The sequence below is a fragment of the Gastrolobium bilobum genome, unplaced genomic scaffold (assembly GCF_033153095.1).
Source record: "Gastrolobium bilobum isolate Gb01-03AN ecotype WA unplaced genomic scaffold, APGP_CSIRO_Gbil_v1 utg13393, whole genome shotgun sequence".
Taxonomy (NCBI): domain Eukaryota; kingdom Viridiplantae; phylum Streptophyta; class Magnoliopsida; order Fabales; family Fabaceae; genus Gastrolobium; species Gastrolobium bilobum.
In genome coordinates this window covers 2014-74102 of record NW_026896720.1, presented here as the reverse complement: position 1 = coordinate 74102, position 72089 = coordinate 2014, and the positions used below count along the sequence as shown (strand labels likewise).

The 72089-nt window shown below is 35.5% G+C and overlaps 4 protein-coding genes across 5 annotated transcripts; 2 read left to right on the top strand and 2 right to left on the bottom strand.

The window, feature by feature from the left end:
• The first annotated feature begins 1710 nt into the window (after positions 1 to 1710).
• Positions 1711 to 12816, top strand: LOC133301630 (CLP protease regulatory subunit CLPX2, mitochondrial). Its single transcript, XM_061501278.1, has 13 exons — positions 1711 to 2336; positions 2461 to 2605; positions 2701 to 2784; positions 2877 to 2923; positions 9830 to 9904; positions 9985 to 10062; positions 10459 to 10515; positions 11034 to 11104; positions 11185 to 11284; positions 11556 to 11660; positions 11875 to 11937; positions 12079 to 12201; positions 12375 to 12816. The coding sequence occupies exons 1-13, from the start codon at positions 1782 to 1784 to the stop codon at positions 12522 to 12524; spliced, it is 1653 nt and encodes a 550-aa protein (XP_061357262.1). The 5' UTR covers positions 1711 to 1781; the 3' UTR covers positions 12525 to 12816.
• A 7253-nt stretch (positions 12817 to 20069) lies between these two features.
• On the top strand, positions 20070 to 34503 carry LOC133301621 (cullin-associated NEDD8-dissociated protein 1). The gene is made up of 29 exons (XM_061501267.1): positions 20070 to 20210; positions 20432 to 20516; positions 20717 to 20886; positions 21514 to 21724; positions 22600 to 22765; positions 23444 to 23573; positions 23702 to 23816; positions 23933 to 24090; positions 24189 to 24312; positions 25752 to 25802; positions 25878 to 25960; positions 26970 to 27054; positions 27122 to 27223; positions 27311 to 27409; positions 28411 to 28521; positions 28600 to 28683; positions 28752 to 28892; positions 30086 to 30178; positions 30346 to 30467; positions 30559 to 30721; positions 30813 to 31052; positions 31593 to 31841; positions 31967 to 32143; positions 32239 to 32385; positions 32529 to 32645; positions 32856 to 33024; positions 33481 to 33558; positions 33637 to 33775; positions 33894 to 34503. The coding sequence occupies exons 2-29, from the start codon at positions 20481 to 20483 to the stop codon at positions 33988 to 33990; spliced, it is 3657 nt and encodes a 1218-aa protein (XP_061357251.1). The 5' UTR covers positions 20070 to 20210; positions 20432 to 20480; the 3' UTR covers positions 33991 to 34503.
• A 1903-nt stretch (positions 34504 to 36406) lies between these two features.
• On the bottom strand, positions 36407 to 42457 carry LOC133301631 (uncharacterized). Of its 2 annotated transcripts, none has more exons than XM_061501279.1 (8): positions 42315 to 42457; positions 41885 to 41953; positions 40716 to 40855; positions 39224 to 39292; positions 39048 to 39123; positions 38099 to 38284; positions 37668 to 37796; positions 36407 to 36808 (listed from the first exon to the last, which is right to left on the bottom strand). In XM_061501279.1, the coding sequence occupies exons 1-8, from the start codon at positions 42393 to 42395 to the stop codon at positions 36647 to 36649; spliced, it is 912 nt and encodes a 303-aa protein (XP_061357263.1). In that variant the 5' UTR covers positions 42396 to 42457; the 3' UTR covers positions 36407 to 36646. The 2 variants fall into 2 exon arrangements, with proteins under 2 accessions (XP_061357263.1, XP_061357264.1); XM_061501280.1 differs by having other exon boundaries at positions 39224 to 39303; positions 40748 to 40855.
• Positions 42458 to 44680: 2223 nt separating this feature from the next.
• On the bottom strand, positions 44681 to 47485 carry LOC133301641 (protein NRT1/ PTR FAMILY 4.3-like). Its single transcript, XM_061501297.1, has 5 exons — positions 47342 to 47485; positions 46904 to 47121; positions 46080 to 46526; positions 45817 to 45914; positions 44681 to 45641 (listed from the first exon to the last, which is right to left on the bottom strand). The coding sequence occupies exons 1-5, from the start codon at positions 47436 to 47438 to the stop codon at positions 44759 to 44761; spliced, it is 1743 nt and encodes a 580-aa protein (XP_061357281.1). The 5' UTR covers positions 47439 to 47485; the 3' UTR covers positions 44681 to 44758.
• Positions 47486 to 72089: the final 24604 nt, after the last annotated feature.

Sequence of the window (72089 nt, the reverse complement as noted above, 5' to 3'; positions counted from 1 at the left end):
AAATGATTTTGCAACCTTAAAACATTGACTTGGCTCAATACCGATTAGGAACCCAATAATAAGACAATAATATCGTTTTCATAAATTCATGATTTCATACCCGGAAAGTCCTGAAACTTATCATATTTAAACGTCATTTAGAAGAAATCCATCAACATTATCTTTTGCTTGGTGGAGGATCTTCCTAATTTTGTTAAATCAAATCGTATTGTTAACCTACATATATTCAATTGAAAATTGCATCACTCATTACTATACTTATTGTATAACTATATATAAATAAGTACAAACTAAAAGCAATAATGCCCTAAAAGAAACTATGAAATTTATGTTTATTCAGTTTTGAATGTTCACAAAACTATGGGTTTGTAAGAAGGAATTTGGATAGTGTATAAAAGCTCATGGGATCAAATTTATGTATCACCTTATGTCACAAGCCTCTTGACATGAATAATAAATTATTTAAACGTGGAGAAAAATAAGTATATAAAAAAGAAGAGATACAATATTATTACTATCAATTAGTGTTATTATCAATGTTATTACCAATTTGTTTCATCATTAGATCGATTATATGGATCTAATGGTTCTGATTTAACTTTTTAAAAATCTTCTTTCTTCTCCCAATATTTAATAGTTTGTATTTATTATTCACTTTTATATGGTTATTATTCTCTATATTTAATGTTTTACATTAAATAGAAAACATTAAATATGGAGAATCATAATCATACAAAAAGTAAAAATAAATATAATCTTTGGATCAACATAATTAATTTAACGGTAAAATAAACTGGTAGTGATATTGATAATAACACTAATTGATACTAACAATATCTTATCATAAAAATTATTTGAAAGTTGATTTTTTAGTAAAGGAATATGTAACCTAGTCGCACTATTTATATATAAGCCAAATTTCTTTGTTTGAAAATTGTTTTGGGGATCTTACAGATTTACAAATACACGGCGTAAACAATCCCAACAACCCATAAATCAATAAAAATTAAAACTAAGGTACACACCAATGTAAGGGGAGAAAATATACGGTCACTTGCTAATTTAGTGCCTTTCTATGATGATCTTTCCCTGCGACTATCCTATTCTCAAGGCTGAACCCCACCTTCTCCAATTCATTACCATCTTGTGGCTCATCGCCGCCCTCGACCGGTTGTACTATGGGTTGGGCTTACACCCCTGTCGCTAAATTTATATATTTGAACCTCTCACCTGAAAATAAATATGACATCATGTAGTTATAATCAAATAAAAAGGGATCAATGATAATAAAAAAGAGAGAATTTTTTTTTTTTGATAAATAAAAAGAGAGAGAATTTTTTTTTTTGATAAATAAAAAGAGAGAGAATTTATTAAAATATATATTTACAAAATCATAATCATTGATTCATATTTATATAATTGTGATCTTTTAACATGGTTTTGTTATGTGTTTTTTTTTTTTCATGATCTCATCTGATAATATTAAGGAAACTCTTTATAATAATAATATTTAAAATTAATTTTTTTTTTCAGATTTTACTTTTTTTGACTAAATATATATAAAAATTTTATATTTAAAAATTTGAGCATAATTTAAGATAAAAATAGTGCCACAAACGTCATAATTGTTAAGGTTGTAGAGAGACATGCTTAAAAACTATTTATTATATTATTAGCCCGAGTAAGTGTGGTTTGTTTCATAACTGAAGATAACAGTCAACAACATACAGTGGAAGCAAAGCAGGTGATGGTGAGGAGTGAGGAAGAAGAAGAAGAAAAGCATGTTGTCAATTATAAGGAGAAGCAGGGTGATGTCCTCATTCTTGTATTACCATCAGTTCTCCAAAACCCTCTTTCTCAAAAACAACAACAACAAGTATTCAGTATCAGGGTCAGAGCGAGGGTTTCAGCATCAGCATCGGCATCAGCAGCAGCGGTGGAAGTGGGGGAAGGGAACAGATGATGGGTACGATCACATAAGAGCGGAAGTTAATTGCCCACGTTGCACCAAACAAATGACCGTTATATTCTCTAACCGACCCTTATCCATTTCGGGTCGGCAACCGGGTATGTACCATGCCCTCAATCTCTGTCCCACTTGCAGAACTGCCTTCTACTTCACCCCACACAAGCTCTCTCCTTTGCACGGCTCTTTCATCGAGATTGGCACCGTTAACCTTAACAACAACAACCCTCACCCTCACCCTCACCCTCAATCTTTGGGGTTTTCTCGACCCACAACCAATCCCAATCCCAATGCCAACGATTTGCCAACACCCAAGCAGATTTTTAAGGCCCTCAACGACTTTGTGGTTGGTCAGGAAAAAGCTAAAAAGGTCCCTTTCTTTCTTATATATATATATATATATATCATTATCTCAATTTATGTCATCCATAGATACACTGATACACTCAACTCAACTGAACTCATCATATTATTCTCATTCTCTCAATTCAAAGGTGCTTTCCGTGGCTGTTTACAACCACTATAGCAGGATACGCCTTCCATCCTTCAATCAAACTCAGTCGCTGGATAACGATGATCAAAATGATTTCGTTGACCCAGAAAAAAGCAACGTAATGCTCATTGGTCCTACAGGCTCAGGTATATATCACTCTCATTTCCCTCTCTCTGCCTTACCTATGCCTCAGCCTCAACCTCAACTGCTAATCTAATAATCATATTCAATCTGATCATAGGAAAGACATTGCTCGCTAAAACTCTGGCCCGTATTGTAAATGTACCATTTGCCATTGCTGATGCAACAACGTTGACCCAGGCATGTTATGTTTCCCACACATCTCATCTCATTACTATATTATATTTTTTTATTCCTTTTCTCGACTCTGTAATACAAATACCTCCTTCCAGGCAGGTTATGTTGGAGAAGATGTCGAGTCAATATTGTATAACCTTCTCGTGGTATGTCCTTCTGTTTACATTGCAAATCTATTTCCTTTTTCGTTACAAAAGCTTTTATACCTTAGCATTCCTTGAGACTTGATTGTCTATGCTGATCTGGATAATGTATTGGCACGCGGATATTTTACTTTAAAATGAACTTGAACTCTGGTGTTATCCTTTTATAACGTAGCAAGCGTGCATGGTGCAAGTAATACTGTGATATGCATGCACGCTGGATATTTAAATGTCAATAAATAGTGACTTAGTCGTAGGTAAGCTCTGCATCATTCCTAGGCTTCATGAGTAATACATCCTAATCCATATCCAACTGCACAAACTAACCCATCTGAACCACAACCACCAATACCAGTTGAAGCTAATTCATCATCACCATCAGTGTCAGTTGAAGATAACTGCATTAGGCCAACTAACCATAACAGAACGGTGGAAGCAGTTAGAAGAGTTAAACAGAATAGTTGATAGTTTGTTATTTCTTGTTGCTTTCTTAGAGTTAGATCATGTATATATATATATACTTATCCTGTAACTTTATGATGGACACTCGGTTGCGGTGGATGGGCTCTCTCCTAGTGGACCAACTGTTAGTGGGTCTCATGCGTCAGAAGGGAAACCAATTATGGAGAGACCAACGGGGGATGGGTTGGCTGAGGATGATCCAATTGTTGATGGGCTGACTGATGTTTATGGGCCAGTAGCTGCTCTCAAATTGGTGGACAATGTACCTAGAAGAAGAGTGGATCGTAAGGCTCAAAGGAGGAAAGCTTATGACAACTGGAAGTTGGTTAGCACCTTGGACACGTGGAAGGCTGCCCACGGAGAGGAAAAGTGGGAGAAGGAATGAGAGGATGTGAGGGATATAAGTTAGTTAGTGAGGAGTGGGATGGGTATTGAGTATTCTGGTAAAAAGGGGTAGTAGGAGCAGTGGCATTGAGCATGAGTCTCAATGGCTGCCTAAGGAATAAAGGGTAATTCTCTTCAATCGGCCATCTGAGAGAGGAGGATATTTTCTGCTTTTAAGGTGTAATAATCCTTGTATTGTTGTGGGTTCATTTACTGTTTAAGTATATTGTTCCAGTAGTTAAATACCATTCCCAGAGATTGATTCCGTTCTTAGTTAATATTACTTCTGTCATTTAATTGTAAGTGTTCTACTGTTGTATTCTTTTGGTGCCAACAATTTGGTATCAAAGCTCTTACGGTCGGTGGGGAGCTGTATGGTAAGGACGAGAATGGAGACTAGAGTGGAAGAAGTAGAGAGGAGGACAGAACGAATAGAGGAAAACATGGGAGAAGTCAGGATTGAGGTGCGTCAGATGAAGGAGGCACTTACTGAGTTTTTTAATAGGATGGACAATGGAAGCAGGGGATTCAGAGGAAGAAACGGAGACACAGATGCAAGGGAACATGATGGCAACCATGGTCGAGGACCGTGGGAGAGGGGAGAGGAAAGGATGCGTCGAGTGGAAGTTCCTTATTTCTCCGGTGATGACCCTTACGGATGGATATTCCGAGCGGAACGTTACTTCCGTGTGAATCACATTCCACCCGAGGAACAAGTTGAAACGGCCTCCATCTGTTTGGAGAAGGAAGCTTTAAGCTGGTTCCAATGGTGGGAACCCAGGAATCCTTTGACGGACTGGACAACGTTTCGATTGGCGGTGTTGCAACGCTTCCATGTTTCCCCGTCGGGAAATCCTTATGAAGCGTTAATGGAGTTGAAGCAATCCGGCACAGTGGCTGAATTTCGTAAACAATTCGAAGTTCTGTCGGCACCGTTACGGCAAGCGGATGAGGAGATGATGCAGGCAGCTTTTTTGACCGGATTGAAACCGGAAATTCGAGCGGAGATCCGTTTGCACTCACCAGAGGATTTGGAAGGGATGATGGTGTTTGCTCAGCGAGTTGAGGATCGCAACGCAGTGGTAGGCAAGGAGAGTGGGGATATGGGCCGAGGAAGCCACGGGCCCAATAGCCACACTAACGGATGGGGTAGGCCTGCCTTATCAAACCGTGGAGGAGCGAATACCCCAAGGGGAGTGAATTATGGGCCAGCCACAACGGCCCAAACGAATCCATCTAACATATCGGTCACACCAGTGTCGGTGGCCAGCAACACTCCCACGATCCCTAATCGACGAGTAGTGGGTACTCCAGAAGCAAGGAATACCTCCCAAACAGGAGATGCGACGGTGGGAGGATCCGAGGGCCGTAGTGGGAACCGGTTCCGGCGGTTGTCACCAGATGAGGCAGCTGATTATCGACGGCGAAACTTGTGTTTTCGTTGTGATGGACCCTATGGTCCAGGGCATGTGTGTCCGAACCCTCATCTGTGGGTTTTACTGTTGCACGAGAATGAAGATGTTCCCACAGGGGAGGAATGGGGAGGGATCGAAACAGGAGGAGAATCGGAAGAGATTCTTCAACTAAACGTCCAGAGTGTAGTTGGGTTGACCTCCAATCGATCCTTAAAACTATGGGGGAAGGTGAAGAACCAAGATGTGGTCGTACTCATAGACACGGGTGCTTCGAACAACTTCATTGGAGATGACACTGTTGACCGGTTGGGCCTTTCTCTCGATCACTCTAAAACATTTCGTGTGGGGGTAGGGGACGGAGCCCAAGTACAAGGAAAAGGGTATTGCAAGGATGTGGAATTGTTGCTGCCAGGTTTGTCTTTGACTCAGGACTTTTATGTTTTCCATCTTAACGATGTGGATGTGGTGCTGGGTTATTCATGGTTGGAAGAATTGGGGAATATTCAAGCGAATTTTAAGGAACGTATTCTCCGTATTCCATGGCAGGGGAAGGAGGTGTTATTGCAGGGGGATCCGTCTCTCTCGTGTAGTAAACTCTCCTATAAGGGTATGTCACGAGCTTGGAAGAAGGGAGAAGAGGGATATTATGTGGAGTTGGGGTATTGTGTTCTGGAGGAAAATCCTTCTCAGGACCTTTCTCCACTGATCTCGGAGTTACTGCAGCAGTATCACGATGTATTTCTACCACCATCCGAGTTGCCTCCATTTAGGAATTGTGACCATAAGATATTGCTGACAGCAGGGGCTGCCATTCCTAATATACGACCGTACCGCTATCCGTACTATCAGAAGGAAGAGATTGAAAAGTTTGTGAAAGACATGTTAGAGGCAGGAATGATAAGGCCGAGCTGCAGTCCTTATTCCAGTCCCCTGATATTGGTCAGGAAAAAAGATGGAAGTTGGCGTTTTTGCGTAGATTATAGAGCTTTGAACAAGGTAACCATTCCAGACAAATTCCCACTGCCTGTTATAGATGAGTTATTGGATGAGCTACATGGAGCAGGAATTTTTTCCAAATTGGACCTGAAATCGGGGTATAATCAGATTCGCATGAGGGTTGACGACATTGAGAAGACGGCTTTTCGGACTCATGAAGGACATTACGAATATCTCGTGATGCCTTTTGGGTTGAGGAACGCTCCTTCGACGTTTCAATCCTTGATGAATGAAGTCTTCAAGCCCTTTTTAAGGAAATTCGTCTTAGTATTCTTCGACGATATTCTGATATATAGTCACAGTGAGGAACAGCATTGTGAGCATTTGAAGGTTGTGCTGGAGATTCTGCGTTCTAATCACTTTTCAGCTAACAGAAAAAAATGTACATTCGCACAGTCTGAATTGGAATATTTGGGTCATTTGATCTCCCAAGATGGGGTGAAGGCTGATCCTCAAAAGTTGGTGGCTGTCAGTCAGTGGCCAGTCCCTAAAAACTTGAAGGGCCTCAGGGGATTTTTGGGGCTCACGGGTTACTACAGACGCTTTGTCAAGCAGTATGGTCATCTGGCTCGGCCACTTACCCAACTGTTAAAAAAGGATAGCTTCGTGTGGGGCGAAGAAGCACAACTTTCCTTCGATGCATTGAAGGGGGAAATGATGCAGCTGCCAGTTCTTGCCTTACCCGACTTCAACACACTTTTTGTAGTTGAGACTGATGCTTCAGGAGTAGGGATGGGGGCTGTTCTGATGCAAGAGAACCGGCCCATTGCTTTCCTTAGTAAAGCATTTTCTGATAGGGATCGGCTGCTCTCGGTTTATGAGAGGGAGTTAAAAGCAATTGTGTTTGCCGTTCAGAAATGGCGTCACTATTTACTGGGACGACATTTTTTGATTAAAACAGATCAAAGGAGTCTGAAGTATTTGACAGAGCAACGTCTAATGGTGGAAGGCCAACAAAAATGGGTTGCAAAACTTATGGGGTATGACTTTGAGATTCAATACAAGCCAGGACCGGAGAATACAGCTGCGGATGCTTTATCACGGGTAATGGATTGTAGAGAACTCACACTGCTCACAAGCCCAGATTTACAGAAGCTTTCTGATGATATATTGAGGGATCCCGCTACTAAGTCCCTCCTCACAGCTGTTATGCTGGATGCTCACTCTCATCCGGGTTATCATGTCACTAATGGTTGTCTTTGGTTTAAAAACCGTCTGGTCCTTCCCAAATCTTCTCCTCACATTCCAGTTATTTTACAGGAATTTCACTCATCACCATGGGGGGGACATTCGGGTGAATTACGAACTTATAAGCGGTTGGCGGCTATATTTTTTTGGAAGGGTATGCGTAAGGTGGTGGCTGAGTTTGTTCAAGCATGTGAAGTCTGCCAACGGCAGAAATACAGTCACTTGAAACCTGCGGGCCTATTACAACCACTCCCAATTCCCCAACAAGTATGGGAGGATATCTCAATGGACTTCATTGGGGGATTACCGAAATCATTGGGGGTTGATACAATCTTGGTGGTGGTTGATCGACTAACGAAATATGCCCATTTCGTGACTTTAAAACACCCTTATGATGCACAAACAGTGGCGGCTGTCTTCATGAAGGAAGTGGTTCGTCTACATGGCATCCCAAAGTCTATTGTTTCTGACAGAGACCGTGTTTTTGTGAGTAAATTCTGGTCTGCACTATTTCAGTTGGCAGGTACAAAATTGAGGTTCAGCTCCGCTTACCACCCTCAAACGGATGGGCAAACCGAAGTGGTCAACCGCACCTTGGAGACTTATTTGCGTTGTTTCGTGAATGGTCATCCCAAAGCTTGGGCTAAGTGGCTGTCGTGGGCGGAGTTCTGGTTCAACACATCCTTCAATCGCTCTATTAACATGACTCCTTTTCGTGCACTATATGGCCGAGAGCCACCTTCGATCATTTCATTTCCAACTACACGCACGTCGGTTGCCGCTGTAGACACCTGGCTGCAGGCACGAGATGTGATTCTCCAGGAGCTTAAAGTTAATTTGTTCCAAGCTCAACAACGTATGAAGGTACAAGCAGACAAGGGCCGCAGGGAGGAGGAATTCTCATGTGGGGAGCGGGTATACTTGAAAATCCAACCTTATAAGTTGCGATCTCTGGCCACGCGTGTCAACCAGAAACTCAGTCCGAGGTTTTATGGCCCTTTTGTGATTCAGGAACGGGTGGGATCCGTGGCTTATAGATTGGAGCTGCCTTCATATTCAAAGGTCCACCCTGTTTTTCACGTTTCACAATTGAAACGAGCTGTTCATCCTTCGGTATCAGTTTTGGAGTTACCCCGTGGGTTGTCTGATTCATTGGAGCTGCATGTTTCCCCAGCTGCAATTCTGCAGGCTCGCAACTCAGAGGATGGGCAGAGGGAGGTACTCGTACGTTGGGAGGATTTACCTGACTGTGATTGCACTTGGGAGAGGTTAGTTGATTTTCAATCTCTTTTCCCTACCTTTCACCTTGAGGACAAGGTGATTTTTGAAGAGGGGGGTGTTGATGGACACTCGGTTGCGGTGGATGGGCTCTCTCCTAGTGGACCAACTGTTAGTGGGTCTCATGCGTCAGAAGGGAAACCAATTATGGAGAGACCAACGGGGGATGGGTTGGCTGAGGATGATCCAATTGTTGATGGGCTGACTGATGTTTATGGGCCAGTAGCTGCTCTCAAATTGGTGGACAATGTACCTAGAAGAAGAGTGGATCGTAAGGCTCAAAGGAGGAAAGCTTATGACAACTGGAAGTTGGTTAGCACCTTGGACACGTGGAAGGCTGCCCACGGAGAGGAAAAGTGGGAGAAGGAATGAGAGGATGTGAGGGATATAAGTTAGTTAGTGAGGAGTGGGATGGGTATTGAGTATTCTGGTAAAAAGGGGTAGTAGGAGCAGTGGCATTGAGCATGAGTCTCAATGGCTGCCTAAGGAATAAAGGGTAATTCTCTTCAATCGGCCATCTGAGAGAGGAGGATATTTTCTGCTTTTAAGGTGTAATAATCCTTGTATTGTTGTGGGTTCATTTACTGTTTAAGTATATTGTTCCAGTAGTTAAATACCATTCCCAGAGATTGATTCCGTTCTTAGTTAATATTACTTCTGTCATTTAATTGTAAGTGTTCTACTGTTGTATTCTTTTGGTGCCAACACTTTACGATTAAGAAATGAGAATGAATTTTTCCTCTCTGAGTTTCATGAATGAGTTTCACAAAAGTTGTTGTCACTAGATGTTTTGAAAATGACAATTCATTAGACAACTGACAAGCATCACTGCAATTATCAATAAGCATCTTTGAACATATTTTCTTGATATTACGATACTTTCTGTATTATTTTGAGAAGAATGAGTTTCGTAAAGTTTACATCAAAAAAATGTATGCTTATCTATGTCTTCCAGAATGGAATAATAAGTAGTTTGGCTATAAGTATTAATTATTTTTCTATGAACTATTGTTGGTGTTTCAGATCATTGTTTATAATCAGACCTTTTTCATGTATATTTTTAGTTTTGCAGAAGCTAATGCAGTACTTCTCCATTATTGTCCTTGTCTTTCATTCTATTAGTGCCTAGAGGTACATGGAGAAATTTTCATCACGTGACACTCTGCTTGATGGACCTTCTTTTTAGGAAGCTGATTTCAATGTGGAAGTAGCTCAGCAAGGGATTGTCTATGTTGATGAAGTTGATAAGATTACTAAGAAGGTTTCACGTTTTGATATACTATTGATTCTGTATTTTTTGTTATAGTATGAATTGTTGATTTTGGCTGAATACTTTTCCAGGCTGAGAGTTTAAACATTGGAAGAGATGTATCTGGGGAGGGAGTTCAGCAGGCCTTACTGAAAATGCTGGAAAGCACTGTGGGTCAATTTTATTATTAACATTTTTTTCAGTGATAACTTTATTTTTCCCCATGTCAAACTTATATGAAGTTATGGTAGCAGTTTTGCAAATGTGCCATGCTAGGAAAAGTCTGTCTCATACCCTAAATAAAATATAAAACTTCTTAATTTTTCGCATTGACATAACAGATAAATTATTTGAAGTAACATTGTATTAGATCTAGGGAGCTGTAGAAAATGTTTAGCAATTGGATGAAGCCACTGTGCATCTTTTTTACTGTAGAACTCATGATATAAGCATAGTTAAACTTGACAGAAGTGTGTAGAATTGCATTCATACTGTTTAAAGTATGTTTTCCAAGTTCTATTTCTACATATTGTTTCTCTTTTCTGATATATCTTCTCCTTTCTCAGGTAGTGAGTGTACCTGATAAAGGAGCTCGCAAGCATCATTCTGGTGATAGCATTCTGGTATGTTGGAAAATAATTTCGATTAATCCTTACTTTCTATTATTGACTGCCATAAGGGAAAGTACCATAATTTCTATGGTTAAAAATTTAAAATCGAATTTATTCTTCTTACGGGCAGATAATAAAGTTTTTTTTTTAAAGGATGATAGATGTTTTTACTTTTATGAATATTATTACTATCTGCATATCTTTTGGATTCTTATGATTTAGTTTGTGATAAAGTTGAAAAGTTTGAAGATACCTTCCTATGGGTGAAATGAAAGGTGAAAATTTGATCTTGTTTTCTGGAGGAGTATGACATACATTAAATGCTTCAAGTCTACCAAGCCTTTTTCAATTCGTTCCCTACTTTGAATCTCCTGCATCCATAATTTTCCAACAATTTGTATAGATTAAGTATAACTCAGAATGTGAATAACTAATGAACTAATACCCTTCTTCAGCCTGGGAGTTTGACATCTTTGATTGTATGTCTTCCTTTGGTTACGCATCTGATAACCTTGCATACTGCTTGACAGATTGATACAAAAAACATTCTTTTTATATGTGGAGGGGCCTTTGTTAATTTGGAGAAGATCATCTCTGAAAGGTTAGGCCATCTTCTAGCACTCTATGTGGCATGCTTCCCCTGTATTTGGGAATTTCAATTGAAGTCCTTTCCTTTTCCAGGCAGCAAGATTCGTCCATTGGATTTGGAGTACCAGTTCGTGCAAATATGAGGGCTTGTGGGTTCCCTGATGCTGCAGTAACTTCATCACTTCTAGAGAATGTGAGAACTAAAGGCTCAAGATGAATTTTGCATTTCCATGCTTTGGCTGTTTTCTAGGAGAAGGGGGTCATTATGTATCATTTGTTGGATTGGATTTGTAGTTTCATTTTGCTTTGATTTGTTTAACTTAAGGTTTTAGTTATTTTCATTCCTTTTCTTTTACCGTTGGATTTCTTCAGTAAATCCTGCTCTCTACCCCCCCTAATTTTTTTGGCTGAGTTCTAGAATAAATTCTTCAAGTAGCTAATGCAGTGGTTTTGAGGATTTGCAGGTAGAAAGTGGTGATCTAATTGCCTATGGCCTTATACCTGAATTTGTGGGGCGTTTTCCAATTTTAGCTGGGTTGTCTGCTTTGAATGAGGACCAACTTTTTCAAGTATGTCATATGTTTGTGTCAAATGTTTATCCAAGTTCTGCCTTGTATTCTGTGATAGCACTCACACGAGATTATGGTTTAAATATGATGCGAATGTGGTTCCACAACATCCAGAAGTTGCTAAAAATGAGATAGAAAATTCATAGTTGATTTTTATCCTTCTGTTACCTTTTTGAATTCCATTGTTTCTTACTATACCATTTATGAGACACAGGTCCTTGTTGAACCTAAAAATGCCCTTGTTAAACAGTACAGGAAGATGTTCAGAATGAATAACGTAAGCTTTTAATCTTTAACCTTTTCTCTTATTGAGCTCGGATTCTTTTTCTTCCTCTTACCTTACTGAGGTGTTTGGCATTTAATACTCGCATAGTATCCTCTTTGCAGTGACTTATTTCATTCTTGCTGAATGTTTCAGGTCAATTTACATTTCACTGATAATGCTTTGAAACTGATTGCCAAAAAAGCCATGGCAAAGAACACTGGTGCCCGTGGTTTAAGAGCCTTACTAGAAAATGTTCTTACTGAGGCGATGTTTGAGGTACATCTTGTATATGGAAATATAGGATTAATATTCTATTGTTTTCTTCATCCATATTTCCCAACCCTCCAAAACTGTTGAAAAGAAAAGCAATTTTTTTTATACATATAAAAATATTGTTATGGATATGAACGTGGATTTTTTTGGCTTTGGGTTTCTTTCTTTATCCACAGATTCCAGACAAGGCCAATATTGATAACATAAAAGGAGTCTTGGTTGATGAAGAGGCCGTTGGATCCGTGAATGGCCCTGGTTGTGGAGCAAAAATCCTGTACAGAGACGATGGCGCATTGAAGGGTCAAACAAGAGCCATATGTTTGTAAATAGTGTATAGCTTATTGTAAAGTCCTCCGTTTCTTCTTTATCATCCCTATTTCTTTCTTCAATCATTTTCTCCCCTTATCCTTTTTGTATATCCCTTATCTTTTTGTATATCCCTATTTCTTTCTTTTTGCATTTGAAATAAACTGTGAAGTATGTATACCATAATGTTAACTTAAATGTTGTTAGACTTAAGAGGCACCATAAGGAGCAGCGAGTAGACAAAGCATGATGGATCAGCAGTTTAGGCCTTAAGAGAGCTAGCCTTTCATAGTCTGGATTTGGCCTAACAGGTTGACCTTAGAAATAATAATAAAATTGTTGAATACCTATGTCGCTTATTAGCCTTTTTCCGAAGTTCATAACGAGTATGATCAGAGGGGAAACTAGGTAGTTCTCATGTTGAGAGATAAATTGATTTTTTACACACTTAAAATTATGTGAGATTTATAATTTCTCTTCTTTTTTTTTTTCATATATGAATCTTATATATTTTTATATGTGTGTATAAGATAAATTTATCTCTTACAATATGAAAAAAATATTAAATCCATATAAAATAATAAAATCATATCAAATGTAGTTTATGTAAGTGGTGTAACTGTTAATGCCACTTGCCATTTATACATAAGCTTTTCCCTCCAAAATCACTCTTGAATCTCTACTTACATTTTTTTTAATATCTCTTATCTATTTGAATAATCATATATAAACTATCGTGTTTTTTAAAATCTAAATTAATTTAAATATTTATTAAATGTTTGTCTCTCAAATTTTATATTATATATTAATCACTCATTTATTATATATATATATATATATATATATATATATATATTCATTATAACTGTGAATAATTTTTTTGAATAATAACATAAAACTTCAATAATAATTTATTTTACTTCGTATAAGAGATAAAATATTTCTTTAGAAATTACCAAAAAAACATTTCTTTAGAAATCTTATTATTTAATTGTTATTATTTTTTACTTATTTAACTTTTTATATACATTTAATTATTAGTTTAATTTTTAAAATTTAAAATTAACAAATTAAAAATAAAGAATGCGGTTCTATATTTTTAGCGGAAGTATTCGAGCAGACCCTCCTATTTCACAGGCTTTTTAACACAGTATAATGATCATCAGCCCAAGTCCACCGATCATCAGCCAAAGCCCAACGACTTAAAGTCCAGTCCAAGGCCCATATCACACTCAGTAGCATTGGTTTGTTCACATGGACTCTCATCAATATATGCACGTGCAACTAATCATGAGAGAATACAGAATGGGAATTCTGTTATTATGCAGTTAGTCGATTAGTTATGATTGATAAGTTGTTAGGATTTAGTTAGATTTGATTATTCATTGGAGTGTGTATTTCAGCTCATATATATACTGTTAAATATCTGAGAACAGTTAGTTTTTTCATTTTTAATCAATTCATCTCAATATTCAGATATGGGAGCTTCTCTTTTCTGTTATGGTATCAGAGCTCACAATGAGCTCTGATACTCTGCCTTCGAGATTTTCTTGGTTAGTTATCATCAATGGCGAATCCTCATCTTGCAATGGATTTCCACACAAATCCTTCTCATCCATTGTTCATGCATCCCAATGAAAGTCCTTCTTTGATTCTGGTTTCCCCACCTTTGACCGGAAGTAATTACCATACCTGGGCGAGAGGAATGACCGTAGCTCTACTCTCGAAGAACAAGATTGCTCTAATTGATGGATCAATCGAACCTCCATCCACTGATCATCCTACTTACAACCAGTGGCAACGTTGCAACACCATGGTAATGGCTTGGATCCATAGATCCATCTCCGATTCAATTGCCAGATCCATATTATGGATTGAATGTGCCAGAGATGCTTGGCTTGACTTGAAAGATCGATTTTCTCAGTCGGATATATTCCGCGTGTCAGATCTACAGGAAGAAATCTATAAGATCTATCAAGGAAATCGCACTGTAAGTGAATTTTTCACTCAGCTCAAAACGATGTGGGATGAGCTTGAGAATCTAAAGCCTCTCCCTATGTGTGAATGTGATCCTTCTTGTGACTGTGGAGCAATGCTGAAGATACGAGATTATCGTGATAGAGATCACGTTATTCGTTTTCTTAAAGGACTTAATGACCAATACTCATCTGTTCGGTCACAGATCATGATGATTGATCCACTACCGAATGTCAATAGAGTTTTTTCTATGGTTGTGCAACAGGAAAGACAGTTCAACTCAGAATCACATAATGAAGTTTCAAATAACGATCAGAATTTTGTTGCTTTCAATAATAATGCAACTGCTAATGGAGGCCGTAGAAATTTCACTCAAAATTCAGGCAGGTAAGGTAGAGGACGTGGAAGGAACAATGGAGGAAGAGGAAATTATGGCAATAGAGTTTGCACTCACTGTGGCAGATCGAACCACACAGTGGAGACCTGCTATCAGTTGCACGGCTATCCTCCAGGCTACCGTTCCAGAATTTCAGACAATCATACTGCTAACAATGCATCTAATGCAAATTTCAATGAGAATGCTTCAACAGATCCTACTTCACAGAATGATATTGCTTCTGTCCATCCACAACTTTCACATGAACAATATCAACACATCATTTCTCTACTTCAAAGTCCAGTTCCTAGTACTGTTACAACCCAACCTACACACTCAGCCAATGTCACACACGTTTCTCACACTGACACAAGTCTTCCAGGTATAACACGCACTCAGTGGATCATTGACACTGGTGCCACGGATCATATCAGTTTCATGAGTTCTTCTTTTTCTTCTCTTCAAAAAATTAATCCAATAACTATAAACTTGCCTAATGGTTTACAAGTTATGTCTCATTTCTCAGGTTCTGTTATTTTGTCAACCAATCTCATTTTGCAAAATGTCCTTTTCGTACCGAGTTTTCATGTAAACTTAATTTCAGTAACCAAATTGGTAAATTCTCTTAACTGCTACCTAACCTTTTTTGACCGCTTCTGTTATATTAAACAGATTTCAACCAAGGTGACGATTGGTTCTGCTGAGCAATTGAACGGCTTGTATGTGATAGTCCATGACAAGACCTCAGCCCAAGGAAATACAGTTCAAGGAATAAGTGACCACAAGTGTAATAGTCACACTCATGTAACAGATGCCACACTGTTATGGCACAGACGTTTAGGCCATGTGTCTGATGCAATTATGAATAAAATGTCTTCTCAGTACTCTTTTATTAGTCCATTACATCAACTACATCCTTGTGACACTTGCCATTTAGCTAAACAAAAACACCTTCCTTTTCCCATCAGCCAGAGCAAAAGCACGAAACCTTTTGATCTAATCCATGCAGACATTTGGGGTCCTTTTGGTTTGCAAACCATACATGGTCACAGATTCTTTTTGACTATTGTTGACGATTTTTCACGCTTCACTTGGATAATCCTGATGAAAACTAAGGCAGATACTCGAGCAAACATTCACCATTTCTTTGCTTATGTAGAGAATCAATTTAACACAACTATTAAAGTGTTTCGCAGTGATAATGGAACTGAGTTTCTTATGAAAGATTTCTTCTTGCAAAAAGGTGTAATACATCAGACTAGTTGTGTGGAGACGCCCCAACAAAATGCTAAGGTTGAAAGAAAACATAGTCACTTGCTCAATGTGGCACGAGCATTGTGCTTTCAAGCCTCTTTACCATTGAATCTGTGGTGTTATGCTGTGACACACTCTGTCCATCTCATTAACCGCATTTGTTCACCCATCACACAAAACAAATCTCCTTTTGAATTGCTTCATGGACAACCACCCAACCTCACCCACCTTCGTGTGTTTGGTAGCTTATGCTATGTCTCCACCCTTAAAAGCAATCGTACTAAATTCTCCCCAAGGGCTAGAAAGTCTGTTTTCATTGGTTACAGAGATGGCATCAAAGGTTTCTTGCTTTATGATCTCCATTCTCATGCCATTTTTACCTCTCGTCATGTCATATTCTATGAACATGAATTCCCTTTTTCCACTTCACACAATCCCGATACCCCCAACTCCTATATCTTACCTTCTGACCTCAATACTTTCCCCAACTTTGACTTTCCCATTTTGACCAATCCTCCTTTATCTGTTATATCCTCAGATGAAGCACCTATTTCAGGTCCAGCTCAACCTGTTGTACCTTTTGTTGAGCCTGCTGCATCTTCTTCTGAACAGCATCTTCGACGATCCTCTCGTACACGTATCATACCCACCTACCTAATGGACTATCACCACAGTCTTTCAGTTACTCAGCATGATCCATCGGTACCAGGTTTGCCTAACCCCAGTTCTACTTGTCATCCTTTATCTTCTGTTATTTCTTATGACACATGTTCACCAATTTACAAAAACTTTTGTCTTAGTTCCTGCACACACTTTGAACCTACTTGTTATTCACAAGCTGTTAAGCATGATCATTGGGTTAAAGCTATGCAGGTCGAATTTTCTGCTCTTTCTAGGAATGACACTTGGTCGTTGGTTGATTTACCTGTTGGCAAACATCCCATTGGATGCAAATGGGTTTACAAGATTAAGTATCTTGCTGATGGTTCGGTGGAACGTTACAAAGCGCGTTTGGTTGCCAAAGGATTCACCCAAATGGAAGGGGTAGATTACTTTGACACTTTCTCACCGGTGGCCAAGCTCACTTCTGTCCGCACCCTGTTAGCCGTTGCTGCAATTAAAGGATGGCATCTTGAACAATTGGATGTCAACAATGCATTTTTGCATGGTGATCTCCATGAGGAAGTTTACATGTGTCTCCCTCAAGGCCTTGTTGTTCCTGCTGGTTCTTCTAATCTTGTTTGCAAACTCAGAAAGTCTCTCTACGGTTTGAAACAAGCTAGCAGGCAATGGTATGCCAAGCTTTCCTCATCCCTTCTCTCCCTTGGTTACAAGCAAGGTACTGCTGATCACTCAATGTTTACATTCACTTCTACTGACTCTTTCACGGTTTTACTGGTTTACGTTGATGATATCATCCTTTCTGGGAATTCACTTACTGAAATCAACCGTGTAAAGTCTCATCTCGATAATCAATTCAAGATCAAGGATCTTGGCAGCTTGCGATACTTTTTAGGACTTGAGGTTGCTCGCTCTAAAGCTGGCATAATTCTTAACCAACGCAAATATGTTCTTGAACTGATTTCTGATGCTGGCTTATTGGGTTCTAAGTCATCCAAGTCTCCTATGGATCCCTCTATCAGACTTAGTCGTTCTCAGGGTACTCCCTTACCTGATGCAGCTCCTTATCGTCGTCTTGTTGGTCGTTTATTATATTTGACCACAACACGACCAGACATTTCTTTTGCCATTCAACAGATTTCCCAGTTTGTCTCCAATCCCACCGATCATCATTTGAATGCTGCTCATCGCATCCTGCGTTATCTCAAACTCACCCCCGGTGCTGGTTTGTTTTTCTCTTCTGCAAATGACCTTCATGTGCGTGCCTTTGCTGACGCAGACTGGGCGTGTTGCCCTGACACACGCAGATCCATCACAGGGTTCTGTGTGTTCCTCGGTTCCTCTATGATTGCATGGCGCTCCAAAAAGCAGTCCACCGTGTCACGCTCATCCTCGGAGGCAGAGTATCGAGCTCTTGCAGCCTTATCTTGTGAGTTGCAATGGTTGCAGTTCCTCTTTCATGACCTTCACCTTCCATGGCTTCGACCAGCTTCGGTGTTCTGTGACAATCGATCTGCAATTTACTTGGCCCACAATGCAACGTTTCATGAGCGCTCCAAGCACATTGAATTGGATTGTCATGTCACTCGTGAAAAAGTTCTCTCCGGTTTGATTCACTTGTTGCCAGTCTCCTCTTCCGCTCAACTTGCTGATGTCTTTACTAAGGCATTGTCAGTCTCCTCTTTTCATCACATGATTGCCAAGCTGGGCATTGTTAACATCCTACGCCCATCTTGTGGGGGGGGGGGGGTAACACAGTATAATGATCATCAGCCCAAGTCCACCGATCATCAGCCAAAGCCCAACGACTTAAAGTCCAGTCCAAGGCCCATATCACACTCAGTAGCATTGGTTTGTTCACATGGACTCTCATCAATATATGCACGTGCAACTAATCATGAGAGAATACAGAATGGGAATTCTGTTATTATGCAGTTAGTCGATTAGTTATGATTGATAAGTTGTTAGGATTTAGTTAGATTTGATTATTCATTGGAGCGTGTATTTCAGCTCATATATATACTGTTAAATATCTGAGAACAGTTAGTTTTTTCATTTTTAATCAATTCATCTCAATATTCAGATATGAGAGCTTCTCTTTTCTGTTACTTTTTTTTTTTTTTTTTTTTTCATTTTTAAGTCTATCTCTCACTAACCATCAAGCCATATTGTTAAGATAGAATTTGATGATAATATTTTCTCGAATTTATATAAAATGAACTGAAATTAGAAACGATAAATAAATATTTATAATAACACCAAACTAAGATATCTGACTTCTATGATAAATAAATAATTTATAATTGTACCAAAGTTGTAAAACTATTATTATTTATTTAATATTTATATACTTTTAGTTATTATATTTGTTGTAATAGATACTATGTAATATATAGGATATGATATAGGAAAAACTTCAAAAATTCCCTTACAAGTTTTCTCAAAATCACTTATCCCCTATCCGAAATTTTTAATCATTTATCTCCCTACTTAAAATTTCTTTATCACTTATCCCTTAATTTGATTTTTCATCAAAAATTTTGTTCAGAGAGTTAGTTTTTTACAAAATACGAAATTACCCTTAATAGGAAAAAGGAAAACATAATTTCCTCACAAACGCAATTTTAGACGAACTTTTAAGATAGCCTTGTTAGAATTAGTAATTATTAAAATTGTTTCATGCAAATATGATTGCTATTAAACATCGCACTCACAATTGTTGGTGTTATTGTTCAAATAAAATTATTAAAGAGACATCATCTTAGCAGATTTAGATCTTTTCTTTTCTGTTATAAGCTTTTATGCTATTATATGAATTTATAAATTTATTCAGAGCCGCACTTTATTTTGTTTGCACAGCAACTGAAAAGCATATATGCCTTGTTTTTCCCTTAATCATATGATATTACCAAGCAAACATGCAGAAGGAGCTATTTTTTTTTTTTTTGTGTCGTTGAGAGTAGAGGGAGGATTCAATCGTTGATTTATATTCATGTTGTAAATTTGTCTAAACTTGCATTTGTGAGAAAATTATGATTTTCTTTTTTTTTTATTAAGGATAGTTTTGGTACCTTTTAAAAAAATTTAACTTTGTTAACAAAATTTTGGATGAAAAATTAAACTAAGAGTAAGTGATAAAGAAATTTCAAGTAGGGGAATAAATGATAAATTTTTTGAAGAGAGAGTTAAGTGATTTTGAGAAAAACTTGTAGGAATATTTTTTGGAATTTTTCTTATGATATAATATGAGAAGGTGATTTAATATAATATAATAAGTAGAAATGAATAGGGTTTATAAAGTTTAATTTAAAGCCTCTCTGACGAGGAGAGAGGAGGGTATAGAGTGAGACAGTGAGGTTATTGCAATTGGAGAGAAGGAGAAGAAGGAGAAGGAGGAGGGGTGCAGTAGTTTTAGGTGCACGTGCATCGCTTTCAAATTCCAAGCCATCGCCACTTTCTTTGTTCTCAACTCACTCCTGTTAGGGTTCCCCTTCCATTTCCCACTTTATTTGTCTTCTTGCATGCTATCCTTCCCATTATCATTTTAGATTCGATCATTTTGTAATTCAAAAGAATCAGGTTTTCAAGTGCTATAGCCTTGATATCGTAGCGTTGCTTTATGCTTATAAATTGTCAGTTCAAATAAAGTATTCGCATATCTGATTTTTTTTTTTCAACTATGTTTTTTCGTTACTTCAGATTGCTGCTTTTTGGTGCGATTTGACATTAGTCATATACCGGTGCAGATATGGCCAATTTAGCTTTGACTGGCATACTTGAAAAGGTATGATTATGATTATTATTATTATTATTTTATATATATATATATATATATATATATATATATATATATATATATATAGGTGTATTTGTGCATGTACCGATGTATTATGGCTGCTTATGCCAGTAGATATATGGTATCTCATATATGTATTAATTGACTTGTGCCATAATGCTTTCAAATTTCTTCTCGTTTTCTCACAGATGACTGGAAAAGATAAAGACTACAGATATATGGCCACATCTGATTTGCTAAATGAGTTGAGCAAAGAGACATTTAAGGCCGATGCTGATCTAGAGATAAAATTGACAAACATCATCATACAACAGCTTGATGATGCAGCTGGCGATGTTTCTGGATTGGCTGTGAAATGGTACAGCATTTCTCTGTGGTCACTCATACATGGACTATTTTACTTCTGTGCGTATGTATGATATTTGAAGCAGTGTTCCTTAGTCTTCTACGGTTAGCTATAATAAGTATAACATTGCTTTTAAATGATATTTATGCATAATTTAAAAATGCATTGTTTACCAACAATCATTGGTTCAAGTGGAAAAGAGCTTGTTCCTTTTTATAGAAGTCTCAAGTTCGAATCTTGAGAATGGAGAAAATGGTGCTGTGAGAGCCATCCTAATATGGGCCCGATAGTGCTCAAACCGGATTAAACTGACTTGGATACAAAAAAAATTGCATTGTTTAGGATTTTGGAAGTTTAGAGCTTTTAGTCATGCAATATAATCTTACAGTGGAGTCTCTTGCTCCTTCTTCTATTTCTTATATATATATTTTTTGTTCTTCTGTAAGCTAAAATTGTTTCCTTCAGTTGAGATAACTTCGCGTAATAAAAAGTCAGCCTGTTAAGTATTGCTGATAATGATTTGTCCATAGGAGTTCCTCTTATATTAGAGTGCATTCAAGTTGCCACGAGAAAATGAAATAACAAAGAAAAAAGTATCAGTTTATAATTTATTTATTATTTTTTGATTAAAAATTGCAGTCTTGCTCCATTAGTGAGGAAGGTGAGCGAGGCAAGGATTGTGGAAATGACCGGTAAACTATGTGACAAACTGCTAAATGGGAAGGATCAGCATCGTGACATAGCTAGCATAGCTTTGAAGACAGTTGTTGCTGAAGTTTCTACTCAGTCTCTTGCACAATCTATTCTTCGTTCTCTCTCACCGCAATTGATAAAAGGAATTACTGGCCCCGTAAGTTCTTAATTTTGCTTAAAAACTACATTCCATGAAACTTAACAACCCATCTGTGGTTATTTCAGGCTGATGCCACCTTCATTAACTTTCATTGTCTCTGATCTATATCCCTCTGTAAACATGTAGTGTATCAAGTGATGTAGATTATTTAATTCGTACTTAGTGGCTTTTCATCTGTTATATACCTTTTCAAGAAGACAAGAATTATATGAAATTTTCAATATCTTTCACTTGCATTTTACATATTTTAGATTTAGATTTCTGAAAGACTTGTACGAAACCCTTTTCATTTACTAATTTATAGGCATAACATGGCACATTTCTTATTCATTTGCACATCCCTGCTACCCATGGTAAATAAGGTTTTTCTTTCTTTGCTTACTTATATTTTTAATGTTACGAATCTATTTCTCACTAAGACATAGGGTTTGTTGGCAAAATGTTAATTAAGGGTTATTTGCTCCAATATTAATATCTGCAGGTAAACTGGGTTGATTTTTCAGTTTATAACTTTTGGTCCAGTAAGCCCCATATCCCTATGGTGCAATATGAGCTATGCATGCTTTGAGAACCCTATTGTTTTCTTCTCGTGCGTGACTTGTGAGTCGTGAGACAAAAAAGGGATTAGATTGATTTTTAGCATTGAGTCTGGGCCTTTTGGTTTTGGGGTCTACATAGGCCCATTGGTCCATGGGCTTATAGAATTCTTCGTGACATAGAGATCATCTTAATGGCATCAAGACTATGACTGCTCTTGTTTACTTATCATTTTTGAAATTCCTTAGCTTGGTCCCCTTCCTGTGCTTAAGTGTTAATCATAAACTCTTTATTTATCTTTTCTAAGTGACTGAATGTCCTTTTTTCATCTACAGGGAATGGGCACAGAGATTAAATGTGAATGTCTGGATATTTTATGTGATGTACTTCATAAATTTGGGAATCTAATGGCAGCTGACCATGAGTTATTATTAAGTTCCCTACTTTCTCAGTTGAGTTCTAATCAAGCTAGTGTGCGCAAGAGGACTGTGGCATGCATTGGTAATACAAAATTAAATTTGTGGGCTTTTATTTTCCATAAAAAGAATTGTTTATTAGTGGAGAGTTGATTTTGCTTTATGCAGTTTGAGTGTTATAAATTTTTTGCCCTCCACCTTGGTTAAAAATCTTGTTGTAGAAATTATTTTTCTTTTGAGCAAAATCTTACTCAAGTTTAACCATCTGGATTTTTCTATATTCTGATTTGAACCTGTTGATATTTGAAAAGTAATTAAGATTTTCATGGTAACTAGCATTTGGGTAACTTTGACCATGAATGTTGATATTAATCCTTCATGTCTCCGATATTTAAAATTATATTATAATTATAAATTTTCTTACTTGCAACTTTCCTTATATAGAAAGTTTTTCAAATAATTGATGTTTTCTATTTTTGAATTGGCAAAGCCAGTATTTTGTTATGAGGAAAATCATTAGAAACATAATAATAAGAACAGAAAGATAACTGATGATGACCTCCACATAAATTTATGAATTTCAGACATTTTTTTGTTGTTTTAGAGTGGAACACCAAGTGATTGGTAATACATGCAATTACTAATCACAAATTAAAATACCTTGAAGCAAGCTGTTTTCAATCCTGAAGTGGCTACTTTTTTAATTTGGTTGAAAACGTTGTCACTGAAAACAACCCTGTATTCTACTTTTTCATCTCTTCAGCATCTCTTTCTTCAAGCTTGTCAGATGATTTGTTGGCAAAGGCAACAGTTGAAGTTGTTACTAACTTGAAAAATAAAGTTGCCAAGTCTGAAATGACCCGTACAAATATACAGATGATTGGTGCTTTAAGGTTAGCACTTTTTTCACATTATTTTCGCCCACTTGCTTCAGTTCTTTTCTTTTTCCCTTTTTTAAGGGTATGCTGAAAAAGAAACCATTTTCTTGTTACTAACGAGTTTGAACTAATTGGTGCTTCAGTCGAGCTGTTGGCTACCGATTTGGGCCTCATCTTGGAGACACAGTTCCAGTGCTAATTAATTACTGTACTAATGCCTCAGAAAATGATGAAGAGCTTCGTGAGTACAGCTTGCAGGTGCTGTATTTGCTTATTATCAGTAGCATTTGAACTATGAAGAGTTTGTGTGTGTGTGTGTGTGTGTCCGCTATACTGTCATTCATCTACTCAATGATATTAAAATTTTACCTTAGGCTCTGGAAAGCTTTCTCCTAAGGTGTCCAAGGGATATTTCAGTTTATTGTGATGAAATTCTTCATCTGACGTTAGAATATCTAAGTTATGACCCAAACTTCACTGACAACATGGAGGAGGATACCGATGATGAAGGTCATGAAGAGGAGGAGGATGAGTATGTGCTTTTTGGTTCACTTGGCTGCCAGCATGGGATTCTTATTTGCATGATATTCTTCTTGTTAATCATGCCAAAGATGCTATTTTCTTTTGCAGTGAGAGTGCAAATGAATATACAGATGATGAAGATGTCAGCTGGAAAGTTCGCAGAGCAGCAGCTAAATGCTTAGCAGCATTGATTGTTTCTCGTCCCGAGATGCTTTCAAAGCTGTATGAAGAGGTAACTTTTCTCTCAATATCTAATTCAGAGCTTATAAATAATTGTTCTCTTTATTTTTTGCGATATTACTGTACTTGTATCATTTTATCTTTCTGGGTATTGGGTAAAAATTCAGCTTACTTTTGATGACGTATTTTGTCATACTTATTTCCTGCTAATAAAATTTCTTTTATCCAACATCAACATCAACACCACCTTTATCCCAAACTAGTTGGGGTCGGTGGTAGATAAACCCAAATGAATAGTATAAAAAGATTGAGGAAAAAAGATAAAAACATAATATATATACACACACACACAAAAAAAAAAACATTATCCATATAAAAATAGCAGTAAACAATGAAAAAGAAAAAGAAATTAAAATAAAATGAAAATAAAGATATATAAGGGGACAACAAAGAATAAGAAAGTAAAAATAAAAATAAAGAAATAGAGGGAAAAAGAGAGAGAGAGAGAGAGTAAAACAAAGAAAAAGAAAAATACATGAATAAATAAGTAAGAAAAAAAGAAGTAAAAGAAAAGAAGGAAAGAAATACAAGAGCATCTAGGGGTCTTCTCATTACGTGCCCAAACCACCTCAATCTATGTTCTCTCATCTTTTCAGCTACCGGTACTACTCTTACCTTTCGTCGAATATCTTCATTTCTTATTTTATCCATCATTTTATCCATCCTCGTATGACCATACATCCACCTTAACATCCTCATTTCCGCTACTATCATTTTATGCTCATGTTGCCTATGTGCTGGCCAACATTCAGCTCCATATAACATTGCAGGCCCTACTGCTGTTCTATAGAATTTTTCTTTTAGCCTAAGGGGATTTTGCGATCACACAAAAACCCTGTTGACTATGTTATTTCATTCACCCTGCTTTGATTCTATGATTTACATCCTCATCAATCTCTCCACCTTTTTACAAAATTGATCTCAGATATCTAAAAGCATCTTTCTTGAGTACCTCTTGTCTTGTCCAAGCAGATGCATGAAATCTTGATCTCCATCTCCAACTAGAGAAAACACACTTCATATGCTCAGTCTTGCTCGGGCTTAACATTAATCCTTTACGTGCTTCTCCACAATTTTAGTTTTCTATTAACACCAACCTTTTGGTCTTATCAATAAGCACAATATCATCTGGAAAAAGCATACATTATGACACTTTCTCTTGAATATCTTTTGTTAGTTCATCCATAACTAAGGCAAAAAGGTAAGGACTTAAAGCAGAACCTTGGTGTACACCTATCGTGATAGGAAAATAACTTGATGTTCCATTACAAGTTTTCACACATGTAGTAGCACCATCATACGTATCCTTGATCGCATCCACATACTTTGATGGTACTTTTTTCTTATTAAAAAAAAAAAAACTGTTTACATGTTTGTGTATATAGCTGCTCGCTGTCATGACTGCCTAACTTTAAACTTTCTGTCTTTTAGGCTTGTCCTAAACTGGTTGACAGATTCAAAGAGAGAGAAGAAAATGTCAAGGTAGGCCAAAATAAATATTTTATTTTTAGTCATTTACAACTCAAGGCTGCTTTTCTGATGTAGATATGTTTGCAGATGGATGTATTTAATACTTTCATTGAGCTCTTACGTCAAACTGGAAATGTCACAGATGGGCAGATTGATGCAAATGAAATGAGGCAAGTGGCTTATGTTTTATGTTACAAACTGAATCAAAACACCCTTAGTTGGGGTAAATCCACCATATTATTCCTCTAGTAATGCTGATACCAGTATTCTACCAGTACCAGGGTGATAGAATTACAATAATTGGAAAAGACTGAATTGTAAGATACCACAGGGTATTCGAGAGACCCTACACTCTCCCTCACTATATTCTACTTAATTTTTCCTGCCTCGCCTCTGCCTTTCTTCTTTCTTATAGCCACACAGGTCAGCTTCCTCTCCAGATTCCCCATGGTTACCTTACTGGAAGGAGGTTACACAAATCACTCAATTCCCCATGATTGCCTCTGGTGCAATCTGTTGCATTAATCATTCAATTCTCTGTGGTTTCCTTTGTGTTTCCTATATAAACCTTGATAATAGGTGATTTCCTAACATTTTCCTAGTGCCAAATAACTTTCTATCTAATTTTATTTCTATTTCTTTTGATGTTGGAAACTTGATGCAGTGAGTGGATGTGGATGATTTCTACATGAATTAATTTTCCACTTCTAGGCATATTTAAAACTTACGATGCACTATTGAACAATATGCTTGTATATGTTTGTAAAATCTAAAGTCAATATTTTCTAGAAGACCCAGGTAGCCTCCTTTAGATTTGTACCCTATGACAACTGTTATCTTAAAGCACTTCTGTTTTGACCGGCACATATAACTTTATTGCTGCTTTTATAAAGATAAGAATTTACAAATTTTACATCTGAACATGGTTCTTTCCATTTGTTAGTTGATATTCACTGTTTAGCTATAACAACTGCATTTGCAGGTGCATATGCATCCAAATTCTAAAATTATTGATTTTGTCACAATTAATATTTGGTTTAATAGGCTTTATCATGAGCAATATGATCCTCCATTATGTCTACCACTTCAGCTTTTGCTATAGTTAAACCCAATTTTTACCATTACCTCATAAGGTGTAGCTTTTTTGACTGCTTATCACTGACATGCAATGCAATGCAGTCCTCGATGGTTGTTAAAGCAAGAAGTGTCAAAGATTGTCAAATCTATAAATAGGCAGTTACGTGAGAAATCTATCAAGACAAAGGTAGTGGTTACCAAAAGTTGATATTGATTAAAGTCTCACCAGATTTTAAACATAGTTGTCTGTGCAGGTTGGTGCCTTTTCTGTTTTGAAAGAACTTGTTCTTGTCTTGCCCAACTGTCTTGCAGACCACATTGGGTCACTCATTCCTGGAATCGAAAAAGCATTAAATGTAAGCGATATTGTTGAGTTTTAATTTTGCTTAATCTCATCTAGTATCTGCTATTGCTGATTATTTTGTTTTGACTTTGCTTTTCAGGACAAATCATCTACCTCAAATTTGAAGATTGAAGCCCTAATATTTACAAGATTGGTATTGTCTTCACATTCTCCTGATGTTTTCCACCCTTATATCAAGGTAATTGAGTATTTGTTTAATTTTCTCTTTGAATTGGTTTTTGTGAAGTTTTATTTTACCGTTTGTGTTGTATGGGCAATGTGGGCGCCATAATGGATGAAATATATTATGAGGAAAGATATTATAAGTATACTAACATTTTCTTAATTTCTTGTTAAATTTTCTTCTTTGTGATCTAGTACCAATAACCTCCTCCATGCACCATCAAAATTAAAAAACTCATATCCTTAGGTTATCATTTTGTGGGTTGGAATGTTTGTCACTCTGTTTAACATAATTTAGATTGGAAAAATAGTAAAAATGTAAAATTGATGTCTTAGAGAAGTAGATTTTTTTCTTGATTTTCCAATCTATGATGCCCAAAATCTTAATGATTGGGTTGAGTTCAGAAAAGTCCCTACAAAATGTGCTCCTTTGAAATTGTTACCTATTCTTTTTAAATACTTATTGTAATTCCCTCTCATCTTCACCAGAGTTTTAATTTTATTTTCTTTTGTTATAACTTATTGTTTATAGTTCACTATTTCTTTTTCTTCTTATCTCACCTAATTTGCATGGAGTATAATGGTCATCTTGCTGGAGTTATAATTTGTAAAAGCCATTTCTAGGTACTTATTTAATAGTTCAAGCTTTTGGTTTAATTGTTTCTTTGACATGGTGTCATAAGTTAGTTGACTGTGTGGCCTACAGTTTAATCTTTGCCATGTCCAGTCTTACTGACTTGGACATGTCATGTTTATGTAGTTCTAAGTCTCATCTTTCTCCATATTTTAAGCTCAGTGGGTTTCATGTGAGGGGTTGTGTCAGTTATAAAATCATTTTCCTTGATCCTTAGTAGCATAAGCCTTTACTTGTAGTGGTTCCTTGACCCACTTTATTAGTTTAAATTTGCCTGTTTACTCTTCGATGTAAGGGCAGTGACATGTGTATTCTATGTTATTCTATATGGATGACATATGGCAGCACTTCATGCTTAATTGTATTTGTGTTTCTGTTTGTAGGCTCTTTCTGCTCCTGTTCTATCAGCTGTTGGTGAGCGTTATTACAAGGTCACTGCAGAAGCCTTGAGGGTATGTGGAGAACTTGTTCGTGTTGTGCGGCCAAACATTGAGGTGTGTGTATATATCCTCTTTGGACTGGGAAATAATGTTAGAACTATTTCTAATAATCAAAATGGCATTGTGGTGTAGGGCTCTGGTTTTGATTTCAGACCGTATATTCATCCCATATATAATGGCATTATGTCACGCTTAATAAACCAAGACCAGGATCAGGTTAGTAGGCTATTTTGTAGAAGGATTCTTTTTATGTTTTTATCATGAATATCCTTTTTCCTTTCCAGGAGGTTAAGGAGTGTGCTATCTCCTGTGTGGGCCTCATTGTGTCAACGTTTGGCGACCATCTAAATGCTGAATTACCTGCATGCCTTCCTGTGCTTGTTGATCGGATGGGGAATGAGATAACCCGACTTACGGCTGTCAAGGTTGGCCAGTTGGATTTTATGCTTTAAAATTCTAAAAATTGTTGCGGACTTGTGATGTAGAAAAACTGTTAACAGTATAGTAACAAGGAAAGTCATAAGGTTTAAGAGAGTGATTTCTTGTAGTATACCCAAAGTAAAGGGTATAACTTCTTTTGCTAGTCATGATTTTTAGTACAAATAGAGGTCTAAGTTTCATATACAACAGCCCTTCTAAGTTCTAAGTATTAACTAATTAGTGAAATTAGTGAAATAAGGTGTTCTCTCTTTGTTTCGTATCTTCCTTTTTTAAACATAAATAATCAGAATTTATTCCAAATATTGGGACTTTATCCATGCTTTACTTTCTTTGTTGGCTGCCCCTCCCTCCTTTATATGATTCAGACTGGGGGTGTTTTAAACCCAAACAAACCCATTCTGCAGAAGAATCTGAACAAAATTAACCAGATTGGTTTTGTTTTAACTAGATTAGTGGTTAGGTTCAGTTTCTAATTTTGAGAATTTTTCTTTTGGATTTTTTGTGTGGTTGAGGAGATTTTAAAATCAACTACCCCTGACCACTGATTTACACTTTTATATTTGTAAAGAACCTTGGGATACACCACCCCAAAAGCTAGCTCAAAGGGTGGGAGTGCCCAAGGCCTTATAAACTCCACATTAGTTGCTTATACAACCAATGTGGGACTATATATCTCAACACGCCCCCTCACACAAGAGCCCATTGGGCTTGAAGAGTGGATGATGCAACAGGTCCAGCCTACCTGTGCTAAGAAATTCCACAAGAGATAGTGGGGGACGGCGAGGCTCTGATATCCCAAGGTTCTTTACATGTCATCGAAGAACAAGCTTCCAATTTGGTGTTGCTCTTGGGCAAACCTGGTTTAAGTTTTCCAGTCTAATAAGTGGTGTTATTTATTTTAGATTTGTAATTAAAACTAAGACTCCTAATCCGGAGTATAAGCAAGTATTTTAGATGGCTATATTTATATTGCGTTCCTAGATGCTTACATGTTAGCTTGAGCTATGAAGCACCGATACGCGTTTTCGATACGTTATTCGATGATACAGGATGTAGATTACCAAACAATACGTTTCTGATACGCGTATCCGATACGTTGGAAAAAAAATTTAAGGAGTATCGGTGCTTCTTAGAGCTTGAGTAGCAGTTGTCTTGAAGATCAGGATTTCTTGTGCAGGCATTTGCTGTCATTGCTGCTTCTCCACTTCGGGTGGATCTATCATGTGTTCTGGAGCATGTAGTAGCAGAGTTGACTGCATTCCTACGAAAAGTAAATTCATCTTACAATAATCTTTTTATCAACTTTTTATGTATTTTATTGAAATTTCAGGTTGTACTCTATTTGATTTTCAAGTCAAATTTTCTTATAACTTACTGAGAGTTTCCCACCATAAGGGGTGATATATTCTGAGCTTTGCTTTGCTGGTTTGCTAACAGGCCAATCGTGTACTAAGGCAGGCAACCTTGGGAACCTTAAATTCACTCATAGTTGCTTATGGTGATAAGATTGTTTTGCCTGCTTATGAAGTTATTATTGTAGAACTGTCAGGATTGATTAGGTTCGTCTTACTAATCTACTCTCAGTACATTGGCATAGGTGATGTGGATTGCAGCTTTTTTTTTCCCTTATTTTTGTTGCTTGTGTTTTAGTGATTCTGACTTGCATATGACGGCTCTTGCCCTGGAACTCTGCTGCACATTAATGGGTGACAAGAGGTCAAGTCAAAGTGTTGGATTGGCTGTTAGAAACAAAGTTCTTCCTCAAGCTCTTACGATAATTAAAAGCTCATTGCTGCAGGGGCAAGCACTTCTGGTAAGTTTTATGCATGTGACTGAACATGATCCAATTTTTATGAATATAAAATATATACATGCTCACGGTTTTCTTTTGCTTAATACTACAGGCTTTACAGAACTTTTTTGCTTCTTTAGTCTATTCTGCAAACACTAGTTTTGATTCCTTGCTGGAGTCACTACTTGCCTGTGCCAAGCCTTCTCCACAGTCAGGTGGCATTGCTAAACAAGCATTGCATTCAATAGCTCAATGTGTGGCTGTTCTATGCCTTGCTGCTGGTGATCAGAAGTGTTCATCTACAGTGAAAATGCTTACTGACATTCTCAAGGATGACTGCAATTCTAACTCAGTAAGCTTTCCCTCCAGTATTTCTGCTGTGTAGTGAAAATTTTCTTGATAATTCATCTCCTTAATGCCTTTCACAGGCGCAGACTGCTCCGATTTAATCTGATCTCACTGCTAATGGATGTTGGACTGCTATCTTTTTTATCCCATCATTTGCATTTTTTTATGGTTTTGTTTTCTTTTAGAATATATTCAGAGAATTTTAGACTATCTTAAGTATATAGTAAGAATATTTTATCTTGACTATCTTCAGAAGATCTTTAGACTATATTGTGGAATCACCTAGTCCTAACACTTTCTCTGTCGGAAATAAAATTGAAATGCATTGCCACAACAGTTTCGCTTCGCTTTATCGCCTTCTCTATGTACTCTAATCATTTATGGCTATCTTCAGAAGATCTTTAGAATATATTGTGGAATCACCTAGTCCTAACACTTTCTCTGTCAGAAATAAAAATGAAATGCATTGCCGTAACAGTTTGGCTTTCATTTTGTTCCTCGCCTTCTCTATGTACTAATCATTTATGCCTTTTCCCTTTCAAAGGCTAAGCAGCACCTTGCCCTTCTATGTTTGGGGGAGATTGGTAGAAGGAAGGATCTAAGCACACATGCACATATAGAAAATATTGTTATTGAGTCTTTCCAATCTCCTTTCGAAGAGATCAAGTCTGCTGCCTCGTACGCACTTGGTAACATTGCTGTTGGTAATCTTCCCAAGTACTTGCCATTTATCTTGGATCAGATTGATAATCAGCAGAAGAAACAATATCTCTTACTCCATTCTTTGAAAGAGGTGTGTTGCCTTGAACAAACTATCTGGTTGTCTGTGATTTCTTTTTTTAATGTTTAATATAGATGCTATTATGTTTTCTTCCTCTTATGTAATGTATATGCTATTCTCTTGCCCCTACCGAGCAGGTAATTGTGAGACAATCTGTAGATAAAGCAGAGTTTCAAGAGTCTAGTGTTGAGAAAATACTTAATTTACTCTTTAACCACTGTGAAAGTGATGAAGAGGGGGTGCGCAATGTAGTGGCCGAGTGTCTGGGCAAAATTGCGCTTATTGAACCTGTAAAACTCATTCCTGCACTCAAGGTATATGAATTTTCTATCGGTGCCCTGTACTCATGCTTGTGACTTGCTTGTTTTAAATTTGGTGGTTGTGTTTGTATATTTGGAAATTTATATAGGTAAGAACAACTAGCCCAGCTGCATTTACTCGAGCTACTGTTGTCATTGCTGTGAAGTACTCTATAGTTGAACGTCCTGAGAAGATAGATGAGATCATATACCCTGAAATATCATCATTTCTTATGCTTATCAAGGATAATGACAGGGTCAGTTTGTAATCACCTTACTCAATGTTGATAAAGACATGCAAAGTGCTATTTTCTTTTTTTTGTTTGTGTATTTTCGGCTTACTGGCAGATGGTTATTTTGTTGGAACTTTATTTTAGCTGATTGTTATTATGGGATACAGCATGTTAGGCGAGCTGCTGTCTTGGCTCTAAGCACATTTGCACACAATAAGCCGAACCTAATCAAGGGGCTTCTTCCCAATCTGTTACCTCTTCTTTATGATCAAACAATTGTTAAGGTAACCTGATTTCTGTTTCAAGTAATTCTGTTGGGTATATGTCTTTACAATATAAACCTGACTTTATCTTCCCCGTGATTCTATGAACTTTTTAAAGTAATTTTAATATATTTTGTAATGGCTTGAGTCTACTGGCAGAGATGCCTTAAGCAAAATAGAAGATCTTGTATTACTGGAGGTGGTCTGATTTTTATAATGAATTTTTGACAGCAAGAGCTAATAAGGACAGTTGATCTTGGTCCTTTCAAGCATATTGTGGATGATGGGCTTGAATTGAGGAAGGCAGCTTTCGAGTGTGTAGACACATTGCTGGACAGTTGTCTTGATCAAGTGAACCCCTCATCTTTCATTGTTCCTTATCTTAAATCTGGTTTGGATGGTGAGCATTAAACATAATCTTTTTCCCATCCTTGGTAATTACATGTGTTGGTTGATGGTTCTGATTCACTTATCTAATATTAATATTTTAAGTTCAGATTTTTATATTTATTTTATTTTTCTTCGTAACACTCTTCATGATATTTGCTTTAGGTTAACTCCTACCTTTATCCATTTTTCCAAGCATTTTAGCCCAGGTTAAGATGTTAAATTTGTACTAGATGGTGATTTGTGTACTAATATATTGGAAAAATAGCACATTTGCTACTGAAACTTAGGGAAATTCGGATCCATCCACCCCACTTAAAACGGGAGCTTCATGGCACTGGTCTTCTTTTTACTAAATTTGTTGAATACTTTATTTTATTTGTATTGTTCCCGGGGTTGAGTATCCTACTTTTTTTTTCCTCTTTCTTTGTTGGTGCTAATTTTAATGATACAAATTTGGGTTTTTCAGATCATTACGATGTTAAAATGCCCTGCCACTTGATACTTTCAAAACTAGCTGATAAGTGCCCCTCTGCAGTCTTGGCAGGTTAATGTTGTCTCTATTACAGTATTAAGATCTTGCTATCTTGCATTTATGTTTTCTAACTTGGATTTCACCTTTCAGTGTTAGATTCATTGGTGGATCCTCTCCAAAAGACTATCAATTTTAAGCCAAAGCAAGATGCAGTCAAGCAAGAAGTAGATCGTAATGAAGACATGATTCGAAGCGCACTCCGAGCTATTGCATCCTTGAACCGCATAAGGTTTGTATTTTGTGCTTTGTGAACCAAGCTCTTTCTTCCTCCTTTCTGTTTCTCTTTGCACTTCTGTCCACGTATTAATCTGAGAGGCGTGTATCTTTTTTGAATTTGCGTTCTGCAGTGGAGGAGATTGCAGTGTCAAGTTCAAGAATCTTATGAATGAAATATCAAAATCACAAACTCTCTGGGATAAGTATTATTCAATCCGCAATGAATGATGCACATACAACTTTTTTTTTAAAATTTTTTCCTTCATAGTTCAGGAAGGAGTGATAAAATATTATCTGCCGGGGCATCTGTGCTGGTTGTCAACTTCACCTTCACGGGGAAAAGTGATAAGGTGGTTTAGAACCCGTTGATGCAGGGGCGTGGATAAGTTGTTCGTTGTACCATAGTAGAATTCAATTAAAGCAGTGGGAATACCAATGGCGATTTCTTGTATAGGAGGAAAGATTTTTCCTTTTTTCTGTATTTATTTGTTTTAGCTACGTTATCTGATGATCAGTTACTGGCCCCCGTCGTCTGGGGAAAAGTGAGAAAGCAAAAAAAGAAATTAACAGATATATTGATGGAATCATTCGGATTTATTTTGTCAAGTTTTCATCTTGCATGTTATAAGTATTCTGAATCACTGGTATCCGTTCTCCTTACTGTATAATATTCATGTTATATTTGAACCTTACGGTGATTTTTCATCTCACCGACTCTCCTAGTAATAGTGTTAATTGTCATCCAATATTTATGAATTACCTAATATTTTTATTTAAGAAAAACGACTATTATTTTAGTAGTTCATAAAATGTAAAAGTGAAAATGAGCTTTAATTTAGTGATCTTACATTGTCGATTGGAATTGTGAAATATATCATACATTCTGCGAAGACCAAGACCAGCAAATCAACTTTTGACTTATCAATGTTAAAAAAGACGAGCTTTTATCTAGCCAACAAAATTAATTACATCATAGTTCATTAAGGTGAATGGCAAAAAAACATATATTAGGGTTAAAACCGTACTCTGAGGACAGTCTAAAAGCATTTCACTTGATAACATGCATCCGTTGGTTTTGCATCAACAAACTAATATGGAAAATAGTTTGCACATGTTAAATACAATCGAGAGGCCAAGGGCTGCATAACCTAATCATCGTTCTCAACTATACCATCCTTGAGATGAAAATGTTTTTCTCTCTTTTGAAACTCTGTCAAACATTTTATATTTGAACCTTACGGTGATTTTTCATCTTACCGACTCTTCTAATAGTAGTGTTAATTGTCCAAAACCCAATATTCATGAATTACCTAATATAGCATGCGCTCATGATACTGTTAGTAGTAGTGTTATTTAAGACCAACGATTATTATTTTAATAGTTCATAAAATGTAAAAGTGGAAATGAGCTTCAATTTAGTGACTTTAGGTTGTCGATTTGAACTGTGAAATATGTCATACACTCAGCGAAGACCAGTAAACCAATGCTTGACAGTATAAAAAAAAGAATAGCTCTCATCTAACCAACCAAATTAATTGCATCATAATACATTAAGGTCAAGGGGAAAAAATCATATATTAGTGTTAAAACCATACTCTTAGGACAGTCTAAAAGCATTTCATAACATGCATCGGTTGGTTTTGCATCAACAAAACTCTATTGAAAATGGTTTGACCACGTTAAATACAAACGAGAGGTCAAGGGCTGCATAACCTAATCATCATTCGCAAATGTACGATCCTTGAGATGAAAATATTTTTCTCTCTTATGAAACTCTGTCAAACATGTTATATTTGAACCTTATGGTGATTCTACATCTTACCGACTCTTCTAGTAGTAGTGTTAATTGTCCAAAACCCAACATTCATGAATTTCCTAATATAGCATGCGCTTACGATACTGTTAGTAGTAGTTTTATTTAAGACCAACAACTATTATTTTAGTAGTTCATAAAATGTAAAAGTGAAAGCGAGCTTCAATTTAGTGAGCTTAGGTTGTTGATTGGAACTGTGAAATATATCATACACTGAGCGAAGACCAGCAAACCAACGTTCGACTTATCAGTGTCAAAAAAGAAGAGCTCTCGTCTAGCCAACAAAATTAATTGCATCATAATACATTAAGTTTAAAGGGGGAAAAACATGTATTAAGGCTAAAACTATACTCTTAGGACGGTCTAAAAGCATTTCACTTATAACATGCATTAGTTGGTTTTGCATGAACAAGCCTCTATGGAAAATGGTTTGACCATGTTAAATACATTCGAGAGGCCAAGCACTGCATAACCTAATCATCATTCTCAGCTGTACCATCCTTGAGATGAAAATATTTTTTTCTCCTCTGAAACTCTGTCAAACATGTTATATTTGAACCTTCCGGTAATTCTCCATATTACCGACTCTTATAATAATAATGTTAATTGTCCAAAACGTAATATTCATGAATTACCTAATATAGCATGCGCTTACGATACTGTTAGTAGTAGTGTTATTTAAGACCAACGACTATTATTTTAATAATTCATAAAATGTAAAAGTGAAAACGAACTTCAATTTAGTGACCTTTGATTGTCGATTGGAACTGTGAAATATATCATACACTCAACGAATACAAATAAACCAATGTTCAACTTATCAGTGTCAAAAAAGTAGAGCTATTTAGCCAACAAAATTAATTGCATCATAATACATTAAGGTAAAAGGTGAAAAGATATATATTAGGACTAAAACCATACTCTTAGGACAGTCTAAAAACATTTCACTTAATAACATGCATCGGTTGGTTTTGCATCAACAAACCTCTAGAAAATGGTTTGAACATGTTAAATACAGTCGAAAATGGCTTGAACATGTTAAATACAATGAGAGGCGAAGGGCTGCATAACCTAATCATCATTCTCAACTGTACCATCCTTGAGATGAAAATGTTTTTCTCTCTTTTGAAACTCTGTCAAACCTTTCCCACTTCCAGTCACACCAACCTTTCCTTGAGGATCATCAGGAGATTTAAAAATACTCTCCCGCTTTCTTCCCGAGAAGAAACCAATCTGTAAGCAAAGCCAAGGAAATGCATATATCAAAAAGCAATAAAAAAACATCTATACAAATCAAAATATATACCGTACACAAATATCAGTGGATTGTGATGTGAAAATCAAACATAACAGCAAATTTCAGTGATCTGGCTTTCTAAACTCTCGTTAAATGCAGAAGAATTCTCGCTGTTGATTTTTTTTTTCCAATCATGTTTATATCCAACCAATTCAAGAGATAAATAGATTTTCAACATTTGGTTGAAACATATTCTTCCATGAAATTTCGAGTATGACTCTCTATCATATACTTCACATATAACTCTCTCTCGCCTTAGGAGTAGAATAAGGCTGGATAGGACAGATAAGCTGCGTAAGACCATTACCCCATGCTCACTCCACTGCCATTATCCATCCTATCTCAACCACAGCATTGCCACACCCACCACAGACTTGGAATTTAATTGAGGAAGAAAAGAATTTTGGTTCAGAAAACATTTAAGCTATCAGACTTTGTATTCAGTTGGAGGCAAACAATGGATACGATAAGAGTTTACCATTTTATCCAATAGGGCCTCATGCTATCCTAATGCACTAAATGGCTTAGTTCATTTCCATTATTCAATTTAAAATTTATCAACATCAACAACATTTTTATCCTAAACTAGTTGGAGTCGGTGGCAAATGAACCCAAATGAAATATAAGAAAAGGTTAAGGAAAAAAGGATAAAAATTCACTTTAAAAAGTATATACAAACAAAAATTGATTACAATTATTACATTAAAACTATCAACAGGCCCCAAGGTACAAGCGAAACTAAGATAGCCGTAAAAACTTTTAAAACTAACATAATTACGAAGTTGAGAAGGGTACCTTCTTTGTCTTTCCTTTGGTTGACTGAAACTGCTGCCAAGCATTTTGCCTCTTATTTTGTGTGACTTCAAGTTGCTCCATCCTCATCTTTGACTTAAAGGCATGTATTTTCTTACGTTTGGCAGCTTTCTATAATCATTGAGTTAGAAAACATGTCATCAATGACATCCTAGCTAATTGGCAGTATGAACTTGGATAAAACAAAAATAATTTCAGAACCCCCTAAAGAATTTTGTTTTCAGAAAAAACAAATACTTTACTAAAAGTAGAGGACAAAATGACACATTAACCCAAGGACATCTAGATAGCAAAAACAGCAAATTCAAGAACTTCATCAATATTGAAAATATAATTTTCAATAAATAATTTAGTGAATTTATGGGGAAGAAAAAAAGAAGAGAGAATGAAAAGTTGCTGAAACAACTGCTCACCACATCCTCAGGGTCATCAGGCTCAATACGAAGCTTTGCAGGTAAACTTCGCGACTGAAAATCAACAGATGCAGCTTGCGCAATTTTACGTTTGATAGCCTGCTTTGTAGCTTCGGCAACTCGTTCAGCTTCTAACAAGGCATCAACAGTACCTTCTTGAATTGGCCTTATATTGGCAGGATCAACCTGTAATAAGCAACCACCATCAACACATGGCGTTTACCTGGAGATATAAGAAACTTGAAAATCGTTGGAATGTTTGTCTATAACCAAAAAATAATGCTTTAGATTGTAATGATGAGTTAGCCACTTGTCTTTATGGCCCATATGCCGTCATCACATTTTATGAGCGGGACAGATTGCAAATAAACTTCTCCAGGATATAAAGCTCCATTATTCCCTTCCCCAATTCAACAATGAACTACAAAACAATTCAATACACATGATGGCACACAAAGTACATAATTGAAAATTCTTTACTTGCAAGTAACCTTCTGCGGGATAAATTGATTCCGCTATTTCCTTTCTCAATTAAAAAAAGCACTGGAGAACACTTGAATAAACATGATGGCATACAGATTATTTGATTTAAAAAGAAAACTAAAAACTATAAAAGATTTTATAATTATCAACTACGTACAGAAAATTGTCAAGAGTTTGCATCTTTGCAAACCAGCCAAATCATGCATTCATGCAGAATAATACTGAAAGGATGCAAGATGCATTGGCACGGTATATTAGCAATACTTTATTTTGACATACAGTAGAGGCGGTTGGCAATCAAACATGGCAAAAATCACAAAATTCCTTATTTGAAATCCCTCGTCTACATATCCAAGATTTGCTTAGCAAGATAATACATCATAATTAATTGTATTATGGTAAAATAGCAAACGGGGACTTCCTTCTATACAATCAAGTATGCATCAAGTAGTTTTAGAAACAATACCTCTTCTTTATTACCCCAATTTTCATAGCAAACATAATAACCATTTGGGGAATAGGCTTCAATTGTTGCATCATACCTGGACATTCATAATATAACAAATTAAACATGAAGAAAGCATAGGTAATGAAATGGAAATCATAATATGTAGATGGACAACAAGAAGGAAAATAACTTACCACTCCCCATCTTCACTCCAAACTGCCTGAACTTTAGTGCCAACAGGAAATTTCTCATGATCAAAGCCACTATCTAACTCCTAAAGTGAAAAAAAAAAAAAGGAATTACCAATGATCAACAGAAAAGTATAGCGCTTAAATCATCATTGATTATTTCAATCGTTTCTACGACAACTTCTGCCAGATTGTAATTTCAGCAATTATCAAAGGCAAGAAACTAAGTCAATTTACGACAACTTCTGCCAGATTGTAATTTCAGCAATTATCAAAGGCAAGCAACTAAGTCAATTTTGAACAAGCAGTTCCATGGCAGCACATGGCAATTCAGTATATTAGGGATAAATATTAATATAGATCAAGCAAATGTTCTCATCTGCAGTTCGATTATCTATAGCCAAAAGCGGCAATGCATAATTAGAAAGGGTGCATCCTGGCTTCATTTACCAAAATAACCGACCATCAGGCCAAGTCTCCAACAGTATAGCCAGTAGATGTTAAATACACAGTAATGCACAATAGCCTAATGCATATAAGAGACAGGCACCATCAAATAAGCAATTATTATTTCTTTCTTTTTTTAGTAGTGTTTTTTCCAGAAGTGAAGGACTACAGACAAAAAGGTGGGGGTGGGAGGGATAAGATATGATCCTTATCATGCAAATTAGCATATCTGCTTGGTCTGAATTAATATTTATCCTACTACATGTATACCAAGGAGACTCCCTAAAGGAAACCATGAGTCAACATCAAGCACACCTTTAAGAGGTAAAAACGAATAAATGAGAAAAAGTAAATTAGAGAAGATAAATAATATAGGGGAATCATTTCCACTACTCCCATTTATGCTCATGTTGTATTGGCCAACATTCAGCTATGCATAAACATTGTAGATAGTACTGCTGTTTTATAAAATTTTCCTTTTAGCCTCAAGGGATTTTGTGACCACACAAAATCCTAATACATTGCGCCATTTCATCCAACCTGCCCCGAGTGAAGGACCAAAATAAGGACACAAACTCCTGCAGTTCCGCCCCATAACAAGTCTAAAGAGAGAAAGTTTGCCTTCAACATGCAATCATTCTACATTACTCAAGACATCAAAGGACCACACATAGCAAACTGCTGCAAACCTTGGACCTCCTACTCGTGCCAAAACCTCTGAACTTTTCTTTTATCTAATCACAAAAGCCTTTGACAGGGAAACTTCTCTAACTAACCAAACTGATCCACAATTCGTAATTAATGACAACATCACCCGAGAAGAATGATAAACCAAGTGAATGGAACAAACATTTGAAATAAACTATGGCTCATACAGTCCGAATTCAGAAAGGGACTAAGTATAGCTGTGAAAAGAAAAGTGAGCTCGAAGACAGATATCAAATAAAAAAATACACAAAATTGTTGATCATGAGTTTCCCTACCATGATTCCCAATTTCGCGGACAGCAATAAAGTAAATTAGACATATTCAGCACCATGTGAAAGTAAACTCTAAAGTCAAATCAGAAAATCGAGCATGTACCACTAGATTCTCCTTAGGTTTTGACAAACTTGGAGATGCACTAGCATTTGAACCAGATATTTCATTTTGCTTTGCAGTTGCAAGGAGTTCTTCCGTTAAAGCAATCACCTGTGTCACACAATTTTAGGCCACATTCCAATTCAGTAAAATAAATATTTTTCAGAAATTTTTACATCATAAACCAAATTAATGTCAAAATTCTAACTTAGAATCTCAGTGTGAACATCTCATATCAGGTGAGAGGGAGAAAGCATGCTGGACATCACGACACAGAGCACACCTGCACAGAACCAAGATAGAAGTGATGTGCATTTTGACGAGGCTCTCATTTTTTATTTCATTTTTTATTTCATTATATTGCTCCTCAGGATCTGCAATTTGAATCATATTACTAACTGACTGCCCTGTACTTCCAAATAAAACATGGATATTATAGTTCTCCTGTGAGAGGAAAGCTGACATCTGCTGCAGTTAAATTTTTGATGTGGGGCCCACTTTAAGTAAAATAAAATAAAAAAATATAACATGTGATACTGTAGCGTGTCTGTTGGAAGGGGGTGAGTTCTCGAGAAACTCAACCCTATAAAACGAATAAATCTTTGGTGCTACTGTTGCACTAAGATTCAGTGCATCCCACCAATGGGAGTATTACACATCATATGTGAGAGAAAAAAATTGGCAGAGAAAAGAAAATTTTAACTCACATGTAATATTTCTATTGGTGAGATGTACTGAATCTTTGGTGCAACAGTAGCACCAAAGATTTATTCCAATAAAACACTACCCTCACCTCTTTCAACCAATAAATGAGGACTAATCCCAAAAAACGAGCCACTAGAGTTTCATGGGTTGAAAAATTAAAATAAAATGTGGTGCATAGCAAGCCCATACATCCATACACCGGTGCTCTGATGTCTTTATGCTAGGTAAGACGGTAGAGTTCTGCTTTCTTGAGAAAGAATCAATTATCAATTCAGATTTTATTTTAACAGAAAAATAAGCATTATTGAAGGAGTATATTAAGACGAAACAATGGAGAACAGTGGGAAACAGAAAGAACTGCTATATTCATTACACTAATGAATAAAATGAACAAGAAATCAGCTAAGCGAGTGAATAAAATAAAATAAAAAATACCTCAGTAAGCTCCCTTTCCATGTCCACATACTCAGAATTTCCAGGCTCGTCATTTAGAAGTTGTCTAACCTGATCCAGAGACGAGATGAAGGAAAACCATTAATCTTTCATATAAAAGACTAAGGAGTACATAAATTGATATTATAAGCGATACCAATGACATTAACTATTTTTTTTTTCTTTTTTTCTAACAAAGGACAGAGGACATGCAATAATTAGCATGTTGGTCACTCACTATCCACAATTAGTTATCGCTCATATTCGGTTATCTCATTAACAAAACACACACAAAATTCTCTTTTCTTGAAGACCGGAGTGAGCTTCTTTATTCCCTAATCCATGATTGATATTTGCATTTTCTAAATTATGTTACATAAAAATTGAAGTGGGGGAAAAACCCTAATTGTTGCAGCGAATGAAAAAAGGGAACCTGATGGAGTTGATCTTTGTAGATAGAAAGATTGGAGGCGAGCTCTTGTATGCTTACTTCATCACCGCTTTGCCCTTCCATCTTTTTTTCTTTCGATTCTTTCAAATCACAAACACCACACCACAGGACTCACACGACTCGAAGAAAAGAGAAGAACAAGTTACAAGACCCTCCCCTCAAACCCTCGGAGGTCTCTTATATTGGGCTTTTATTTTCATTCTCATTGGCCCTTAAAATGTCCAAATTATTATTAAACGTGACCTCTTGTGAAGCCCAAGATATATATAGATGATGGATCTGGGTCTTACTAATGTCATTATTCACATCTTTATAAGTAACTGTTTTTCGATACCCAAATCGCAACTTTATATTTTTGAAGATTACTGGCGGTGGGCAACAGTGATATTGTCTATGAATAAATCTAATATAATAAAAAGAAATATTTGTATACTATTTTTTACTACTTTGTTACAAACTGTCTTACACTTACATTTATTAAAAAGTATTTAAATATTTTAAATTACACAACTTTGTATACTAATTTTTTATATTCTCTCTCCTTCACAATATTATTTCTTTCTCTCTCTTCCTGTTTTTTTGGAAGAGAAAGAATATAAAAAATCACTACACTAAAACACAATTATTTCACTTAAAATGACAAAAAAATTCATTTATTTATTAAAAAAAGAAATATAAATAATATATATTAAGAAATGTATTTTTAGTTTTATTACTTAAAAATAAAAATGATATGGAAATAATGTAATAAAGATTGGCGCAAATTATTAGCTACTTTATGACGTGGAGTTGTGAAGCTTGTGAGCTGTGATATCTACACAATTTGGAGACAAAAATCACCTTCTATCACAAATTTTTTTTTAAAATAAAATAATGTTGTTAAACATACATATTTTACACGGCTCTGTTGACTATCTTCATTACGTAGGTAGTACTAGATGCCTTTGTGGTTAAAGCCTTTTTGTATTCATAAATAATGGTGTATTAACATACTCATTATGTACTTTTGTAACTTCTTATTCTTTAATTCCAATATAAAAAGATATATCTTATAAAGACTGTAATAAATAGAAAAAAGAAACAAAGATTATAGCTAGTTCATGAATTTTAGAATTCATAAGTGTGTGAGGGGAGATATTTTGGCTCTAAGATTTTTAAGTCTTATTCTCCATCGATGTAAGTTACATTCTTAATTTTGATAGTTGATTTTATTTTTATCCAAATCTAATAATTATTAGATATTTGAGTCGTTAGATTCAAGTAAATCAATAATTAAGATTTTTTTAAAAAAAAAAAAGGAACCGATTAAAGGAAACAGAAAATTTTATAAAGAAAGGAAACAAAAGAAGAGGATCGGAGTGGAAAGGAGACACTTTTGGAGAAGTGAGATGAGATAGTGGGGAAAACAATCATAAATTTGAGACGGAAGTGGGCTCAGTGCCATGACAAGCTATTTTTTATGTGGGGACTGTGTTAATCTTTTACCCAACATTTTAATGTATAATGTCCTATGAGGATGCCAATTAGAAATGGTTTTGCGGGGGGGCTGGCCTCAACAGTAAAACATGTTAGAGACATGTCTTATTACATAATCGTACACAATGATTGTCAAAAAGAACAACTTCAACAAATTCTCCAATGTGATTTTTGTTATAAAAACTACAATTCTATTTGTCTATGTTTTTAATTCTATGTGTAAATTCTTACGCCAATTTGTGTTAAAAATGTGTTTTAGAATAAATTTTGCTAGCATCGGATCATAGTACTTGGATGAAATCACGGTACGCGTTCTATCACTTAGATTACATGTTCGTTTTTTAATTTGATATAGGAAAAAAACTAAAAGGAAAAAAGTAATTCCCACGTTGTCAAGCAGTCAAAGATAAACAGGGAGAGAATGTAATGAATCTTGCCACGAAGTTCCTCCTTAAAACACCAATATGTAGACCCAGAAAATTAAATAAATCTTTCTTCGTATATAGTTGTGTGTGTTTGTGAGTAAACCATGGCAATTATATGTGGGTCCCAATTCCCATAACATGCATGTCTCGCGTAGTTATGAATTTGTTTATCAAACACTTTATATATATATATATATATAATACCAAATATCACTTTGGGAGAGGTTTAAAGTCTATATAAGATTTTACTTAATCATCGATCGCTTAAATTATTTAATAACATTCATACTTAATTTTTATTATTGTAGTTTTTTAAAAGCTTCCTGCCACCGAATTTCAAGTGTAATTAACATGAATAAAGAGTAAGGGGGAAAAATTAACACATTAAGCTCCTCTGAATTTAGATGCCCTTCCTTATATATATAATAATTAAGACATTAATTGCCATGCATTCTTCACAGTATTTTTCATAATAACTTTATACTGAATATAGTACAAAAAGGCTAGACTAAATAAATTGGTATGCTAGGGAATATTGTCATCTGATCCAGAGTATTTGGATTGATTATTGTTTTGCTTGGCATAAGGTTCAGGTTGGGAAGGAGCATAAGAATACCATCTGGACCAAAAGAGATAGTTGAGGAAGTTTAGAAAGCTTAGGGCAGCCATTAACCAATAGAAAAGGTCAAGCCTGTCTTGGTTGAGATTGTTGTAATGAAGCCAACCACCACCACCAGCACCATTTGAAGAAGTTGAAGTGATCTTATTGACCAAAGAAACCAATAGTGAGCTCAAATAAAATCCAAATGAGTAGGAGCAATATGTGATAGCTGTCAAGAATGCCTGCATCCCTTTGAAGGACTGTTTGTAAAAGAACTCAAGGAGACCAACGGCTGTAAACATCTCTGACAATCCAAAGATTAAGAATTGCGGAGTAATCCAAAAAATAGACAAAGTTTTGTTATGGTTCAGAGCTGCATCCCTTCTCTTTTTCTCCAATAGAGCAGCCGAAACCATAGAAAATGTAGCTAGAAAGAGGCCAAAACCTATTCGACGCAAAGGCGAGATTCCAGACTCATGACCAGTAATTTTTCTGGCAAAGGGGACAAAGAAAGTGTCATAGAGAGGGACTACGATGATGAGCAAGATATAAGGAATGGACTGAAGCGACGCTGGTGGGATATGAAATGATTTGGTTAGATGGGTGTCCATGGCACTCCCTTGTTGGACTGAGAATGTCTGCAGTTGTGCTAATATTGTGTTGAATATGATGGTGCAAGAAAATATCGGAACAACTGATACCAACATCTTCACTTGCTCAACTTGTCCCACACTGCACAATCTCCATGCGCTTTCCTTTCTGTTTGTTCCCTCTAATTCCACTCTGATACAAGCCTTGTCCAAGAACCTGATCAAATATATATTAATAATATTAATGAATATATATATATATATATATATATATATATATATTTTTTTTTTTTACTTTAGCTAGCACATATATATTGGCATGCAGAAAAATATACTATATATACTTCTAATTAAGAACATGGTATAATTGATTGAATCCAATATAAAAGTACCTGAACTTATCGGTATGAACATAGTTTTGGCTTCCATGAAGCATTTGTGGGTTAGATGGACAGATATGCTTTCTTTTCAGAAATGCAGCCACAAGAACCTGATATATATATATATATATATGAGATCATGGTAATTAACTTGATTAATATTCTTGAGGCACAACAGTACAAATGGATGCTAATATTAATTAATCCTTAATTAACAAGTATATATATATATATAGAAATTAACAAATTAAGATTGGTATGTATAGGGTATGTACTTGAGCAAGGGGGGTTAAGATGCTGCCCTGTGGGGGTTTGTTCCTGTAATATAGAGTCCCACATATCAAGCTTATCAATCCCATTGCCATTGCAGCTGCTGATACTCCGAAGCCTACGTCCATTCCCGAATGAGTTTGAACCCAAACAAGAATTGTGAGGGCAACGAGTTCTCCCAAAGAGAATGCAAAATATGCTGCATTGAAGTAAGTGGAGAGATTCTTTAACTGCTTGGGGTTCTCTTGATTGAATTGGTCACCTCCATGAGCAATCATGTTAGGCTTCACACATCCACTCCCTAATGCCACCAAGTATATTGCTAAAAAGAATATCATGGCCTTGAAGCCCTTTGCTTCTATGCACTGTTCTTCTCCGTCACTCATCATCATATTGCACGGCGGTGGCTTCAACTGAGGAAGATGAGCTTGGACTGACAGCAATATGAAACCCTGTCACAAGTCACAACCAAATATTATTAATTATTAATTCATAAAAATATATATGTTTAGCAATTAATAAGAATTAGAAACTGACTGAAGATTCCATATCAATGACATCATTTGAAAGGCAGTCAACGCCATATATATATATATATATGGAGAAATTAATTATATGATATAACAATTAATTAAAAAATCATGGAAATAAATTTTAATAATTTTATAATCACTTCACTGGTCAAATTTTTCAATCGATAATTATAATTTTCTATTTTTTCTTTGAAGGAGGCATGTGGAAAAGTAAAATAAATAAAAGTTTGATAATTTTTTGGTTTTAATATATAGGTACAGATGGAGAAATAAAGAAAGAGACGGAGCTAGCTTACAGAAAGTTCAAGAAAACCAAAGATGAGGATGGTCCAGAAGCTGCCGAGGTAAGAGTCAGAAAGATAGCCGCCGAGGAGGGCGAGGAGAAATATAGTTCCAACAAAGTTAGTGACGACGTTGGCAGATTTGGACAAAGAGAAGTGCATCTCATTGATCACATAAGTTATGAGGTTGTTTCCCACCGCAGCTATTGCCATTATTTCAAATGCTTGCAACCCTGATCAATTCAAGTGATATATATATATATATATATATATATATATATGCAGAAGAGAGAATTAACACAGTAACAAAGAAGTAATTAAGATGCATATATAATCTGGCAAAATATATATATATATATATATATATATATATATATATGCTTTTAATTTATACATGATCAACTAGTACTGTAACAAGGGCCAAATGAGATAGATAGATAGATAGATAGATACCAAGAACGAAAAGAGCAGGTCTCATTCCACCATGCTTATGAGGGTTAGAGGGTCTGCCTCTCCAGTCAACAGTTGTGCTGTCTTCTTCTCCCTCCATTCTTCACTAATTCACACACACTCAAGATTAATTGTGAAGCCGGTTTGTTGTACTCAAACTCAAAGTAATGCTGAATTTGAGGACTCTGTGTGTTCCTCACTCCCTGCTTTATAGTGCCGAGTAGCAAGTGGGATGTACGCGCTTTTAGTTTCTGACTGAAAGCGAGAGTTACATTACATACCTCCCTCCCCTCCTCGCGGTGCACTCATTATTCGCACGTGTACCACACTCACAAGTCACAACCACAAATAACCTTCTTTCCTATCCTATGAAATGAAAAAGACCTTTCTGATCTCTGTCAAATGTGTGGGATAATGCCTCTCACCGTTGCCGAAAAATTTACTATTTACTGTATTATTCGCTGAGTGTATCTAAATAATAAAAATTGAGAAATAATTGTGATGTTTGTATGAAAAAGAGATAAAAATATTTTTTTTATTAGGTGTCACTTGTTGAATTAGAAATGCACCGTTGCTACGTAATCGTCCTCGCCTACAATTCCATTCTTATGTAACAAAAAATACATATTAATATATAGAAAAAAAAAATATGTCATTTTAAATGGCACACTTTATGTTCTTTCATTCTTATAAAAAAGTGGAACACACACCTTTAAAAAAAAATTCACTCTCTCTTCTATGATTTATCTCACTTAAAATGATATAATTTTGTATCATTTAAAAATTAAAATGATACACACTTTTTCCTAATATATATTTTTTTTGTTCTTTTACTCCTTTTGGTTACGGAAACGTAATTTCATTCCTTTTTCTTATTAAAGTTTGCTTATTTTGTGTAAACACTTTAATTTCATATTATACTTATATAATATTTTTTCTTAACAAATTGACAAATATGTTGTCTCGCCATTTTCGGCGAACTAAAAAGACCAATAATCTCAATTTAGGTAAGATTTTTCACAGCATTTACTATTTAAACAAAAGTAAATTGGGTAAAATATTAAATTATCATAATGGCTTCTAAAATAAAAATAAAAAATAAAATCATCACTAAATTTATTATGATATTTAAATGGTACAGTATTTGTATAATACTTAACATTACTCTTTAACTTAGTGGACAGATAAACTTTGATCAGTAAATTATGTGTCTCAAACTATTTCGTTAAATTTAGGTCCATAATATTCCGTCTGCATAACCAAAAAAAAATGTTTTTACAAGGATTTAGAATTATCCTTTCCTCTTCATCCTACACTTATAAAAGTTCTAAATTAAATTTATATGATAATTACTTACAAGTTAAAAATTAATATGCTTACCAAAATATATATATATATATATATATATATATATATATATATATATATATATATAATATTACATAATCTAAAATTTACGTTAAAATATATTAATAGGTTAAAATAGTTAACTTTACTAATAAATAAAATGAGCATAATGTTTTTTATTTTTTTTTGGTAAGCTAAGCATAATGTTTGTTTAAATAAAAGGTAGAACGTGGTTTACAAACAAAAAAAATGCTTTGTTTTTCTGCTGTAGCCGGAGATTATCAAATTTTTCTGCATATAGAAACAAGCTGGGTTCCACTAATTTTTGTAAAAAAAAAATAGGCACATTTTACGAACGTGACATGATTAAAACAATTTACTGCAACCATTTTGCCAAAAAAAAGGGTACAACGTGGGACAGGATGAATTGACCAAAAACTACATACATATCACGGGTTTAAAATTCGTCCCGTGTGTCAGCCTCTCAGGGCAGGACAAATAGCCACGTGTCGGGATAAAATTGTCAAACCAATTGTCGGTTTTAAACTTTATCATTTGAGTACTCTTTCAAATTTTTTATCATTTTTTTCTATTAAAATTATATATTAATTTACTTTTTTTTTTTAAATTATATCCCAATATGTTTTTATTTGTTTAAAATTTAATTGACTTTTATTTAAGTAAATGAGTATTTTATTTCAATAAATAACTTATCAAGAATTAAGATTTGGTCAAACTTTGGTCTAACAAGAATAGAGATTGATATATAATTTAAAAAACGGGTATATTGGTATATAACTTAAGAAGAATGACAAAGTAATAAAAGAAATTAAAATAAAAGAGAAATTATTAATCAACCGTATTTCCACTATTATTTTCATTGATTTAATTCATTAATTATGAAAATTAATATTAAATTATTCTCTCTTTTTTTTGGGTACAAAAATATGTGACCAAGAGAAATAAGTATAAGAGAATAATTTAAATTCTTATTTGTCAACATTTTGAATGATTAATGAAATAAATTAATAATATATTGTTAAAGCATTTTTATTTTGGTAAACTATTATAAAAGCCTTTAGCTGATTTAAAAAAAAAACAAAATTGAGATAATATTTTGTACTATCAAGAAATTAATTTTTTACTTATTAATTAAGTGGGAGATTAGTTGATACAGAATATGTTATTTATTCTGTATCATTAATCTGTTGTTAGTTTTCTAACTGGTAGTTGCTATGTAATTAGAAGTCAGTTAGTTTGTTAGACTAACCATGTGTAGTTAGTTAGTTTGTTACACTAACCATGTGTAGTTAGCTAGTTTGTTAGTCCAGTCACGTGTGTGACTATTTTATTTTTTGGTCTTTTGCTTTCTGCATATTAGAAAGGTAAGGTACAAACTCTACTGTAACACCTTTTCTGTTTTTTCATCAATGAAGCTTTCTCACGCTTCCACATACACTAAGATGGTATCAGAGCCTCATAGAGGGCTCTGATATTCGCCATTTTTCTTCTTTCCTTCTTAGATCTGTTTTCTTTCTTCTTATAGATCTTCTTCTGAATCAAGGCGTTTTTAATATTTTTTTTTGGATGGCGAATCAGAGTCCTCCGCATGTTATGGATCAGGTTATTGATGAACCTGAGATTCAAGGAAATGCTTCGAATGCTGCAAATCTGAAAAATGCAGATAAGAATCGTGTTCAAGATCTATCAGATCAAGGTAATGCATATTTTCTACATTCAAATGAAAATCCGTCCCTTGTTCTTGTCTCCACACCGATGAACGGCAAGAACTACCATGCATGGGCTAGAGCCATGACCATGGCATTGATTTCTAAGAATAAAATTGGTTTTGTGAATGGTTCGATTCCTGTTCCAGTGGATTCTGATAAGAATTATTCTGCTTGGGAGAGATGCAACACCATGGTGCTGTCATGGTTGCATCGATCTATTACTGATTCCATCTCTCAATCAATATTGTGGATGGATAGAGCTGTTGATGTGTGGAAAGACCTCAAGGAGAGGTTTTCTCAGTCAGATATCTTTCGCATTTCTGACTTGCAGGATGAGATTTTTCGTCTTCATCAAGGAGACAAATCGATATCAAATTACTATACCCAGCTTAAGATCCTTTGGGATGAGTTGGAGAATTTACACCCTACACCTTCATGTAAATGCATTCGGCCATGCTGCACTATTGCCTCAGAAGTGAAGAGTAGCAAAGATAGAGATTATTCGATTAGATTTCTAAAGGGACTCAATGAGCAATATTTTCATGTGAGGTCCCAAATCATGCTTATGGATCCTCTTCCATCAATTAATAGAGTGTTCTCATTGGTTACTCAGCAGGAAAGACAAATGCATATTGAAGGCATTTTGTCTAACTCTGAAGATGGAATTTCAAAAGTGTTCTATAATTCTTCTACAGAACACAATATGACAAGAGGTGGTCGTTTTAATGGTAGAGGAAGAGGAAGAGGATATTATAATGGGCGTGGCAGATCATTTACTAGGCTATGTACATACTGTGGGAAGACTAGCCATACTATTGACACATGCTTTGAGAAGCATGGATATCCACCTGGATATAAGATGAGAAATGGATCAAATGGACCTAAGTCAGCTAATGCTGTAATTCAAGATACCTCAGATATTGCTGGTGATCAGAATAATGTTGTCACTCATCAAGAGAGCAAGGGAAGTTTTACGAAGAATCAGTATGATGCTATTTTTGAAATGATTCAGCACACTTTGCAACATCAACAGCAAGACAATTCTCCTCATATGAGCAACATAGTGCAGGCAAGAGCACTCAATACCGAAATGAAGATGGGAAATGTTGAAACAGCTTCTACAGGTAATGCTCACACACAATGGATCCTAGACACAGGAGCTACTGACCACATAACTCATTGCTTGACCAACTTGTGTTCAATACAAAAGATTGCACCAGTAGCTATTTCTCTACCTAATGGTAGCCAGGTTCAATCTCACTATTCAGGAACTGTACAATTGACCAATACACTTACCTTACACAATGTTTTGTTTGTTGAGAATTTTAATGTCAATCTCATATCTGTGAACAAATTGTCACAAGTTTCTAACTGCTGTGTAATTTTCCAGCAGCAAATATGCACAATCCAACACATGCCTACCATGGAGATGATTGGTTCAGCTAGGCTGAAGGGAGGCCTATACATCCTTACTCAAGACTGTAGCCAAGAAAATACATACTCAGACCCACAAGTTAAATCCACAAATAACATTTCCATTCAATCTCCTTATTCTGTAAATTCTGGTTCCATAGATGTTTGGCATTTGCGTTTAGGACATTGTTCTTCTTCTGTAATGAAGACAATGATCACCCAATATCCTTTTATATCTTGTAAAAATACTGATACTCCTTGTGATATATGCCATTATTCCAGGCAAAGAAAATTGCCTTTCATTTCTAGTTCCACTGTTTCTGATAATCCCTTTGATCTAGTGCATTTGGATATTTGGGGACCATATTCTATATCTTCTATTCATGGTCATCGATATTTTTTGACAGTAGTTGATGATCTCACACGTTTTACTTGGGGAATTTTGATGAAATCAAAATCTGAAATCAGAATGCACATTAAATTTTTTGTCTCTTTTGTTAAAAATCAGTTTCACATGACTGTAAAATCCTTTAGAAGTGATAATGGTCAGGAGTTTATGATGCAAGATTTTTTTAATCAAAGTGGAATCATTCACCAATTGACTTGTGTTGAGTCTCCACAACAAAATGGTGTTGTGGAGAGAAAGCATCAACATATTTTAAATACAGCAAGAGCTCTTCTGTTCCAAGGTAGTCTCCCCAAGAATTTATGGTCCTATTGCATTTCTCATGCTATTCATATCATCAATAGACTCCCTTCACCAAAATTACAAAACAAGTCACCCTATGAGCTATTGTACAAAAAGCCACCTGTCATCATTCACCTTAAAGCCTTTGGTTGTCTATCTTTTGCCTCCACATTAAAAGCCAACCGTGTCAAATTTGATTCAAGAGCCCGTAAATGCATTTATCTTGGTCATAAGGATGGTACAAAGGTATACATTCTGTATGATCTTAATTCCAGAGAAATTTTTTTGTCAAGAAATGTTATTTTCTATGAATCACTCTTCCCTTTTTCTGAGTATTGTACCACTGACCAACCTGTTTCCTTCATTAATAGCCCGGTTATCTTACCAACCTATGAAAGCACACCATATGACACATCCTCTTTTTCACAGCCTGCTAATTCAACATGTGAGCAGCCAACACATCCAATTCCACAACAGTCATTACCCATAAGAAATACTACACAACCAGCACCTACCCAAACTTCAATTTTACCTACCAGACTAAATGAAACAGAACAGCCAGCCATCTCTCAAAATATCCATCACCTATTCGACGGTCCACAAGGGTAAGGATGCAACCACGCCATTTGGTTGATTTTCAATGCAATCTCTCTTCAGTACTAGCAGATGAATCATCATCTCCAGGTATTCTTTCTTCCACTTCTCATCCTATTTCTTCTTTTCTCTCTTATAAAAATTGCTCAGCCTCTCATGCTTCTTTTTGTCACAACCTAAGTTCTTTTGTTGAGCCTACATCTTATAGTCAAGCAATGCAGTCTGATGAGTGGGTTTCAGCCATGCAAGAAGAGCTCAATGCTCTTGACAGAAACAAAACATGGACCTTTGTTGATTTGCCCAAAGGTAAGAATCCCATTGGATGTAAATGGGTCTATAAGACCAAACATAAGCCTGATGGTTCAGTTGATCGTTACAAAGCTCGCTTGGTTGCAAAGGGTTATAATCAGATGGAAGGGATAGATTATTTTGAGACATTCTCTCCTGTAGTCAAGCTCACCACTATTCGAGTATTACTTGCTGTTGCTTCTGCTAAGAACTGGTTTCTTGAACAAGTAGATATTAATAATGCTTTTCTACATGGTGATTTATCTGAGGAAGTGTTTATGACTGTCCCTAAAGGAGTGGTTCCTCCAAAACCAAATCAGGTATGCAAGCTCCAAAAATCTCTTTATGGTCTTAAGCAGGCTAGTCGACAGTGGAATTCCAAACTCACGTGTGAGCTTCGACATCTTGGATTCCACCAGTCACATGCAGATCATTCTTTGTTCACTAAGACTGTTGGCCATTCTTTTACTTGTCTACTGGTTTATGTAGATGACATGGTGTTGTGTGGAAATGATTTTCAAGAAATTAGTCTGGTGAAACAGCACTTGGACAGATTGTTCAAAATTAAGGACTTAGGTCCATTACACTTTTTCTTAGGTATGGAAGTGGCACGTTCTAAAAAGGGATTGATTTTGAATCAACGAAAATATGTCCTTGAAATGTTAGCTGAAAATGGCCTATTAGGTGCTAAGCCTTCCCCTTCTCCTATGGAATCATCTTTACGGCTTAGACAGAAAGAGGGAGAGCTGTTTCATGACCCTTTTGCATACAGAAGATTGGTGGGACGTCTTTTGTATCTTACAAATACGAGACCAGATATTTCTTTTGCTATACAACAACTTAGTCAATTTGTTGCTACTCCAATGAAGGCTCATCATGATGCAGCTTGTAGAGTTCTTCGGTATTTAAAGGCCTCCCCATCTAAGGGTCTCTTCTTTCCTGTTGAAAACTCTCTTATTCCTTCTGGATTTGCTGATGCCGATTGGGCTACATGCCCTGATACACGCAAATCAACCACTGGTTTCTGCATTTTCATTGGAGATTCTCTTGTTTCTTGGAAGTCAAAGAAGCAAAGTACAGTTTCAAGGTCCTCTGCAGAAGCAGAATATAGAGCTCTAGCAACTGTCACATGTGAGCTTCAATGGCTTTCTTACCTCCTTCATGATCTCCAAGTGCCTATGACTAAGCCTACTAATGTGTTTTGTGACAACCAGGCTGCCATCCATCTTGCTCACAACCCTTCTTTTCATGAGCGTAGTAAACACATTGAACTTGATTGTCATGTTACTAGAGAGAAGATTGTGGCTGGTTTAATACATTTGTTGCCTGTGTCTACTACTCAACAGCTTGCTGATGTCTTCACAAAGGCCCTACAACCAGCTCCCTTTCATGATTTTATCTCCAAGTTGGGGTTACTTGACATCCACCTTCCAACTTGAGGGGGGGTGATACAGAATATGTTATTTATTCTGTATCATTAATCTGTTGTTAGTTTTCTAACTGGTAGTTGCTATGTAATTAGAAGTCAGTTAGTTTGTTAGACTAACCATGTGTAGTTAGTTAGTTTGTTACACTAACCATGTGTAGTTAGCTAGTTTGTTAGTCCAGTCACGTGTGTGACTATTTTATTTTTTGGTCTTTTGCTTTCTGCATATTAGAAAGGTAAGGTACAAACTCTACTGTAACACCTTTTCTGTTTTTTCATCAATGAAGCTTTCTCACGCTTCCACATACACTAAGATTAGTTACAATTTTTTACTCTTTCGCCATGGCAACTTCCAATGAAAATAATTTCTAAATGATTTGCTTGATAAGTCCAGTCATGGAAAGGGCATGGAAGGATATTTGCTTCATGTTTGGTGCTAAACATCATGACAGAAATATATAAACAAATTACTTGTTGTATCTGATGAGAAAAACTTCAATACATCGAACTCGATGTTTTCTTTTATTAAAATAGAAAAAAAAAATTCTTTTCTATTCATTTTTTTATATTTTTCTTTAAGTTTTAAAAAAATTCCTTTGTAATAAAATGAACACCAATTTCGATACTCTGGATCATTGAAGCTAGTTTTTCTCCTATACGATAGATGCGCTTCTTAGTTGAACGTTTCTGTCTCCTAAATAGAACCTTTAGCTGTAAATACTAAATATATCTAGTCTAGAGTTCACATGCATGCATGTGAACCCGGACCTTCGATTTTTTTTTTTATTGTTATTATTTAAAATTTATTCTGTTATCATTGTCCTCAGTAATTATAATAAGTAGATTCTTCGTACTTGTTTTCCTTATCTTAATGCAGAAAGAATTTTAATACTATATGCATGTCAGTCTCCAATTCTCCATATATTAATTGTTGATCTTAATTATTGACCTACCCATTTAACCCATACACCACATTGATTTTCATTTAATTGCCGTATGTTAATTAGTGGAATCATTATACTTTTCTAAGAACACTCATTTCGGAAGGCAATTTTTCCAAGCACATCTTATATAAGTTAAATGCAAAGCAACTTTAAAAAGCAAAATAAAATATATTCTGACTAGCAATTACGATTATTTTATCTTTTAAAGGATATGCCGACAATTTAAATTAAACTATGTTGAGAAGATAAAATGATGGATTAAGGAGGCAGGAAAGAAGGTGTTGGGTGGATTACACGTTAGAGGAAAGATTGAGTTCTAAATGAAATTTTTCATGGCGCAACATTTCAACTTTCATGCTCTTATTGCAATGTAGTTTGGTATGTTGTAACAAAGACAAAAAGACCAATTCGAAAGCCTGTCGCTGCTAATTAATTTAAGAACAAAATGATGTTCACATTTTCGAATTCATGGGCCAATCTATTTCCTTTTAAATATTAATTAGGTGTCTTCATTGCGTCCCTTTTGTTTCATGGAAAGTTGGGGACAAACTTTTCACTGATATATGATATGGCCAATAAATAATCAGAGTGAAATTTCATAAAACTCAAACTTATAAAACAAATAAAATATGGTTTTGTCAGGTCCTGGCGCACACACATATATAAGCGAGATGAGATGAGATGAGATGAGTTATAATTAATTACGTAATTTTACATGGGTAAGTAATATTATAATTAATTTCGTTAAAGATTACAAAATTATTCAAAAAAGTCAGATAACTTTATGTTATAACTTTCGCTAGACAAGTGACATTAATACTGAAGAGGAGTGAATTGAGTTTTATAAAATCTTTTCGCAAAATGACTCCATTGATATTTTGAGAAATATTTATTCAATCAATTGATATAACACAAGTAATTCTAAGTGAAGATGTCAGTGTGCAATCAATATATAAGTTATGGAGCAAACAAGTACAACCAAATAATGCAATTTCGAGATAAAAATAAAGAGTTGAAGGTTAGAGAAATTGCAAACTAGATTTATCATAGTTTGATCACCACTACTTGTGGCCTACGTCTAAACTAAAGTTCCTCGATCAACTTTTCATTAACGCTTAAACTTCAAAGGTGCTTGACAAACAGCTGCAATCTTCCAAAACTTCGGGTTCTTGAAAATCTTACACTTAACCCGAAATTTACTTCTCAAATACAATGGGTTTGTTGGGTTTGCTCTTTTACTACAGCCCAAATGGGTTATTAGTATGAGAAGATCCCAAGGAACCTAGAGCCCAATGAGCTAGGGTTTCTTGGAACCCATATAAATAGTACCTCTTAAGTCATCAGCCTCAGAGGTCTTTTTTGTGAAAAAGAGGCAAGCTCAGAATCCAATCAGTGCCCACACACTTCCCCTTCCTACTCGAGATATAATTTGGAAGATCTGCCACAGTCCAGCTTCAAGGAGGTTGTTCGTGCTGCGGCGCTGAGGTGAGCTGTTCGTGAAGAGGAATCCTACAAGGGAAGATTCTACACGAGACCTGCGCACCGAGAGGTAATTGTGAAACAAGGATGATTCGGTAAGCATACCAATGTACTAGGTCCTAAACTGCTTCCGCATAAATCTAAGATTTCCTACATTTGGTATCAGAGCCTTGGCTGTACATTGGTATGTGAATCTAGTTTCACTATTCATGTAATTAGTTTTGCTTCTTGAAATGTGGCACCTAGGGTTCTAGGATTATGGTATGAATCTAGCATGTGTATTTTATAATTCATTTTCATAAAAGTTTAAATTTTAATCGGTAAAAATGCTTTAATCCATGGTTAGGGTCTCTCGTGTATTTCTCGATTTGTAACAAGGAGGCTAATCCCATATTATTAGGTTTCCTCCTTGCTGTTTTGGTTTATTTTTGGAATTTATGTGTATTTTTTCAATATTTTGTAAAAGTTCAAGATCGAGAAATCGCGAGGAAGATGCGCAGTCAGCACTGTCGGAGACTTTTCGAGGACTTACCGATCTCGGAATGGGGCGATCTATATATGGTTGGAAAGAGGACGGAAAGACGAACGCAACGGTGGGTTGATCACCGCCATCGGATACTACATGCTCCACCACGCGCCTCCACAAGAGGCTGAGAGTGGCCGCCACTCTCCGGCAAAGAATAGGAGAGTGAGGGAGCGTCCGACCACCTTTTTGGGTGGTTCCGGCGGTGGTGCACTCGTCTTTACGTGGTGGTCCTTCCCCTTGAGTTTCAGCCTGATTTGACTTCAGGTGACGGCGCGGCAGACCTGACGGCTAGGGTTCTTCTTTCGCGTCCTAGGGTTTCTCGCCAAAGGATTGGGTCTTTGGGCTTTTGGGCCCATGAAACCCTAAAGGGGCTTGAGACAGATACTATGGGCTAGGCGAAAGTCGAATTCCAAAGTTGTATTATTTAATTTAATTTAATTTTATTTTCTTTAAAATAGGAAGGCCATGGATTAAAGTAATTATGATTTATTATTTAATGCTTTTATTGATTGGTATAAATTATATGATTGATAACATGCTTTATTGCGATAACATGCCATATAGAATAGGTGGTGCCATATTGTTGCATAACTTGTACGATTGTATGAGCATAATAGCTATTATGTCTTCAGCGACTAGTATGATAGTTATTATGAGATTATTTTGATTTTAAATCATCCTAAGAAATTAATTAATAATTATTATGATTTTTATTGAAAATCTAGATTAATAATTGAATTAATTAATTTTGGATAATTAACATCAAGACAAATAATCGTTATGGAAATTATTTTGATTTCAAATTATCCTCATAAATGATAATTATTATGATTGTTGCAATCTAGATTAATAATTAAGTCAGCTATTTGGATGATTTAAATCTAGAAAAATAATTAGAAAAAATTTCCTAAGAGAATTCTTTTATTTTGCGAGTAATTTGTGGGTTTTCTGAAATGGTCATGGAATAACACACGCTGCATACAATCTTCATGTATCATGATTGTTTGGAGCACACGCTGACGTAAAGTGACCGGATTTCAGGACCTTAATGCTTTCAAAATTATGTTAAGCTTAGTGCACGTTTATCGGCGCTCTTACTTATATAGTTTTTGAAATCGAACAAAGGATACTCTCAATTAAATAATTCTTGGAAATTGGAAAATATTGCTTATGTTGAATGGAAGGATATTTAAATTAAGAAATTAATTTAACCTTCAAGCGCATTATAAGGACCATTAATAAAATAATCATGTGAAGCCCCATCGAATAAGCATGATTGGATTTTATTAGATTGGACCTAAATAATTATGGGAGAAGATTTAAATTAAGAAATTAATTTAACCTCCAGGCGCATTGTGGGCTTATCAATAAAATAATCATGTGAGGCCCCAACGGATTAGCATGATTGGATTTTATTGGGCCTTAATAATTTTAAAATTTTAATAAAGTATTGTACGGCTAAGTTATTAAAAATAATTTTGAAATTAAACAATGAATTCGACAGGGCTTATGAAAATTCTCAAACAAAAATGTTGAATGAGTGAAGGTTTTAAAAATTAATTAATATTAAAACCTGCGGGCTCCATTTGTGGGTTTATTAGTGAAATGGTTATCGCTGAAGTCCCATCGGATAAGGATAATCAGATTTCACTAGATTAAATCTTAATAATTTCAAAATTTTAGTAAAGTATTGTACGGCCCATCGTCGGCAATGCTTAGACACTAAGGATAATTTTGAAATTAAACAATGGTTAATTACATTCAACTTTGGTAAAATTGTTAACCCTCCCATCGAGGCTCTGGCAATGGCACTGAAGGCCCAAATAACAATTTTGGTATTTACAAGTGACTTGCCCATCGTAAGCCTTGTAAAGATAAACTGAAGGATTGTTAACAATAAACAAGAGTAGTTATGAGAATCTACTCGCACTTCGTTTGTTTATTGCATTATTTGTTTGTAATTGTGTGCTTTATATGTTTTTCAGAAAATATCTTAGAAATGATTTTAAGTCGAAAACCTCTAGATGGTACCAACTATGAATAAGTGAAAAGCAAATTTTTTTATATTGTTCTAAAACATGGAAGCTAAAATTTGTCCTGACAATGCGAGGGCCATAACAACCTGCAGAGGATGCGTCTTAGGAAACTAAGATGCATTTCTCAGATTAGGAAAGGGCAGATATGATAGTTCGCTGCTATATTATTGTCAGTCTTTCCAAATACTTGCAGAAGCAAGTGTACATGATTAAGAGTGGAGTAGAAATGCTTCAGACTCTTAATGACATGTTTGCTGCGTCTAGCAGCTCTGCTAGACAGAATGCAGTCGGTGCAGGTTTTGCTAAGAGTCTTGTTAAATCCAAAGGGAAACCCAAGGGTGGTAACAAGAACAAAATGACTTGGTTATCAGTTGTCAAACCATTTGCTATGAAGAAGCCGCAAGGCAAGTTCTTCAAGTACAGACTGAAGGGATACTGAAAGAAAAATTGCCCAGAGGTGATGAAAAGAACCTGACATGGGCATATCAAGGCCTGATCAGTGAATGAATTATTGATTCAGGAATCACTGATTATGTTTGTTACTATTTGTAGTAGTTCAAACATGGCATACCTGTCAGCAATAGACATAGATATTTTAAGCTTGAAATTGGGAACTTGTGTCTGCATTTGCAGTAGGACAAGTTATTAATAAGACTATGGTTTTGCGTGACTGTTTATTTGTTCCAGATTTTAAGAGGAATTCAATTTTTGTTAGTTGTTTTGGTTAAAACATGGGTTGACAATGCAATTGATTCCTCAGTTACATTTCGAAGTTCATCTTCGTCTTGTTTTTTTCTGGTACATTGTTTAAATAGTCTTTATTACCTTTGTCCTATACCCCTTAAATTTTTGTGTTGAATGGAAAGGATGATGAACAAGGATTTTCACCAAAGAAATAAAAGTTTCAAATGAAACATAACTTTGGCCTTTGTGATTGAGTCACATTATCTCAAGTAGAAAATATGTTTTAGTCAAAATAGAGACTGAAAGTTCAAGAATCTTTTAACTAACAGCTACATGTTAGTCCTATTTGGAAGGTAAAGTGGCCAAGCAATCCTACAAGGGCCAAAAAGGTTTGCGCAACTATTCAACTGGAACTGGTACATACTAATGTATGTGGACCAATTAGCGTTCAGACCAGAAGAGGTGATGAGTACTTCATTATATGAATGTTTACTCTGGATTTGGACAGATGAACCAAGTGCGCCATAAGTCTAAAGCTTTTGGAAATTCCAAGAGGTTTAGTCTGAGGCAGAAAAGCATGTAGGTGTTCAAATCAAAAACACTTTGGTCTGACTAAAGTGTTGGCTACCTGTAAGTTCAGGTCTTACCTGATTTAAGAGGGGATAGTTTTTGTAACTGTCAACTCTAAGAACGCGTTAGTTGAATGAAGTTGCAGTATGCGAAAATCAAACATTTCTAGACTTGGTGAAGATCATGTTCAGTTATTCATCTTTGTCAATGTTGTTCAAGGGAGATGCCTAAGAGAAGGAAATGTACCTTCTTAACTTGATTCCGTCAAAGTTTGTTGTAAAGACACCTAAAGAATTATGGAAAGGGCACAAGCCCAGATCAAACCATATTCGGATTTAGGGTGCTACGGCACACGTCCTACAACATCAGTCAAATGGGATGGAATCTTGTATGGAAGAGTGCATATCTTTTGGCTACCCTAAGAGAACTAGAGATGATTTCTTATTTAGTCTTAAGGACAAGATAATCTAAGTGAGCACTCACATGATTTTCTTAAAGGAGGACTAGATAAGAAATTATAAGCTCTTAAGTTAGGTTATTCTTGATGAGATTTATCTCAGATCAAGAATTTTCAGAATCTGTAGAAGCTTCATCCACTGTTCCCTTAATTGTTCAAGAGGGGATAGATATATCTCTAAGTGAACAAACAAGAGAACCATGATTGAAAATTCAACATGATAATATATAAGTGAAACTAGTAGAAATATTAGTATCACATGTAAAGGAACAATATCAAGGATAAGTGGATCCTCAAGAAATTGAAGATCCATCATTTGACCCATTCTTTGTTTTACCTATAAATACACAAGGTCTAGTGCAGTACATTCGTAGTGGGAGAGAACCTTGTTAAATCTCAAGTTGTCTCTTGTTGAGTGATATTGATCCTACTAGTTACGATAATGCACTAGAAGATGTTGTTGATCAAGTGTTGCTCAAGCTATGAACAATGAGATGAAATACTTGTATTTCAACTCCGTTCGGTCCTAGTAAAGACACCAAGAGGGGTAAAACCCACAAGGTGTATGTGGACATAAAAGGCAAAGAGAAGATGGACAGAAAGGTGAAAACCTTCAAAGCTAGCTTGGAGGCAATTTTTGCCAGACGCCATGCTTGAGTCTATCCAGATTCTCTTAGTTGCTATAAGTCTCAATTATGAGATTTCATTTTGGGAGTTGGATGTCAAGATATCTACATACAACAACCAAAAGGGTTTATAGCAAATGAGTAGGAACACACGGTATGCAAGTTGTGAAAGTCTATTTCATAGACTTAAGCAAGCATCCAGGTCTTGAAACATCAGTTTTGATCAGGTTATCAAAATTTTGATTTTGAGAGAACCTTGATGAATGATGTGTATTTGTATGTAAAGGATACAACGGAAGACAATAGCTTTTCTGGTACTTTATGTAGATGATATGCTCCTTATTAGAAACAACGTGGAGGTAATATCAAGCATAAAGAGTTGGCTAAGTTAGTGTTTTGGTATGGAAGTACTGGGGAAGCCAATTATATTCTTGGTATAAAACTCTTATGAGGCCGGAAGAATAAGTTGTTGGCATCACCTCAGGCTACTTACATTGACAAAACTCTTGCCAAAATTCAACATGAGAATTCTAAGAGAAGAATTATAATTCTCAGATGTGAAATTCATCTTCCTAAGGAGTGACCAAAGACTTCTAATAAGGAAGAATGCATGAGCAAGATATCTTATGCTTTGGCAAAGGTAGACTCACGCATATCATGTTGGACGTTAAACCAGACATCTGTCACGCAATGGGAGTAGTGAGATAGTACCATTTTGAACCTAGAGGAATACTAGATTATTGTTAAGCATGTACTCAAGTATCTTTGGAGAACGAGAGATTATATGCTGGTATATTCTAGTGGGAGTCTTGAAAAGCTGAGTTTTCAAAAATTCAGTTATTTCAAGTGGAAATTGACTCAAGAAAATCAACCTCGAGCTATGAGTTTTTCACTAAACTCAGATAGCATTAGAGGTGGATCTTGCAGACCCAGTTACTAAGAGTTTGCCTGAACTTGTGTTCGAGAGGCATGTTACTTCTTTGGGTCTTAGAAGGATCCCAGACTTGCATTAAGCAAGTGAGAGTTATTGGTTTCATTGTGCTCTTGGAGTAAGACGATGAAACAATAAAATAATTTTCTGAATTTCATAAATAAGGTTTTATTTATTTATTTTGCGCACTATTTACAAACATAAAGGTCCGGATCAAATCGTGGAGTATATGATCATATGGATACGTTCATGGAGGACATGATCATAGGATCTCACAATTGATGAATGGAGTCACAGCCGTTAAATAAAGTTGGGCACTTTATTCAGGCTGCAATGTTTTATGAAATGATTTTGTCCGAATCATTGTAAAATATTGGTGTGAATTAACATTCACATTGAAAGGATCAAGGAGAGATTTGATTAAGGTTGTTTTTCTGTCATAAGGTATCAAATCTCCAGTTAACTATAGTTATGTGATTGCTCTTAATCCTGAGTTTATTATAAATAGGTAATCAAATAGTTTTCATTCTTTGATTTACCAACGGGTGAGGTTCGATCTATTGACGGCCAATAACTCGGTATTTTGGGAGTGAGATTATTTGATTATCGGTATTTATGAGATAAACAACATGGAATTTGATGTCCCCTTGATATGTTTCGGTACTTGGATATTAAAGACACTGGCCAGTGCATGTAATCCATAAGAGAAACTATCATAGTCAAGGGAATAAATAATTGATTGAGTTACAGAAAACTTGTCAATCAATCATAGACATTCTACAAAGGGGCGATGCATATTCATGTTATAAGTGTTGTTAATCTTGGAGTTCAAGTTCGGGCTTTTAGTGGAGTAGCACCGAATTAGATAATCATTCGTTGATTATCAGGAGCCTTGATTAATAACAGATGGTAGATCCCCAAGCTAGCTTGAGACAAGGGATAGGGTATTTTTCGGATAGATGATGACTTATGGGTTACATGATCTTGGGTTTTACGACTCAAGTTTGTATCCAAAAGAGCAAGTGGGAGATTGTTGGGTTTGCTCTTTTACTAAAGCCCAAATGGGTTATTAGTATGAGAAGATCCCAAGGAACCTAGAGCCCAATGAGCTAGGGTTTCTTGGAACCCATATAAATAGTACCTCTTAAGTCATCAGCCTCAGAGGTCTTTTTTGTGAAAAAGAGGCAAGCTCAGAATCCAATCAGTGCCCACACACTTCCCCTTCCTCCTCGAGATATAATTTGGAAGATCTGCCACAGTCCAGCTTCAAGGAGGTTGTTCGTGCTGCGGCGCTGAGGTGAGCTGTTCGTGAAGAGGAATCCTACAAGGGAAGATTCTACACGAGACCTGCGCACCGAGAGGTAATTGTGAAACAAGGATGATTCGGTAAGCATACCAATGTACTAGGTCCTAAACCGCTTCCGCATAAATCTAAGATTTCCTATAGGGTTCTCACCACCTTCTCAATCAGTGTTTAAAACTCGACCCGATCATCGACTCGGTCGAGGTACCTGGTTATTGGTTCAACCATTTTAATTAAATTTATATTGAATTATATAACAAATATATTATAAGGTACATTTTTGACCAACAATTGAGGGTAGCCTGGTGGTAAGTGATAACGCTACTTACTCCCTTGAGTTGGGTTCGATTCCCAGACAACTTGACCTAGGTTTCATATGACCCATTGAGTCACCGAGGCTCGGTTGACTCAAAGAATGTGTATGATCAAGATGAATAAGAATGAGCAATGAATGTGTTTAATTCAAGATGAATAAGCAAGAAGGATTGTATAATCAATAATATCGTGATTCTTAAAGTTTGGAAACATAGCTCATGGGTATTTATAAGCATTTTCCAAAATATAATCATTTATAGCCGTTATTTTTGTCTTCTGGTGCAGGGGAATCGATTTTCTAGCTTGGGGAATCGATTCTCAATCTTTCCAAAATAAGGGAATCGGTTCCCATGAAGATATAATCGATTCCCAACCCTGTTGAAATGTTAGAAATTCATCCAAAAGCATTTTTCCTTGTTTCAAATGAATTTCAATCATTTGATAAACACTAAAAACATGTTTTCATGAATGTGAGATGCTTAGAATAATTTTTCTAAGAATTCAACATCAAATGATGATATAATGAATGTGTTTTGAAAATTCTTTGAGCTTATTCTTGCAAGTTGTCAATTACCTTCACATTTGAGTCTAAGTCATAAAAGTATACTACTTGTGGGTACTTGAATTTAGGTTTTTCTATTGTAGCTTGAGTATTGATCTCATTTAGGCCTTATCAATTGTCTTGATGGACTTTTCATTTGTTGGTTTTCCTTTTAGATTTCTTTTTTGTTGTGGCAAGTTATAATATTTTGAAATCTTCTTTGAATGTTTGCTTGTTATCATCAAAACTCTTGTATCTTTATATTCATTCTGAGTGCATTAGTTTCACAATTTTGACTATACCTATATGGTTTAATAATTGTGATTTATTCATTTTACTCTCACAATAAATTATTATTATTATTTTATAATCAAAAAGGGCAAAGCCTCAACAAGGAAAAAACAAAAACAAACACTAAACATACAGTGCAAACCATAGTTATTAAAATCGGACCGACTCGACCCGGGAACCGGTAAACCGGTCATATAACCGGTCCGATTAAAGCAACGGACCAGTCATGCATCAGAACCGGTGCGACCCGATCGGTTTTCATAAAAAACCGGTGACTCGGTCGATTAACCGGTGACCCGACCCGGACAAAAAAAAAATCCAAATTTTTGTTTTTTTTCAAAAAAAATCATAATAGCCATATTTGAATATTTTTTTTGCTTATTGACTTACATAAGTTATGTACCTACAATACTAATATTATCTCAATTATGTACTATGCATAAAATTTTGAATTAATTTATAGTTAGAGATGTCATTTTTTGAACCTAAAGTCCCGTATCACGATTATTATATTTTTGTTTGATTTTTTATTTGATAATAATATGTGATTTATTATTTTTTGTATTAAAATATTTGAAATTTTTATCATTTTTTTAGATATTTGAGTATGTTTATAATTTTTTAATATAAATTATAAAATTACATATAATTACCGGGTCATGCGGTTGAACCAGTGATCCACTGGTTGAACCAGTGACCCAGTGACCTGGTACCTCGACTGGGTTAATGACCGGACCGATTTTAATAACATTGGTCAAACTGAAATTAATAAACACTGTTAACGCGGAGGAGGGGTGTCTGTAGCTCCAACAATTAGATATTAGTATTTCTTTGTTATATTGATATTAGTATGACAATTGAATATTTATTGCTACCCAGTTTTGAGATATATAGTCTCACGGTTGTATGTGCAACTAATGTGGCCTTTATAAGGCCTTGGACACTCCCACCCTTAGAGCTAGCTTTTGGGGTGATGTATCTCAAGGTTCTTTACATGGTATCAGAGCCTCGCCGCCGCCCCGCTTTCTCTTGTGGCGTTTCTTAGCACAGGTAGGCTGGGCCTGTTGCATTGTCCACTCTTCAAGTCCAATGTGCTCTTGTGTGAGAGGGCGTGTTGAGATATATAGTCCCACATTGGTTGTATGTGCAACTAATGTGACATTTATAAGGCCTTGGGCACTCCCATCCTTAGAGCTAGCTTTTGGAGTGGTGTATCCCAAGATTCTTTATACCCAGGATTGGAAAAAGAAAAAACCTTTCTTTTAGTCTTAACGAAAAGAATAAAATAGTATATGTTAATTTGGAAAGGGCAATCTATCTCTTGGCAATCTATCTCTTGGCAATCTATCTCTTGTGTTATATAAGAGATTTTTTATATTCAGTTGAGACAAAAAAAAAAAAAAAAAAACCGGAAAAGTCATCAGAGCTAAAAAGAAAAAGAACGAGACATCTTTTGATAGGTCTATAAAAGAAAAATATTATCTCCAGGAGAATTGTTTTAACCCATTTAAAAATGAAGTAATTAGGAGAAATCTTTCTATATCTGGCGTTTATTTAAAAGAAAAGTGCATAATAAATGTTTTTAAATAAAGATTAATCAGTAATATTTTTCTTTTGGTTTTTTTTGGTAACATAAAGGGACATAGTCCCAATATACGTCTCACTTTTGGTACACGCATGTATATTTCACAACAGGTGGCGATAGCTGATTGAGGTGTCGGCATAGGAGTCAAAGGGAGAAGTGGATGTGAAGTGTAAAGATGGGTACATGATCTTTGTTGTGCTTAGATTTTCAACTACATTGAAAAGATGTTTTTAGAACAAAGCGGGAGACAAGTGGAGACATACCACATGAATCCAAAGTGGATCCCATAGATCACCCATTCAAATTCTATTTCATTCTTTACTTTCCTTTGTGACTTTCTGTACCCAAAAACAATGGTCACATCACATCACATGACCAAGTTTCAACACTTCACGGCAAAATCTGTGCACGTATAAAATGTGTTTTTTTTTTTTTTTTCCTTTTTAATTATTTTGCTTTGGATGAATTAGACCATATGAAATTCTCATATAAAGGCAACGGCAAGGGTCTTATTTAAAAGAGAAAATTACAAATAACCCTCCTCAATCTTTCAATTATTTTTTTAACTTTAATGCATAAATTTACTGTATAATACATAATTCCATTGAAGTTTGAGTTAGAACGGAAAATATTAAATTTTACAAATTTCAACATCTTATAAAGAGGATTAGAAATAAGTTGTGTTAGTTTGGACTTTGGATGTTGATGACAATCATTTTATTGTCTTTCCCTATTTATGAAGAGAAGTAAATTTTTTACTTATATGCTTATGAAGAGTTTCTCGAAAAAAAATAATAATTTCACAACACAATTTTTTTAGATTATAATTGACAGAAAATATGTATTTAATAAATAATATATTTTTAATACAATAAATATTATATTTAACTCTGATAATATATTTTATGATATATACATTTAATAAATAGTGTCAAATTTTTTTTATTTCTATCCATTTATATTTTAGGCACGGTTCATTTTGTGGGGGAAAAATGTTTTATCAAACACTATTTTTATTAATTTATATTTTCAGACTAAAAAAACATAATAAAATTAACATTAAGTTATATATATCATAACTTATGAAATATATATTCAATTTTTTTAAGTTATATATATTTTCATGACTTATGAAATATTAAAATTAACATAATAAAATATATTTTATTGCGAATCAAATTTCAATATAATTACGTGTCCTGCAATAAAATTCATACATAAGAATTAAAAAATGACAAGAATATCACGAGGTTGTTTATAATGTAATGTATATAGAAAAAAAAATACCAACCTCGAGATATACATTACAAAAAGAAATGGAGTATAGAAAGCTTGGATAGAATATTAGCCAGAGTTTTTTTTTTTTTTTTTTTGGGTTCAAGAAAGAAAAAAGTCAAATCCATTTGTAATCCTTGCAGGACTTTAAAGAAACAGGTGAAAAAAGTTTTAGCCAATTCTATATTTCGATTCGAAGATCATGCTGTTCTCTTTATCTTTTCCTACTTTCTCTTCATATGAAACTTTTTCTATTATATTATATGAAAGTCAATAAAGGACTTTTTCTTTCATGCCGTCGATTATTTAGTATATCCGATTCCATCTCATAATAATGTGAATTTGTTATTGAAGAAAACAAATTTGACTTTGTGAATGCAAGATTTGAAGGAAAGGTTTCTTTTCTACGATCGATCTACGAACCCACGGCAGGCATGTCTTTGTAGTTGTTGGCAACTATTAGAAAACTGACTTGTAATTTTCTTGTGACCATATAAATCAAGCATGTTCTTTTTGAACACAGAATAAAGGTCATCTAGCATGCGTTTGGAAAATTAAGTAGAAGCATATATACATTCAACTTGCAACATTCATGGAATCTTATCATTGCGTTTATCGTGTTGAAAATAAATACCTGTTGCGGCATATAGATATGTTCGTAGTGGATATATATCTGCCGATGCCTCCTTAGTAAAAGGGATGTCAAAGCATTAAAGATTTTGAAATTTGACATTTCAAGAAATAATCAGTTATTTAAAAGGATAATGTATCTTCAACTACTTGCTTTCATGAGTGTTGAAAACAAACACATTTTGCGACATACATTCAAGGGAAAAGTGTTTGTCATTTTAAATGACATAACACTCTCTTCTTTTAAGAGAGAGACAGACACAGAAAAAAAAAATTATTTAAATTTTAAATTAAAAAAAATCACTCACTTTCTCTCTCTCATGATTTCTATTTTTCTGTGTCTATCTCTCTCCTAAAATGACATAATTTATATCATTTAAAATGACAAATACCAATTCTTTCTCCAAAGTGCAAAATTTTCTTCATCCACCCAATATCAATCATGAACCTTTTCCTTTCAACACAATCATATTATATATTTCAAACATCAACAAAATTTCATACCGATATTAAAAGAATCTGTCATATATATATATATATATATAGTGTAACAGCCCGTTACGTACCGGTATTGTTAACATTAATTATGATATTAAGCGCAGTTACAATCACAGCAGTTCATTTATAAAAACGAGAATAAATTTTTTCCGACTATTACGCGAGCATTTAAATCATAAAAAGGCGTAATAATTAAAAGCTGTGACTGTAACCGTAAATTCTTGCGGAAGACTTATTTAAACTATTTTTATAACTTACATCATTTATTATAAGTTACTAAGGAGTTCCCATAAACTCACTTAGCCTATTTCCAACTTTACGTTTTTACCAATTCGAACATGTTTCACTCTAAATTTTTCTGCGACCAAATCGATCGCAACCAACCCTTCTTCTCAGATTATATTTTTGTATTACTTAATTCCCTTTTTAACAAGCTATCATACGCTCAATTCGGAGCTCATTTGCTCCGGTTATCGCCGTTTGAAGTTGGATAAGCAATTAGCCCAAACAACCCCAAAAACAGCTCCAAACCACTCACATTTCTCGAATTACTGCACTCAATCCACTCAACCATTTGCTCTAAAATTTTTATCCTACAAACTAGACATCTCAAACTTCATTTTTATATATCACACGTTTAATTTGACTGAGAAACGAAGCAGGAATTAATTTCCCAAATCCGGTCCAGAATCTGCCTCAGGTGCAGTGGCACATGAGCAGTCCGCGTTTCTCTATTTTTTTCAGGCCGAAGATCAACCCAGATTTTTCTTAAATTTTGACACAAGGTAGAGGACATCTCAACCTTCAAAATGGCGTATGGAACGTCCCTAGGGGACCTCTATGGAGGGAGATATGCTCTCCCGAAGTTCGCCTAAAATCTCCCAATTCTACAGAAAATTCGCCAGAGTTTCCTTTGTTTTTCCAATAATCCCAAATTTGTAAAAGATCATTTAAACCTCAAATTTACCTAATAAACACATGATAATACATTAATAATCCAATGGGTGGCACACACAAGGACCAACAACGCCTTGGGGCACTTACAACCCAATCCAGTTTATAGTTATTAAACATAGAGTCCATATTAATCATTCTTAAGTAGTTGCAATCACTAACACCTTTTTCATGCATATTTCCATCATACATATTATCATAACCTAAAATAGGCCTAAGGCCCTTCCATCATAAATAGACCTGCATCAATACTATTGCAATATGGCTTTACAAATTACAACTTGAAACTAAAACTTCAAATTACATTCTTCTAAAATTTCAACTTAATTTAAAAGACAACATAACCAAATACATCACTACTAGACTTAGGCAAAATGACATGAACAAGATGCTAATGAAGCTACTAGTAAATACAAATGACATGTTCATGCCCTAAGTCTAGCCTAGGCCACACGGCCAACAAAATGCAAAATAAGAAGCGCTCCACCGCTCACTCTGCGGGCCTCTTGCCCGAGGCTCCTGCTCCACTGCTACCTCCTGAAATAAATGCCCCAAGACGGGGTGAGATATACGAATATATCTCAGTAACCAAGAGGTTCTGGAGAAAACTCCACCCAATGGTTCACTTCGATGCATATCAATAGAATACAACAACCACTTTGAAAACGGGATATAGCAAGGGATTTAGAGAATGAGGAATATAAAGAAAACAAAATACGACGATACGGGATGTGTTAGACTCTACCAGAGCAACCGGGGAGAGAAGAACCAGAAAAGATGCAAAAATGGGTAAACTCTGAGCAACAGAGAGAAGAACAATTATTATTCAACACAATGGGTTTCTTTTTTACAAAACAAATGGATATCCCAGATTAGGGTCTACATTACCCTTTTATACAATTCCTATTCTCCCACACTTACACGTGTCTACTTTACTATCATCCTATATGACTTACACCTGCCTATCTACTTCTCATTGAATGTACACGTGTCTTTACAACAGAAAGTCTTTAAATCTTGAAGATGGAATCCTTTCTCTGATCGGTGGTCTCCTTGGCTCACTGCCTCTCCTACCCTTGTGTGTATCATATGCCCCTTCTTCAACAATAACCTTGTCCTCAAGGTTGATTTCAGGATGTGCCATGCGCAAGTATTGCTCGTGCTCCCAGGAAGCATCCTCTGGTGGGGAATCAGACCACTGGATGAGGAACTCTCGCTGATAAGAACCATGAGTTACTGCTTCCCTGGAAGAAAGAATAGCGATTGGGACCTGTATGGGTCTGTTATCAACTGATAACTGGGGAACATAAACGGGTTTGGGAGAATCTGTACCAAACCATGGTTTGAGCAATGATACATGAAACGTTGAATGTATTTTACAATCGGCAGGAAGGTCCAGCTGATAAGCGACTGGGCTGACAACCTTGGTAATCTGGAAAGGTCCAAAAAAACGTTTTCCTAGTTTGTGATTGCATCTTCTCTCCACCGAAACCTGGCGGTATGGTTGGAGCTTCACCCACACGAAATCTCCAACAGCAAACACTTTGTCCTGCCGATGTTTGTCAGCTTGGCTCTTCATCCTGTTACGAGCACGAATTAAAGAAGCTTTCAACCCTTTTA

Coding starts and splice junctions, on each gene's coding strand:
- LOC133301630 (XM_061501278.1), top strand. CDS start 1,782: ATGTTGTCAATTATAAGGAGAAGCAGGGTGATGTCCTCATTCTTGTAT. Junction 10,516..11,033: donor ATTCTGGTGATAGCATTCTG/GTATGTTGGAAA, acceptor ACTGCTTGACAG/ATTGATACAAAAAACATTCT. Junction 11,105..11,184: donor GAGAAGATCATCTCTGAAAG/GTTAGGCCATCT, acceptor TTCCTTTTCCAG/GCAGCAAGATTCGTCCATTG.
- LOC133301621 (XM_061501267.1), top strand. CDS start 20,481: ATGGCCAATTTAGCTTTGACTGGCATACTTGAAAAG. Junction 20,517..20,716: donor TGACTGGCATACTTGAAAAG/GTATGATTATGA, acceptor GTTTTCTCACAG/ATGACTGGAAAAGATAAAGA. Junction 28,684..28,751: donor TAAACCAAGACCAGGATCAG/GTTAGTAGGCTA, acceptor TTTCCTTTCCAG/GAGGTTAAGGAGTGTGCTAT.
- LOC133301631 (XM_061501279.1), bottom strand. CDS start 42,395: ATGGAAGGGCAAAGCGGTGATGAAGTAAGCATACAAGAGCTCGCCTCC. Junction 40,856..41,884: donor TGGAAAGGGAGCTTACTGAG/GTATTTTTTATT, acceptor TGTGTGACACAG/GTGATTGCTTTAACGGAAGA. Junction 39,124..39,223: donor TGGAGTGAAGATGGGGAGTG/GTAAGTTATTTT, acceptor ATGAATGTCCAG/GTATGATGCAACAATTGAAG.
- LOC133301641 (XM_061501297.1), bottom strand. CDS start 47,438: ATGGAGGGAGAAGAAGACAGCACAACTGTTGACTGGAGAGGCAGACCC. Junction 45,915..46,079: donor TCTTAACCCCCCTTGCTCAA/GTACATACCCTA, acceptor TATATATATCAG/GTTCTTGTGGCTGCATTTCT. Junction 45,642..45,816: donor GTTCATACCGATAAGTTCAG/GTACTTTTATAT, acceptor ATATTTGATCAG/GTTCTTGGACAAGGCTTGTA.